The sequence below is a fragment of the Mercurialis annua genome, linkage group LG4 (assembly GCF_937616625.2).
Source record: "Mercurialis annua linkage group LG4, ddMerAnnu1.2, whole genome shotgun sequence".
In the NCBI taxonomy this organism is placed as follows: domain Eukaryota; kingdom Viridiplantae; phylum Streptophyta; class Magnoliopsida; order Malpighiales; family Euphorbiaceae; genus Mercurialis; species Mercurialis annua.
In genome coordinates this window covers 15,177,231-15,248,788 of record NC_065573.1, presented here as the reverse complement: position 1 = coordinate 15,248,788, position 71,558 = coordinate 15,177,231, and the positions used below count along the sequence as shown (strand labels likewise).

General features: G+C 34.6%; 7 protein-coding genes and 1 pseudogene across 7 annotated transcripts; 4 read left to right on the top strand and 4 right to left on the bottom strand.

Annotated features, from left to right (window-relative positions):
* The first annotated feature begins 3,197 nt into the window (after positions 1 to 3,197).
* Positions 3,198 to 6,250, top strand: LOC126676190 (F-box protein At2g32560-like). The gene is made up of 5 exons (XM_050370345.2): positions 3,198 to 3,783; positions 4,064 to 4,143; positions 4,553 to 4,725; positions 5,225 to 5,299; positions 5,717 to 6,250. Exons 1-5 carry the CDS (start codon positions 3,232 to 3,234, stop codon positions 5,902 to 5,904), a joined length of 1,068 nt encoding a protein of 355 aa, XP_050226302.1. The 5' UTR covers positions 3,198 to 3,231; the 3' UTR covers positions 5,905 to 6,250.
* A 7,447-nt stretch (positions 6,251 to 13,697) lies between these two features.
* On the top strand, positions 13,698 to 19,524 carry LOC126676191 (rhomboid-like protein 20). The gene is made up of 8 exons (XM_050370346.2): positions 13,698 to 13,850; positions 13,924 to 14,024; positions 15,388 to 15,528; positions 15,989 to 16,055; positions 18,211 to 18,362; positions 18,484 to 18,585; positions 18,872 to 18,994; positions 19,108 to 19,524. The coding sequence occupies exons 1-8, from the start codon at positions 13,826 to 13,828 to the stop codon at positions 19,270 to 19,272; spliced, it is 876 nt and encodes a 291-aa protein (XP_050226303.1). The 5' UTR covers positions 13,698 to 13,825; the 3' UTR covers positions 19,273 to 19,524.
* Positions 19,525 to 22,232: 2,708 nt separating this feature from the next.
* Positions 22,233 to 25,036, top strand: LOC126678336 (uncharacterized). Its single transcript, XM_050373239.1, has 4 exons — positions 22,233 to 22,844; positions 22,959 to 23,532; positions 23,806 to 24,419; positions 24,614 to 25,036. The coding sequence occupies exons 1-4, from the start codon at positions 22,233 to 22,235 to the stop codon at positions 25,034 to 25,036; spliced, it is 2,223 nt and encodes a 740-aa protein (XP_050229196.1).
* Positions 25,037 to 26,143: 1,107 nt separating this feature from the next.
* On the bottom strand, positions 26,144 to 30,674 carry LOC126676188 (uncharacterized). Its single transcript, XM_050370343.1, has 12 exons — positions 30,447 to 30,674; positions 29,924 to 30,349; positions 29,419 to 29,469; positions 29,199 to 29,285; positions 29,004 to 29,090; positions 28,615 to 28,830; positions 28,221 to 28,496; positions 28,033 to 28,134; positions 27,717 to 27,943; positions 27,525 to 27,648; positions 26,508 to 27,025; positions 26,144 to 26,419 (listed from the first exon to the last, which is right to left on the bottom strand). The coding sequence occupies exons 1-12, from the start codon at positions 30,597 to 30,599 to the stop codon at positions 26,263 to 26,265; spliced, it is 2,424 nt and encodes an 807-aa protein (XP_050226300.1). The 5' UTR covers positions 30,600 to 30,674; the 3' UTR covers positions 26,144 to 26,262.
* Positions 30,657 to 32,554, bottom strand: LOC126676192 (uncharacterized). Its single transcript, XM_056105456.1, has 3 exons — positions 31,904 to 32,554; positions 30,833 to 31,153; positions 30,657 to 30,754 (listed from the first exon to the last, which is right to left on the bottom strand). The coding sequence occupies exons 1-3, from the start codon at positions 32,204 to 32,206 to the stop codon at positions 30,689 to 30,691; spliced, it is 690 nt and encodes a 229-aa protein (XP_055961431.1). The 5' UTR covers positions 32,207 to 32,554; the 3' UTR covers positions 30,657 to 30,688.
* Positions 32,555 to 32,631: 77 nt separating this feature from the next.
* LOC126676189 (uncharacterized) lies at positions 32,632 to 38,558 on the bottom strand. Its single transcript, XM_050370344.2, has 7 exons — positions 38,454 to 38,558; positions 37,568 to 38,035; positions 36,604 to 36,656; positions 36,358 to 36,422; positions 36,165 to 36,243; positions 33,519 to 33,818; positions 32,632 to 33,139 (listed from the first exon to the last, which is right to left on the bottom strand). The coding sequence occupies exons 2-7, from the start codon at positions 38,002 to 38,004 to the stop codon at positions 32,985 to 32,987; spliced, it is 1,089 nt and encodes a 362-aa protein (XP_050226301.1). The 5' UTR covers positions 38,005 to 38,035; positions 38,454 to 38,558; the 3' UTR covers positions 32,632 to 32,984.
* A 1,766-nt stretch (positions 38,559 to 40,324) lies between these two features.
* On the top strand, positions 40,325 to 41,404 carry LOC126678335 (uncharacterized). Its single transcript, XM_050373238.1, has 3 exons — positions 40,325 to 40,587; positions 40,663 to 40,854; positions 40,990 to 41,404. Exons 1-3 carry the CDS (start codon positions 40,325 to 40,327, stop codon positions 41,402 to 41,404), a joined length of 870 nt encoding a protein of 289 aa, XP_050229195.1.
* Positions 41,405 to 66,659: 25,255 nt separating this feature from the next.
* On the bottom strand, positions 66,660 to 67,151 carry LOC126676193 (NAD(P)H-quinone oxidoreductase subunit J, chloroplastic-like; annotated as a pseudogene).
* Between the last annotated feature and the right edge of the window lie 4,407 nt (positions 67,152 to 71,558).

Here is a 71,558-nt window from a genome sequence, read left to right as displayed (position 1 = left end):
AAATATTTTTATTTTTTGAATAAATACCTAAATTTCCCTTTATGTAATGCTCTTTAATGTAAGTGTACAATCTATATCTATATAATAGTATAGAAGTGAACCCTTTGGGTTCTTTTACTAAACAATCCTCACCATATAATAATAATATCAAAAGTATTGTTATCGACAAAGTTACCTGTATACCTATTTATGTAAATTCATCAACAATGCCATATGAATGTCCCGATTTTTCTATTAAATTACAGAAAGACCAGCTACAAGTGGGCCCTCTTTAAGGAAAGGCCATAATCATAGAATTAATCACAAAATTAACAATCAACAATACTGCCATTTTTTTCATTAGCTAAATATTTCTCTATTAGGGACCATAGTTTTAGGTGTTCAAAAAGATTTTCAGTTTTTCTATTTACAAAATGCTAACTCTTTAATATTATCTTTTTAGAATAATAATTTCAAAATGTTATTTATATTATTAATCTTTATTGTTAATTTTATGTATTTTTTTAATTTAAAAGAAAATTTTATTTTTAAAATTAAAAAAACCAAAAATGCAAAATTAATCTTTAGTTTTAGTTTTATATCCAAAAATTCTTATTTTCTCAGATTTTTTCATAAAAATTTATTGTATTAGTTTATTTAAAACATTTTCTACTAAAGTCGGTTTTCATGTGTTATGAATTATAAAATTTATCTTTTAAAATTTAAAAAACGTGTAACGATATAATAAATTTTATGTCCAAATAATTCTTAATTCTTAACTTAGTGTACAAGTTTATCCTTAAATTTGATGTTCAAGTTTATAAAAAAAATCATTATATAGAAAAAAAATATATTATATATGTAATATTTGACGACAAATTATTTTATATTTTTTATTATCTATTCAATATATTTCACTTTTTCATTTATATCCGTATTTTTTTTATCTCTTTCTCTCTTTTATATTTTAATTGTTTATAATAAAAATATTCATGTCTACTAAAACAAATCATGGAATGAATAAAATTTTAAAAATTGTATTTGTTCATGGGTTGGTTTTTGTTTTTTTGTTTTTGGTTATTTTTTTTTTTGAATTCAGTTCAATGATCAATATGTTCAATTAAATCTAAACATGTGTGCAATATATGCTAAACTTAACATTGATGTGCATGAATATGGATTAAAAAACGTAAATTTTATTTTAATACTCATACCTTTTTATGGTTTATTAATAATTTTATTTTTCCAGTTCTTTTTTTATTTGTTTAACTCAAATCGGGTCATTTTCAATATGATTAAAAAACCTATGAGGTTTTGAATTAGACTGTTTTTTTTCTTCAAGAAATCATCTATAATCTTCATCATATTTTATTTTCTTTATTTATTTTTTTATATTTTATTGCCATTTTTATTATAATTTTTGTTCGGTTTATTCGGTTAAACCACACTGAAATGACAGATTTCAGAGATTATTTATGTTTTATTTGGTAGTCTTTTCATTTATATTTCATTTTGGCCTTTTGTTCTTTTTGAATTTATTTATTTATTTCAGTTGTGTTTTTTTTTAATATTTTTCTCAATTTTTTGTGTTTGTATAGCATGAGTTTAATTAATGAAGATGGACCAACAAAATAGAATCTTGAATAAAAAAATAAACTTTTTAAATATTATTGAAAAGTAAAATTTCAAATTTATAAATAACTTGGTTAGTTTTGATTATATAGTACTAATTTTATTAACTTTCTGATGTAGTTGGAAATACCGGGTTCATATATAAAAATGATAACCCGGTGTCATTAGAATTGATATTACGATGATTTGAATGTGGAGTTCGTATTAAATGATTAGTCACATTAATGAGGGAAAAAAAGATATTTTCATCTAAATATATCAATTATACAAAAATTATTTAATTGCATTAAATATTTATATTTATCTACTTTACTATTATACAATACTTAATTAGTGTTATATATTATTCATTTATTTAATTCAAATTTTTATTTATTAATTTGTTTCAATAAAAATTAAAATTCCGATGCGAAGCAAGGTTTTTTTACTAGTTAATTATGAAAATGTAGAAATATTAATAATAGTAGAAGTTAATAGTTTACTTAGTTAGACTTTATTAATATTTTAGTTCAAGTAGAATTGTTATTCTATATAGTTAGTTGTTTAAATAAAAAATAGTACTACTACTAAATAGATGGTTTAATAAAAGTGGAAACTCATAATATCGCTCTACTTGCTGAGAATTAATAAAAAAAAATTATTTGTTGAAAATTAATAAAAAAAGTTCCGTGTAATTGATTTAAAATATATCATTGTTGCTGTTATTATGTTTTTTTTGTTTCTTTCAAGTATTGCTGTTATTATAATTAGTAGTAGTGAAAAAGGGAGAAAATGAATGCCTTGACACTGTTACTTTTATTTATCCTTACCATTAGAATTAGAACTGCCTAAGAGTAAGCGAGGAATTGTTAAAGCTTTGTCGGTTGTGGTGTCTCTCCTTCATTAAATGTCACCTTTGTTGGTGGTCAGTTCAACGCATTCCCATTAATTGCTTCGCCATAGTTTTAAATCGATTCCTAATTTAAACCGGAATTTCAAATTTAGAGTCGGTTTTCTCTCTACATCAAGTCCCAAATTCGAACATAAATTTTTTTGAATCACTGAATTATTTTAAAATTATAAATTATAGATAAAAATACTAAAATTAAAATCGTTAAGAAACAATCATTAATTTATTGATATTATTTTTCAGGAAGGTCACCGTCTTAAAATAAGATTATTAAATTTATCGTAAATTATACCTTTTATTAAAAAATATTGAATTATACATCTTTTTTATAATTATAACATGCCACGTAGGATAAAAAGAAAAAAAATTAATGCATTTTACCTCGAGTGACATCCCGTGAAATAGTTCCATAACTTGGTGACTGTTTTTAATGATTTGAATCTTAATATTTTTTTATAATATTGGAATATATAAATATGTTATAACTAAAATAAACGGCTGCATATATAAATATATTATAATTTCACAAACTCACACAAATTAAAAAATCAAACCAAAAATCTATTCAAAAAGCAAACCGGAGTCAAATTTAAGAATCTGATATTGGAAGTGATTTGAATTTGGTTCTGATTTGAACCGAACCGTGGCCAAAGCTAATTTTCACCATGCTTATAAATATATGTACACACACTCGTCTTGTCCCATTTTCTCCATATTCTTCAGTATCATCAATGAATAATTTTGAAAGATTTTTAAACTTGGATTTTAAAGCCAAAACAAAATCCCAACCCAAATCTTGTACTCATCATCATCAAATGTTTTTGTTGTTAATTTGTTGGGTTTCTTTCATTTTGTTCTTCAAGTCCAAGTCTCCACCAATGAAGAAACCAGTGTTTTTGGAGGAGATTTCAAGGTTTCTTGTTTCTTGGTTTGACAGTGATAATAAATTTGATTTTAGTTTGTACCAAGTTTCCATCAAAAGGCCTGCAGCGAAGATTTGTTTTCTTGATTTGCCTGAATTGGCCATAGACTGCATTCTTGAAAAGCTTTCACCATCTGGGCTGTGTAGTATGGGGAGAGTCTGTGTCTCTTTAAGAGAGAGGTGCAGCAGTGATGATCTCTGGAACAAACACCTCAAGAAGAAATGGGGAGGACTAATTGGTAATTCTGCTTTCATAAAAACAAGAACAAGTTCTTTGGCAGCTAATAATTCATTGATGGCTATGTATATGTCTCTTGAAAATGGCCAGTTCTGGTTTCCTGCTCAGGTCTATAATCGGGAGGTAACTATTTGATTGTTTAGATTAAGATTAAAATACGTTCCGAGAAGTTCAAATATGTTCCAAACGTCTTAAAAAGTGAACAATCAGGCCTGCATTTTGACTTATAAATGAGACGTTAAGAGTCTGGTTGTCGATATAAGAGACCCTGTTTGTTCATTTTTTTTAAGACATTGGGGGCATTATTTAAACTTTTCTGAACATTGAAGGCTTGTTTGATCTTAGAAGTAAATTTTAGAGATATAAATAACTGTAAATTGAGAAATGTTTGGTTTGGTGACAGAATGGACATGCTGGGTTTTTGTTGTCCTGTCATGATGCACAGCTTAGCTATGATTCCAGGACAGACACATTTCAGGCAAGGTTTGTATAACTAAATTTGTTTTTTTGCTGTCCTCTCATTTAACTATGAGATTGATTCTCGAAATATTCAAATGTACCCGATGTCAACATTCAATGGAATTTTAGTTCGAATTACTCAAGCCAACTCTTGGGTCGAACTAGAGTATCAAAGTCTAATTGAATTTTTATCAATTTATTTTCTATCGCTATAGTTATAATAATATCTTTACTTTTATAATGAATTTATTTTCTAAATTTAGTCGAGTAAAAAATATGTCGAGTCGAATTTGATTTTCAATTATACTATTGAATTCTAAAATTTCGATCACGTTCAAATTTTAGATGGAATTGATAGTATTTCGACTTGACTCTAAGAATAGGTTTTGCACACTTTTTATGGGGCTAGAAATGATATATGGTGGAATTGCAGGTACTCTCCTTATGGAAGGAGAATGACAGAGGATGGAATAGAGTGGCATAGGTTAAGAGCAGCACCTGTTGATACTCCTGCATATCATCTTCACATTTCTGATTGTTTACATCACTTGAAACCCGGCGATCATATCGAAATTCAATGGAGAAGAAGCACGGAATTTCCTTACGGTATGTTCTTCTCGTCATTTTTGCCATAATTTTACAGATCAAATACATTGTGGATTACTGAACTATCAAGTTATTTCAAAAAAGATACTGAATTTTAATTTATTTTTTTAAGGTCATCACTTTTAATTTTAATTTCATTAATATTTTTCCGATCTTATTTTGCTAATGTTAAGAATATTTGTCACACCGGCAAACACTATCAAATTATATACTCCTTATTTAAATATGAATATTGGCGTTCGTGACGTATAATTATATTGTTGAAAGGGAAAAATATTTTCTGAATATTCTAATTTGGACGGCCACGTCAATAAATTAGAATGAAAATGCCTTTTTAAAATAAAAAATAAATTTTATGATATTAAAAAATAAATTGAAATTCAAGATATTTTTTTAAAATAATTTGATAATTCATTAGCCTCGCATTTAATTTAACACTAATTTATTTCTGAAAACAATAAAATTAGCGATGAATAACATGGTTATGGTGAATGAGCAGGGTGGTGGTTTGCTGTTGTTGGACATGTAGAATCATGTGATGGGAATGAGAATAGTTGCCATTGTCAATATAGTGGTAAGAAAGAGTAATTCTTTTGATATTTTTATTTTCATAATTAAATTTTATTTTATTTTAATTTGGTCACCAAACTTTAATTAATTTTCAATTTGGTTACCAAATTTTAACTATAAACCAAATTTTGCTTTCTTTTATTTGCATAATTTGACAAAAAAAACATCTTGTTGAATTGAAATTATACATAAGTGAAAAGTTGTCATAATAATACCAATAAAAAACGACTGTCAAGTGGTAAAATCCGGCTGCCATGTCATCATTTTAACCTAAAAATCTATGTTAAAATAATTTAAATTTGGTAACTAAAATGAAAAAAAAAAGATGAAGTCACTATAGCAATAGTTTAAAAACATGGGATGTATTTTGTACAACTCAACTAAAAAATTTAATAAAAAAATGGATTTATGTTGTTGGCAGATAAGATAGTAATGGAGTTCAACCAATATTCACCTGCCTCAAGGTGGAGACGAATTATAGTCAACAGGAAGGACCACAAAGAAGAAGGAAATGAAGCAGATGGCTTTTATGGAGGAATTAGAAAACTTTACAATCCACACGAAATCTCTATATGGAAGAACCTTTGGCCAACCCAAGTTTTTGAGTAGTCATTTTTAACAATTTAAGCCAAGTTGTACGGAAATGAAAAATTCTGAAATGGAGCGATGCAAAACAAATATGTTTATGCGTTTTCGGAGTTTAGAAGCGTTTTCAACTAAAAAGAAAACGAAATCTAGAAACAAACAGCTAAACAAATTTCAGTGCAATATAGAATTAAGTCGGTCTGTAAATAGTCCCCGCATTCTACGCAATTTATGTTAAGACATGGAAATCAGGAATGACAACAGAGTGGATGTAGTCACAGGGGCGGAAGTAGCCCTTTGGGCTGAGGTTGCGACTGCCCCTCTAAATTTTATTTTTCTGCAAAATTGTCCTTTAAAGTTTTGATTTTTTTTGAAGGTGTGGTTGCTAAAGTTTAATTTTTATACGATTAACTCATTTAAATTTTATCTTATATAAATTAGCTATGTTATAGTAGAATTTCTAGTTCCACCAATAGATGCAAAGAGAGGCTTATCCGTAGTGTCATTTTGTAGCTAAGAAACATGATTTGAATAGTGTAATTTTGTAGCTAAGAAAGAAATGCATATAAGAAAAATGCTTATCTGGATGAATGTTAAGAACTACTTTTGATAATGTTTCATTTGGCTAACTGATGCATTGATCTGCTTCTGTAACAAGCCCAGTGCGGAGATCCAGCGAGGTTTCACTCGAGCCCCACACTGTTTTGGCGGCGTCTCTTTTTAGAGAGTGGGAGAATTTAATTTGGAAAAATTACACAAAAATTCTAAAAAAGGTAAAAATTAACAAAAATGCTAACCTTATTTATTGAATTCATTGACTGCTAAGCTTCCCATTTCACTTAATGTCTAATAACGGTAATTTCTTACATAAATTACGTATTTCATCCCTGCCCTACATGTGGCACAAGATTGGAAAAAAAATGCTAAGAATAACACGTGCTCCTCTCTTCCTCTTTCTTCTCCATTTTTCTCTCTCCATGTCTTCTCTCTCTGCGATAAATTTCCATTTTCAGAGCTTAATTTTTGAACTTCTTTTAACGTTTATCCATTTTCTTCGTCTGCATTAATTCTCCATAAATTGTAGGCACGATTTTATCAGTTACGTACTTTCCTTAAATATTTTTTATAAATAGTACCATGGTAGTTGTTACAAGATCAACACCTAAAGCTGAGAAAGAAAAAAAGAAAAAACCTAAAATGAAGTGGAAGTTAACTAAAAAGGAAAATGCAAGTGGTGCTGCTGGTGAAGAAGAATCAGATTCTAATTTTGAAACGAAGGTCAAGGCTGTTGAGACTGAGGTTTCCAAAAAGAAGAAGCTAATCTTTGATGTGGATTCTGTTGGGAAGTTGGAGGAGAAATCGGTTGTTTTTAAAGATCCTACCCATTTACTGAAGGTATTTTTATTATAAAACTATAAAAACTTGCATGTTCTTCATTTTTAAAGTTATGGGTTCTAGTTTATTTTTTGATTATAAATATAGGTTATTTTTTATGTATATGATATTGTGTTTTTTTAAAATGAGTTATTTTTATTTGTTGTTTTAGTATTTTTGAGGTATCATCTATTGAAACCTGATTTTGCATGTATTCTTGTTTTTTTATGTATTGTTTATGTATTTATATATATGATGCACTTGATTTTCTTTTTGATGACTGTCTGCCGCTTCAAGAGTACAAGTATGTCACTTTTTTTATAATTTGCTTTTTGATGACTGTCTGCCGCTTCAAGAGTACAAGTATGTCACTTTTTTTATAATTTGCTTTTTGATGACTGTCTGCCGCTTCAAGAGTACAAGTATGTCACTTTTTTTATAATTTGCTATTTGATTTTTTAAGTCTATTCAGTTCTGATTATGTTTCTTTTTACTATTCAGTAATTGTGGTATCTTTGTATATTCTTTTGCTGAATACGTTGCTTATGGAAAAGAGGACAAAATGGTGAATGAATATCAAATCAATGATCATCGAAGGCGTCTTGCATTTGGTCTGCGCAACTATGGCAACTGGAAAAACAACTTTAATGTTGAAAGTTCTTCAGAGAGATGCGAGGTGATCAGAAGAGAAAAAGTAAAGGCGAAGCATGCTTCTAAACATGCCAAGGCGAAAGTAAAGGCGAAATGAAGAATTAGTGTTTATTTATTATAGGAAGAATCAGCAATTTAATACTTTTTCAGTTCATGATACAGTTTATGTTGTTTGTGTGTGAATCTGTTATCTGTTTTTAATCAGTTATGACATTTTAATTTTAATTTTAGTTTTTATCAATACATAGTTTGTGTATCTGTTATGTATAAAAGATGTATCTTGAAATTTTTATACTTTTGAAACATAAAAAACATCTCAGATATCTGGAATAAACAACTAAGATGTATCAAAGATGTATAATATATGTATTTGACATAAACACATATTCAGTGAGGTGATCACAGTGTTGAAAGATATATCTGGCATAAAACATCAAATGTGTAAAATAAATGTATCATTTATGTATATAGCTTAAACATATAAAAAGGATTTAATGATAATAGAGCTAAAAACTATATTGAAACAAAACTATTTAATAAGAAAATATATTTTCTGTCTACAATCTGTATTTAGTGTTTTTTTGACAAGTTTCTACATGTCTTTCGATTGTGTCCACCTTCGCCACACCGAGTACTTTTCCATTTTTCAGTTTTTCCCAAGGAGATTTAAACCTTTGCGTCTTTGGCCTTCCGCTTTTTGTTTTATGTTGCGGCGGTAATACAATAAAGTCTTTTACTTGTTGCGGTACATCCCATTCATCTTCTTTTGCCATCAGAAATACTGTTTCACTATACGTTGCTAGCATAGTTTCTTTCATGTAGTAGATTGAACAATACTGATATGGATCTCGGTTCATTTCATTGATAATTGCTACTGCATGTTAACACGGTATTTCATCAATTTTGAATCTCTTGCAAGTGCATGTTCTATCTTTCATATCGACTGTGTATTTGATGCCACCATTCAACACTGTGATCACTTCAGTTGTGGAATGTTTTACCTGTAAATAGTTTGTGAAGATAAAATATGGTTATTTAATACATGATAGATACATCTACGATACAACGTTTTTAATAACAGTAAATACATGTTTTGACATTTGGGATTTTACTTGTCAAAGATACCTGTCATATACATATTTTATATATAAAAGATACATCTCTTATAATAGTTTTAAAACAAGATAGATTTTCATACCTGTAATTTGAGTGAATTAACATAATTCTGTGCTAGCACATCTTCATGACTTTTTGTCATTTTTATCATAGTGTACATGGCAATGTTTCTATGTTTGTAGGAGTACTCTTGTTGGAAGTCATGTAAATACATAAGGAGCATTATGATCGACAGTTCTCTTGCATGCTTTATTGATGCGTTTAATGATTCGGCTGGGTTCGAAGTCAATGTCTTATATCTGTTGCATTCTGAGTGGTCCTTGATCATCTTTTGTATCACATGTATCATTGATACATCTCAGTAGAAGTTGCTTTTGACAAGATTTGACAGTCTTGTGCTGATAATGATGATTAATTGCGTGAAATCTCATGCATGTTTGAAGAACTCCTTTATTTTTGAAAGATTGACCAACTTTTAATTGAATCTCTTGCACTGGTTCATTCACTGTTTGTGCACTTTTCTCTTCTGTTACCATTTCTTTTTCCTTCATACTGCTTGTTTCAACACTGTCCTTTGCAAGTAGAGTAGCATATTTTCTTATTTCTGAAAAGGTATCACCACTGTATGGTAGATGTATCATAGATGTATTTGATTCCATCTCTGTAAATTGATGATTGTTGGTATAATCTGAATATGAAATACTTGTAGATATACTTCTTGAACTCTGTTGGGTTGCTTGTATCAGTAGTGTATCACTATGAACATCTATGCACAGAGGGTACATGGTAAAATCTGTTTGCATTTTCTTGATTTCCATGTAAATTTTGAAACTCAAATCATCAGTAATCGTTAATGGTGGATACTGATTCTTAACTTGATACATGACCTCAATACTCTGTTCTTGTAGATTCAATTTCAGCTCATTTGATATTTGGTCCAGCAGATCCAAATATGATGAATCTTTTGGTATTATGATTCCAATAACTTGAAAATCTGCATATGTCTTTGCTTCTATCCATTGTCCACTGTGTTGGATCTTAACAAGTAGAGATTCCATCTATATACAAATGAGATATAGATCTGTTAGTGTTATGAGATACAAATGAGATTCCATCTATATACAAATTAAAATAGTTGTAAGAACTTGCCAGTTTTTGAGGTCTGAGATTTCTTTGTTCATAATCAATGGTGGTTCATACTTGTAGAAGATTGTAAATGTGAACAAGGTAAAAAAATCGCGTGTTTCTTGATTCAGATTTGAGATAAAATTTTTTTGTTTTGATTTGAGATAATCAAATCTTTTTGGTTGTTAGAGATTTATATATGTGGCATCTATTGGTTGGACAAAGAATTAGAATTATGAAAGTCACGTGATTCTCTCTATTTTTTTCTAAGCTGTGTCCCTCTCTCTTTCCTTGCGACGTGGCAAGCTGAGGTTGAGTACGTACATCTTGTAATATGTCATTCCTATTAGGTGCTGACGTAATGTTTTAGGAATTTTAGCATTTTTGTTATAATCTTCCGTTTTATATATAGTTATGTAATTTTTTCATTTTATTTATTTTAAAAATATATATGGAGTTGCCACCCGGAGTTAACTGTGAAGAAAAAGATAATTAAAACATTACAATTATCTTCACCTCTTCAGAAAATCAGAACTCGGAAATAATATTCTATTTAATTAATCGTTTGCTTTTTGATAATTACGGGTTAATTTTTTGACTTCTAATTCTAAGAAAAAAAGGTCACGAAACAAATATCCCTCGCTGTTTATCGAACCCGAATATAATAGGAGTTAGTTTTGAGTAGATCTGTTCATGGGCTGGGTTCGGGCCGGGCTCAGGCCGCGCTTAGGCGTGTGTGAGCGGAGCTGGGTTCGAGGGCCGCTCGCCCAAGACTTATGGCTGACTTCTCGATCTGGAAATGGTTTGGAAATGGAGTCGCCACCTAGTTCAACTAGGAAATGCTTTTTAACCGACTAGATAGCCTTACTCGCCTCCGGTAAGACTATCGTGCATCGGACCAAAGACTAGGGTTTGTGGACCTCCCCAGACTCTTGTGCTTGGCTTATCTGTTACCGGCTTTATTTTCTGAACATATTCGTATTATATCTCATCTCAACAGTATATGCAGTTCACATGATATGAAAGCTGTAAATAAACAAGTATGAAAGCAGTAAACACGTTTGACGCGCATATGACTCGATCTTGACTGGCATTTGAGGCAAGTAGCAGGTACTCCTAAGCATATATCTAACCTTAGACGTTTCTAGCAAATAGCATAAGTCTGACTGGTCTGGATATTTTACATGCACAAAGTCTAAAACCGGATGTATAAATGTGATTGATTTTATTATGTGAGTCTTGAAAAGCCTATACAACTATTACTACATTTTTGTATTAGTCCTATGATGTCTAAGTGATGGGTTGGATTTGCATTAATGGACCAATTTTAGGTGATTAGTCCTTTAACCGGTTATTATTGGATTTGAATGCTTTTGGAAAGCAGTAAACAATACTAGCATGTTCAGGGGCAGTTAGATATACATACAAGGTTAGAGATACTTTTAAACCTCGTTGACTTTAAAAATACAAAGTAATCCAGAATTCGGCTCAGCAACAGTTACATTGGTTGCCTCCAAAAGGAAAGATGAAAGGCGGACCATCGGGTTTCGGTGAGTTTTCTGATTAATTTGTGATTTTACTTATTATGTGAGTGACACATAGAAAAAGAAATTATTTGGTAGGTAATTGAACAGACAATGTTTAAACACTCTATAAATATTATATTTAAATTTCTTATTCGATTTTATGCAATTTTGACTATTTCTTCATCAGAAACAACTAAGCTTTAGAAGGAAATCATGACTAAGTTATCTTGAGTAAAAATTTCCAAAATTCTACGTTTTGGATTAATGAGACTGTAATGCTAAAAAAATATGTTTATTTGAAAAAAAAAATTAAATAACAATTTATCCCATGAACTTATAAGTAATGAGGAATTAGCATATAAATTAATTTTATGGATAAATTAATCATAAATTTGATGATTATAGTTAATTAATTACTCCCTCCGTCCCACAAAAATAGACAAAATGGCTATTTTCGGCGTTCTAAAATATAGGCAAAATTACTATATTAATTTAAAAATACCAATATTAACCTTCATCAATTTTAACCACTTTCGTTATATTCTATAAATCATCATTAATTATCACATTTTATAATATAAAAATTAATAACAAATTTATCTTTTCAAAATTTAATTACAATCCCAACATAATAATTGTCTTTGCCATAACATAAATTAATAATATTTAATTTTTTTATATAATTAAATTAAGGTTGTTATTGTAAGTTAATAAAATATAAGTACTTTAACCATCATTTTTTAATCCATGCGCAAACTCTATTTTGTCTATTTTTACGGGACGGAAAGAGTATATTTTTGCAATTTGTTTTCTCAACTTGTAAGCTAGTTTTCCCTCCAACTACTAATTTGCTCTCTCAACTTAAAAACTAATTGAACAAAGAATCACTTCCACCCCTGAATTTGTGTCAAAGTATCAAAAACGTTCAAAGCTGGAAAATCGAATCACTTATACCCTGAACTTGTGTAAACCGGCTCAAAAACACCCATTTTCTGACATGGCACCTTAATTCGAGAGTGAATTTTTAAATTAATCATATTTTACACTAATTAGTCATACTTAACCACTAATTAATTACAATCTAACACTAATTAAATGAGGAATCTTTTTAAACTTATAGACAAAAAAATATTTTAATTTTTTTTAGAGCTGCTCTCCTCCTCAGTGCTCCTCCGATGAGGAGCAACTCCTCGTTTTTCACGAGGAGCAACTGCTCCTCACCTCATCTGAGAAGCAAAGCTCCTCGTTTTTCCAAGGAGCTTCTGCTCCTTAGATGAGGCGCAGTTCCTCATGAAAAACGAGGAGCAGTGCTGCTCCTCAGTTCCGGCGAGGAGGAGCTCCTCCTCGCCGGAAAACGAGTTAAAAAAATTGTAAAAAATACTATAAAATCCTTAGATTTTTTTATTACTATTAATAGAATAAATAAAGTTTTAAAATTAAATTATTAATTTAAAAGTTTTATATGTTAATTTAAAAAATTTGAAAATTTTAAGCATCATTTTAACCTTTTTTCCTTAAAAACCACTTGAAAAGAAAAACCACCCACAAAAACCGGAGAGTGTATCTCACTCTCCGGGGTGAGAGGAGAGGGGTGTTTTTGACCAATTTTATATAAGTGATCTCTTTTTCTAATTTTGGACTTTTTTGATATTTTGATACAAATTCAGAAGTGAAAGTGATCCTTTATTCAAAATTAATTTGTCAAAATATGATTAATTGATCATAATCATTAAATTTTGGAGAGATTCTTAGATAGACTCAGTCCACCACGTCATACGGGACTAAGCTATAACATAATGACACGTCATTAAAATGATGGCAATCTTGTAAATTTGTTTATTACTTATTTACACATTTGAATAATAATATTACAAGATTGCCATCATTTTAATGACATGTCATTATATGATAGGCTTAGTCTACGGATGACGTGGTAGACCGAGTCTACCTAAGAATTTCTCCAAATTTTGTCCATAAAAATTGTTTTTACTTACAAATTAAAGGGACAATATGCTACTTTAGTGTGGGAAAAAAGCATAAAGTTGGGGAGTCAAACTCACATTTATCGCCGTAAGAGTCCATTAGCAGCTGGCAACTGCAATATACAAAGTAATCGAGAATTTGGGGTTGCCTCCAGAAGACGAGCGAGAAAGATGAACGGCGGGCCATCTGGTTTCAGTGAGTTCTCTGATTAATTTGTGATTTTACTTATGCGAGTGACACAGGAATTAATTGGTGGGTAATTGAACAGATAATGCGCCAGTAACCAGAACATTCGTCATCGCTTCTGCCCTTTTCACACTTTCTTTTGGGATCCAAGGTGCCTATACGAAGCTTGGATTGTCTTATCAGGTACCTTTCTTTTTCTTTTTTTCCTTTAAAAGCTTGAATTTTGGTTGAGGAGGCTTGATTTAAGTTACCAAATTTGAAGGAGTTAATTGTTTATAGTCAACCAAGATTCATAATTGAGATGGGTGTAATTCATAATTTAGATTTCTTCACTAAAGTTTGGATAGATTTGTAATTAGATGTAAGCCAACGAGACACTCGATCGAGGTATATAGTTGGTTGGTGATGTTCGTAGTTAAGCAATTTTTGCTTGCTCTTGGAGTTATGGGTTGGATTTCGGATTTCAGCTGTCTGGAACTGTGCATTAGAAAAGCCGGTGTGGTAAACTAAATATGCCTCTGAGGATTTGGTTCTTCGGTTTGCAGCTTAGGGAATTGGATTGGAGCCAAAGTGAATAGGATTCTTCCCTTGTATATGATACTGTCAAAGATTAAGATGCTGACAAGAAATTTCTGTATTCTAGAGTAACGGACTGGTGAAGAGCTGGTTGACGTAAAAACTTCATCTTATACTTGAGGGGCCCAAGGATCATTTCAATTATGATGTGGAAAGTTTGATGGTTGTTGCGGGGAGTACATTCAGTTTATCCCATGGAACTGTTGTCAGCTGCATATTGCAACACCAGATACTAGTACTCAGATGATGACATGGTTGGCCTGATATTTAAATCTGTACCCAAAATAGTGATAGTGGGACTTTTTTTGTTTGTAGAAAAATTATTAGGAGAATCCGTTATTATTGACTCATCAAACAGGACTTGAATCCACAAATCTATAATCGGAACCACAGATATTGCTCAATTAGATATACACTCTTAAGCAGAGTTAAATAATTGACCTTGAAAATGAGCTTGTATTTGACAAAAAGCTTAGCTGTTCAATTGTTACTCTTCAAATATAGGGTGCTTTTCTCATTATTATTTTCGGAGCCAATTCTATATTTGCATGTAAAAATAGAATAGAAGAGTCACCGCTGCAACAGTTTCTTTTCTTTCTAAATTTTTTGTTGAGCTTCTTTTACAGTAATACATACCTAACAGTTGTGAAAGAAGCAACAATTTTCTGCAATAATTGATGAATCTATCCTAACCCTTAAACTTATTATAGATTCATGATTTAGCCCTAGAGAAAATCTCGATCAGTAAAATTGCTTTTAAGCAACTAATTTCAGTTAAAACAAGCAGTTAAACGGAAAAGTAACCCATAATCTCCAATGTTTTTGTTTTGACCCTTGAACACTGTTATACTGGTCAATTTGAAAATGATTGAGAAGTTCAACTACTCGGTTCTTCATGTGTTTTCATTACAAATTCTCAAAATCAAAACTAGGACGCACTTGATTATGTTTTACTTTTCTTTTGTTGCAGGATATTTTTGGAAAGCTGCGTATTTGGAAACTTATTGCTTCAGTTTTTGCCTTTTCATCTACACCAGAACTCCTGTTTGGACTCTATCTTCTATACTATTTCAGGGTCTTTGAGAGACAGATAGGTTCTAATAAATGTTCGGTGAGTTATTTACTCAAGATAACTTAGTCATGATTTCTAATTTGCTTCTGACATGAATTATAAACTGTTGGCATCACAATATTTTCCATCCTCTTTCTACTTCATACTTTTGTTGTCTCATACCCATTTCTTGTCTTTTATGTTTTACTTTTAGTTAGCAATAACTTCCAAATGATGTGTTGTTTAAAAAAAATTCTTGTTTATTCTATTAAACCTTGTTATTCATTTCCCTGTTTGACATGTTTGTTATCCTAAAATTCCATGCTTAAAATATTATCAGATTTCCTTTTTCTTTTACCAATAATAAGGATCAAATCAATGAATTGAATAAGGGGGAAAAGATGAGGCCTTGTGAATCAAATAAACACATAATAATGTATTTTATTTTTCAAGTTTAAAGTTTGGATAGTTTCATAAATTTTATTTCCTTCTAATACCAAATGTCTCTCAATTTTTTCAGGTATTTATTTTGTTTTCTATAGTAGTCTCATTACTATTTCAGGTCCTTGCGCTAGGGCTCCTTAAAGGTATGTGTCACTACTTCATTCTGTTCTATATTTTAAACCTGCTTCTCATTAGTGCCTTTTGAAATATTTGATTTAACCTTAATTGATGAATGTCTAACAACTTTTTTGTTAACTAAATCACTTAGTCCGTCAAAATTTAACCATTTTTTGTACAATGGAAGACGGCCAAGTAGTTTAACTTTGATTTCAATTCTAATGGTCAGGTTTAAAGTGACTAAAAATTATGGTTTTTATTACTCAAACAAAATTTTAATTCCTCTTTAAACCATTTTACCTTCTTCATTCCTTCCCTCCCTGTACCTCCCGCTCTACCTCTGCAGAAAAGGTGGATATTTTTTACATATTTATTTATACAGGATTACCTGGACATCACACAAAGAAATCAGGTAGAAATTACTTAGAACCTATGATCCAAATTGGTGTCTTACAAACCATTATCACGTACCCTGTATGAGCCTAGTCAAGATCAATCAAAAGTTGAGGATAGTTACAGGCTATTTGAAACTTTGAGAGTTTGGTCCATCCATCAGGGATGAGGCGTGTTCATGTGTAGAGTTAGGGGGGGGGGGGGTAAATTAAACAGATGCAAGCTGTGAAAAATAAGTTTATAATGTTAAACAACTTTAACACTTGAAAGTGGAATTAATTGGCTTTACTTCTGACTTGAGTTCATATGGAAATATTGTGTTATCGCTATTAACTGAGGACAGCTTGCAGGTCCAAATTTGTAGTTGGGTTTATGTGTTGATTGAAAAGATTGAAAGATAAGCAACCTACTCAAACATCCATAACCTGTAACTATGATTGCCTTGGAAGCAAAAGAGCTCATGAAAAACAAGTGATGGGAGTGTTTGCATTGCGGGAAACCAAAAGCTGAGAGTGAGAGTTTAACAGGCCTTGCTGCTGATGAATTTACATTAGAAAGTAAAACTTAAAAACATCATTCTACAGTCCTAATTCTATGAGTTTTTGCAATTTCTTAGAAACTAGAAGAGGTAATTAGTTTTCCAGACCAAGCGCTCATAATATATTTTTGAAACATCTAGCTACATTATTCTTGTGAGGTTTACGAAAAAGTCTTTACTTTCTAGAGTCTTAATAGATAGGATCAGCGGCGTTACTGAAATTAACATTCCTGCAGTACTACTCCATATATATTATCAGTACAAGACACTGTCTAAAGCAAGCATCACTCCAGTTTTTGAGTTGCTTTTTTTTCCCCTGCATAATCACCACAAACATATTGGTGAAATTTTCTCTCATTCTGTTTCTTCTTTTCACTTTCTTGTCAATTCTTGCGTTTGTTGTTCTTGTTACTATTGACTGTTATAATTTTTGTTACTTCTTCTTCTTCTTCTTCTTCTTCTTCTTCTTCTTCTTCTCTTCCTTTCTCTATTTCTCTTGATTGAACCATGCTTTTTTGGACTCTGATCTTTCAGACAATTTGTTTTCCATATACAGAGTAATTTTCACGAGTCCTTATATTTAGTTGTGATGCTGATTAAAGTCCCTAAACTTCAATTCATAGTGAAGCCTCGCTGTGATCACCCATCACCTTTGTCATGCTAAGCCTTTATTACCCTGCCACCTCAAATTCCCAATGATACTTTGACCGATATGGCATTAAACAATTAAGGTACAAACGCCAAAGTTCAGGGAATTCAGAGAGATGTTGAACTTTAGGATTAGTAATGAGAATAGAAGGCTTAAGTCCAAGGTCCATGATTGAAATGCACCCCCCTAATAATGAGTTAACACATATGCTTAATCCTTACTTTGGGAAATTAGTGATCATGATAATCTTTACAATATTTGGTAATATGGTCCAGGCGGAAGCCCATGTGCTTTTCTTCCAGCTTGTAGATCCTAATGCTGGAGATGTGATCTGCACCCGTACCATGTACTGTTGATCTAGTTCAATGATTCTAGAGGCACAAGATATACAATAGAAAAAAATATGTTAATCAGCATCCGTTCTTATTGTTTGTATGCTTTTTCCTGATTTTTAAGTTTATTTTAGAGGATTTTACTTAAGTGAAGGCTGATTTGTACTTCATTTGCTTGGACATGTGATTTGATTATTGTTCTTCTTTTTTTTTGCCAAAGATTTGATTATTGTTCATTGCACATTAACATGCATGTTTGGTTTCTGTAGAGCCCACGACAAACCTACTTGCATCAGGACCTTATGGTGTTATTTTTGCTTCATTTGTACCCTTTTTCTTTGATATTCCTGTGTCAACGCGGTTTCGTGTCTTCAGCATCCACTTCTCTGACAAGTCTTTCGTATATCTAGCTGGTCTTCAGGTAAGCTGTGAACATTTAGCGGCTAAGCATTCGATTGAATTCTTATCTTTTTGTCAGATTTCACTTTACATGTGCTGATCCTTGCTTTCTCGAAGAACTAATATCATGTTTGATTTTTCAGCTGCTTTTATCTTCCTGGAAGAGATCCCTCTTGCCAGGAATCTGTGGCATGGTTGCAGGATCATTATACCGTCTTAATCTCTTTGGCATACGGAAGGCCAAGGTTTTACCTGTTGATTTTATCTTTTTTTTTTTGTTATTTTAGCTTACCTAATTTATTTTCTAAATAGTAAATAGCGAATTTCTTCCCCCTTCTTTCTCTCTTTTAACTTTAAGTCAATAAGTGGAATTTTTCCTATTTTCATTAATAATAAGAGTGAAAATTTCATTGAAACTGTTTAGAATGGCAATTGCTCCATCAACTCTACTCTTGTCATATGGTATGTGAAGTTGACAAGGGTCTTACTAGATCTTATATCTGACTGATCTCTTTTACCTATTTCATACAGTTTCCAGAGTTTTTAACTTCATTCTTCTCGCGGCTTTCTTGGCCATCTACGGGAAGTCCACGTGGACCGACAACTAGGAACGTTACAGGGAGTACGCCATCCTACCCAAGTCGCCATGTAGAGGTGAGCGACTCTGCAATCTCATCTCCATAGATCGACTCAAACAATTTTTTCCATCTTTCATGATGCTCTTTAATCTAATGCATCCCAAACTCTTATTCTGATTTTGATTTCAGAGAACCTATCCTGCTCCTATGGCTCCTGCAGAGCCACCAGAAGACTCGATTGCTACTTTGGTTTCAATGGGCTTTGACAGGGACTCGGCTAGACAAGCACTTGTGCACGCCAGAAACGATATAAATGCAGCAACAAACATTCTTCTTGAAGCGCAGTCCCATTAATTCATTTAAGTTCCTGCAGTGAAAATGAGCGAACCCAACTGTCGGAATTGGCGATCTAACAGATGCACCCGAACTGATGACTAGGCTGATATGTTTTCCAGAACTAATCAAGGTGCTCCTATTTTCATTCAGAAGCATTCTGTTTATTTTGAAGTAGTAATTAGGCACCAAAATGACTGAAAGTTAGGATAGTGTACAATTGTTTACACATTATTGGCGAACCTTAATGCAAGTACATAGTTGCTTTTCTCATGGGTGCTGTCTGTTTGTGCAATTGATCTTTTCCGGACATTTATTTGATTATAAGCCTATTTGTGCATTGGTAAAAAGTACTACATTTGTTCTCAAAAGTGTATGTATAACATATTTTAAATTAAAAATACATATATTATATACTTTAATTGAAATTCATGTATCAATAACATCTTAATTTGTTATTCGATATAAAAATCTTTATATACATGATATATACACAAAAAAAAAAACTAATAACAATATTATCCACTTCATCAAATTTATCTATATATATTTGAAAATTCATAAGAAAAGGTATAAATTTTTATAATTTTTTGTTTTACATATGAAAATCAATTTCAAAAATAGCTCTGATACATTTCAAAAAAAAATTAAATACACTATTGAGCCATCAATTATACAAAAAAAATAGAAAAAAAAAAGCAAATAATAATATGTTAATAGATATCATATAATGTATACAAAATACACAAATGGTAGGTTTGTAATACATTATCTATACATAATACATATCAAGATACACAAATATTATATATTAAAAATATATAAATATGGGTATATATATAAAATATATGTTAAAAAACTATTGATCACGAATTATAAATTATTTATTACTAATTTTATTTAATTATGATTTATTGTGATTGTTTATCTTTAACAAATTTATGAAATATCATGACTTATTTAAATATTTTATTTTGATAAAGTTATTATATAAAAATATTTATCATTAATTGTGATAGCTATTGTTTAGAGTTTACTATTGAAAAAATTAATTAATTTTCAATTGTAGTCTGTCAGGTGTTATCAAATTATTAGAAATTATGGCAAGGAGTACATGTCACTTTTTTTACTGCCACATGTCTTTTTAAACTATTGAATGGGTATAAGATGTAAATAATTGCCCTTATTAGATGTAAAGAGAAAATTAGCAGTAAAGAAAAAAATATAATAACTTAGCATTTTTGTAATAATTCACCGTAATTAGCCTACTCCTGTAATTTTTTCCTTTTAGTGAGAGTTGATGCCCCAAGATTAAGAAACAGGAGATGATATAAGAGTGAGATACCACTCCACAAACACGATCTTTGAGTAACCAAAAAAACTATATTCTAGCTTGGGATCAATCTTCACATTGTGTAGGTGTAAATAAATATAGAGAAAATTAGGAATTTACCTAAAATAAGAAAATAATATGATAAAATACCTCAACGCGGAAAAGATATTGAAATTACCTCAAAAATATATTACTTTTGACTTTTTACTCTCCGCATCTTTTTATTTAGGAATTTACTCCTCCTATATAATGATTACCTTTCTCCCAGCTGACAAATTCACTCACAATAACGAGACTTCTTTTTCTCTCTTTTCAAATTTCTCTCTCTGAAAGCTCGTCTTCAAGCTCTCGATTTCAAGTTCGCGATTTCAAGTTCGCGATTTCAAGCTCTCGATTTCAAGTTCGCGATCTCAAGGTAAATAACTGTTTTTACCTATTTTTTTTTAATTTTCAAAAAATTAAATAAGCTGTTATCATTATAATATACGTATTAAGATTATTATGATAATGTATTGATACTTTGGTGATAACTGGCTGAGAATTAAAGTTTGATGTTATCATGCAAGTATATGTAATAAAACTTGTATCTAAATGTATTTATGATAATATGATGATAATTTACTCATACCTTGATGATAACTGCCTGAGAATTAAAGTTAGATGTTATCATGTAATTATATGTAATAATACTTCTATCTGAATGTATTTGTGATAACATGATGATAATGTGCTCAAAAGCTCCTATCTGAATGTATTTTTCATAATATGATGATAATGTGCTGATACCTTGATGATAACTGCCTGAGAATTAAAGTTAGATGTTATCATGTAATTATATGTAATAATACTTCTATCTGAATGTATTTGTGATAACATGATGATAATGTGCTCAAAAATCTCCTATCTGAATGTATTTTTCATAATATGATGATAATGTGCTGATACCTTGATGATAACTGCTGTATAATTACACTGAGCTGTTATCATGTAAGTATATGTGAAAACATGATGATAATGTTCTCAAAGCTTCTATCTGAATTTATCTATGATAACACGATTATAATGTGATGATAACTGCATGAGAATTCGAGTGAGATATGATGACAATATGATAATATTATGATAATCTGATGATACCTTGGTGATAACTGCTTTAGACTCAGCTTATCATATTCGTATCATATATTTATCATAAAGAATATGTGTTAAAATATTATGATGATAATATGATGATAATCTGCTGATAGAATACATTGGTGATAACTGCTTTAGCTTGATGATAAAAGAGTATGATTATCATATTCTTATCATACATTGGTGATAACTGCTACAATGAGTTGTTATCATGGAAGTATATGTAATATAACTTGTATCTTAAGTTATTTGTGATGATATAATAATCTGATGATACCTTGGTGATAACTGCTTTAGACTCAGCTTATCATATTCTTATCATATATTTATCATAAAGAATGTGTTAAAATAATATGATGATAATATGATGATAATCTGCTGATAGAATACCTTGGTGATAACTGCTTTAGCTTGATGATAAAAAAAGTATGATTATCATATTCTTATCATATATTTATCATAAGCTAATCATATTTTTTATAACATGTAGAAAATTGAAAATATTCAAGTCTTAATGCAACATAATAGACAATGGAATGAGGAAGGCAGGTTTATTGACTTCCAAATAACAGGACTTTTATTGGAAATGGACTGCACATTCAAAGATTTTTATGAAATAGTATATCAACGTTTGCTTCTACAAGATAGTGCAGTACAGTTAGATATAAAATTTCTGATACGTGACAATTATCCTCCAATGAAAATTGAAGACGAAGGAAGTCTCAGATTCTATTTAGAGTTAAAGAAGAATGAAAATAATTTCACAAAATATCCAATTTGTGTTGTTATTAATAAAATAGAATCTAGGAAGTTAATGGAATCATCATCATCATCAGCTGCAAACAAAGAAAACAGTTCAAGTTTTGTTTATGAAGACAATACATCACGGCTCTATGATCAGTCATATGGATCAAAAGAAATATCTAACACAAATATGGATATGATTGAATATGAAAACCTCCTATGCGACCTTCAAGAAAATCTTCCAGAACATGATTTTGAAGAAGATATTGCTCCAAACATACAAGTAAATCAGAAAATAGAAGAAGGAGGGATATTCATAGACAAAGAGACACTAATAACAGATATGAGTCTGTATGGATTAGCAGACCATTTTCAATACAAGGTAATATTATATTATATCCTTTTATTTTAATCTTTTTTTTTAAAATACAATAATCTGTTTATCTTTTCTATTATCATATCACTAATTATCATACACATATCATAAATGATACAGGTTGTAAAATCCTGCACAAGACAGTACCGGTTAAAATGCATCGATGATTATTGTGAATGGAAATTTTATGCATCAAGAATTGGACATACCAAAATGTTTCAGGTGCGAACATTCAGTAATAGTCATACATGTTCATTGGAGGTAAGAATGGGGGAAAACAAATATGTCAGCTCAAGAACAATAGCAAAAATCATAAAACCAAATTTGTTGGATGTCAAGACAATTTATACACCTAATGACATAATCAGAGATATGAGAAATGATCATCGCATTAAGTTGGATTACTGGAAGGCTTGGAAATGTAGAGAAATAGAAATGGAGCTTCTAAGAGGAAAACCAGAAAATTCATTTGCTCAACTACCAAGATACTTTTATATGATACAGCAAACAAATCCAGGTTCAGTTGTAATGTTGAAAAAAGATGAGAATAATTCATTTCTCTATGCTTTCATGTCACTGAAGGCATCAATAAGTGGATGGAATCACTGTATTCCTATTATGATTGTGGATGGAACCTTTTTGAAAGGACCATATGGAGGTACTCTTTTTTCAGCTTCAACGCATGACGCAGCTGGTAAGCAAATAATACTTATAATCAAATTATTCATGACTTTATCATTGCATTATCATAATTGTTTCATCCTATAATCTTCTGATGATAATAGAATTAGATAGGATTATCATAATATTATCACAGTATATTTACATTATCACACAATTATCATCTGCTTATCATAGCATTATCATTATCATAATATTATCATATCATTATCATAATATTGGAATAGCATTATCATTATCTTATTTTATTGCATATATTAATTTAATATCATATTATATATTGCAGGAAAAATATTCCCCCTTGCATTTGCAGTTACTGATTCAGAAAATGATGTATCATGGAATTGGTTTTTCACTAACATCAAATCTGTGTTTGGTGTAAGAGAGAAAATGTGTATAATTTCAGACAGACACGACAGCATCAAAAAAGCAATAGAGAGTGTTTTTGAAGGAGAAGTTCAACATGACATTTGCATTTTTCATTTACTGAATAATGTGAAATACAAATTCAAGAAACAACACAAGAAAATTAAAGATCTCTTCATGGCAGCTGCAAGATCTTATACAAAAACAGAGTTCAAAATACATATGGACGAACTACACAAGATCAGTCCAAAACTTACAGAATATCTCAATGAGGTTGGATTGAAAAAGTGGGCAGTATCACATTCTGTGAACAAAAGGTACAATATTTTGACATCTAATACAATAGAGTCATTTAATGCAGCAGTTAACAGAACAAGAGAATTACCAGTTACAATGCTTATGGAATACTTAAGGAACTTGGTTCAAAGATGGAGCTGCAAAAACAAAAATCTTGCTAAAGGAACTTTCACAAAGTTGTCAACTAAATATGAAACTATTTTCAGGGAAAACTACTTAGAATCAATGGAACTCAAGGTAAATCATAAATTAGCTTAAATTCATGGTTATCATCTTAATATCATAATATCATAAACATTATCATCTGACTATCCAAAGCTTATCATCTGACTATCCAAAGCTTATCATCTGACTATCATAAACTTATCATCTGACTATCATAAAATTATCATTGATTTATCATATGTTGAATTTTATCTTCTGGTCATCAGGTTGATGGAACTTCAGATGAATACATATTCAGTGTGATTGACTTGGGAAGTACTTTTACTGTTAACATGAAGGATAGGACTTGCACATGCAACAAATTTCAAGTAGATATGCTTCCTTGTAGGCATGCTTCTGCTGTATGCTATGACAAGCATCAAGACCCACATGAATACTGCTCAAATTACTTCACAAATGAAAAGATGCTTGCTACATATGAAGAAGTTGTATACCCTGTAAATAAAGAAGACACATGGGATATACCTACTGAGGTAGAAAATTATATTGTCTTACCTCCGGTTGGCAGAATTAAAGCAGGAAGGCCAAAGAAGAGAAGAATAAAAGGAGTAGTAGAGCATCAGACACAGAACAGGTGTACAGCTTATGGACATAATCGTAAAACTTGTAGGAAGCCAAAAAAGAAATAGAACTGCTATTATGTAAAGATTTGAAAGATTTGAACTGCTATTATGTAATTGAAATATTCCATTTCATTTTTTCATTTAATAAAAAATTTAACAATTCAAAAATTATTATCATACACTTTTCATTTGTAAAATTGTTTGGAGTAGTAATCTGTAAGAAAATCTTACAATTATCATAATAATAAATGATGAATATTTTGATTATCATATACTTGTCATTTAATTATCATACACTTATCATGAATTTGGAATAATAATCTGTCAAAAGTTTTAAAAATATGTTATCATATGCTTATCATATTATAATATACTTTTTAAAGATGTTATCATTTTAAAATCATACTCATATCATACACTTATCATGTTAATATCATATAATTCTCACATGAGTAACATACTAATTATCATAAACTTTTCACTATCATACACTTTTTCATTTGTAAAATTGTTTGGAGTAGAAATCTGTAAGAAAATCATACAATTATCATGATAATAAATGATAAATATACTAATTATCATACACTTATCATGAATTATTGTCATAAATTTGGAATAATAATGTCTAATAAAAAGTTTTAAAAATATGTTAGCATATCCTTATCATGAACTTATCATACACTTATCATGTTAATATCATGAACTTATCATGTTAATATCATATAATTCTCACATGATTATCATAAACTTTTCATTTGATTGTCATACTGATTATCATACACTTATCATGAATTATCATATACTTATCATTTAGTTATCATTTTAGTTATACTTCCATAATTATATATCAGAAATTTAAACAAAAAAAATTAATTGACATAATACCATCAGCAACATTCAAAAATCATTATAATAAACAAACTATCTTGTTTTACTAACATACATGAAAGATTAACATTAAAAAATATTCAATATGAAGACAATTCTGAATACTCTTCACTTCATTCAAATCTCTTGTATCACATCCTTAGCATATAGTAATCTGTAAAAAAAAAAAATTACAGGTTCAAATATACTAATTATAATATATGCGTGATCACTGTACTTCATATTATCATATAACTATCATGAAAGTAGTCATATAAGAAAAATATAATTATCATACACTTATCATATCATAATAAAATCAAATCCTTCCTTAATAGTATTTACAAAAAAAAAAAAATTTGTCAAACATTACTAAAACTGTAAAAACAAATCAACAAATGTACAACAAAAACAAAAATTACAATTCAATCAGATACATAACCACTCTTGTTCTTCCACCTACCATACATGAACAGATTAACTGCATATCTGTTACGTATTTGTTTAATACGAAGAGCCTTCGGAATACGCTTCCTTTCAATCAAATATTCGGCAAAAGCAGTAGCATACACACCACAATCTCTGCATGTATTTTAAAACACAATATAAGTATCTAATTAAACTTAATAAATAAAAAACAAAACAGAACTTAAAAATCAAAGAATCTTACGAATTTTCTTGAACAGGAAGGTCATCCATAAAAGCTACAGCAAATGGATCAGTTGTTTTCTTGCCAACATAATAAACTGAGTTGAAGTTGATATCAGTACGATCGTAAAATCCAACATAGTTCAAAATTAATGGCAATAACGTTGAATATGCAGTCATAGCTTCGCGTACAGGCTCATCATATAGCAGATTCCTAGAAGAATTATACACATAGAAGCATCTTTCATCAAAACTCAGCTTGGCAAGAATAAAATGATCTTTAAATTCGCCATCAATTTTAAGATGAACTGAAAAAAGTATGAACTTCAGATCGCCCCATGCCCTCTTATAAAGTCCATCCTCTCCAACTATAAAATTATATATTGCATCAAACTGAGGCAGATCAGTGACTTTTTGATTCTCGAGGTAGAGTCGATATCCATTCTGCACATACTGATCAAACCAATTTCCACAAACACTATAGCTGTTGTTCAGAAAAATACACTTCTTTCGCAGGTACGTAAACAGACAATCAATATGCTGAAACAAAAAAAAACAAACAAATTGAATATAAAGATAATAATAACAATACCATAAAACTAAATAACAGTACATATTCCTTAACATGATATTATCATAAACCAATAAGTAATATTATCATAAACTTATCATAAAACAGAAGTATGATAATATTAACAATAAAATCATAAAAAATATTTAGTATCATAACCTTATTATCATATTATCAATAAACATAATAATGATTGAATTCACCAAATATATTACATTATCATAACCCAATTATAACATTATCATGATATTATCATAAACTTATCATAAAACAGAAGTATGATAACATTAAAAATAAAATCATAAAAATATTTAGTATCAGAACATTATCATCATATTATCAAATAAACATAATAATTATTATGATTGAATTCACCAAATATATTACATTATCATAACCCAATCATAAAATTATCATGTAGTTATCAAATATATACAAATAATAATAAGTTGAATAAATTTTACTTACACTCGATTCCAAATAACCACCAGGTGTATTCAAAATATGGAAGAAATCTTTTATAGTAATTTCCTCTCCACCAAGCCTAAATCCTGGGCGTAATATCTTTTCTCTTGGATAGTAAATTTCATTGCTGGAAAATACAAAGTTAGTATTTAAAGCAATTAAACAAATGAAAAACATGATAACAAAAAAACTTACGTTGGATGTTTTCTCCTATACGTGTTAGTTTCAATCCAGTCATTAAACTCAGAAAGCCAAAATTGGTTGCACATATCATGAACACTTTCCATCAACAAAGGACAATGATTTGTAAAAGTCAGCCCCATTGATTTAACTTTATCTGCCGAGTCTAAATTTCTTATTCGCTCAATCAATGCAAATTCAGCCGGTACATCAACCTGAACTGCTTTCCTTTTAAAAACAAGCTGTTACAATAAAACAGTAATAAATTATAAATAAAATAAATAAAAAGAATGCCATAATTAAATATTTGTAATAAAATAAAATATATTACTTTTGGTCTACTTTTTGCAACAGGAACTGTGTCGTCATTTTTATCTGCAATTTTAGGTGAAACAGGCTTTACAGCTAAAACAGCCGATTCATTCAACTTTTCCTACATAAATAACAGAACACACAGTAAAAACACAACTTAACAAAAACAAAAACAAACTAACAAAACTAAATTCATTTTATAAATACCTCAGTTGGAATATAAACAGACAACGAAGCAACAACATTTGATACATCTGACTCCGCAGCAGCAAGATCAGCTATCTCATCAGATTCATTTACCTTCTCTAAAGGAATCTTATTAGAAGGAACAGCCAAATCAACCTTTTCAGAATTAGCATCAACCGGAGTTAGCAAAAACTCATCGCTACAAACATCAGCAAGCTTATCAACTTCATCTTGCACCAATTGATCTAACATGGTTGGTTTAGAAGTATCAACTTCAGAAGCATCCTTATTGACATTCTGTAAAATCACAAAAATATTATTATCATCATATTATCATCATATTATCAGCACATTATTATATCAAATAAAACACTCATAATAAACATTATCAGAAATTTATATAACATGATTATACCTCAGTACAAGAATCTTTTAATCCCACTTCAATTCCTCTACCAACTAAATCAAAGCCGGATTGATCACCAACTTCATCAAAATAACCATCTTGTTCCACAAACAATTCAAATCCAGGCTGTTTTCCATAAACCTTACTCACACCTCTACTACACGTAGGAATAGACACAACATCACCAGAAACAGGTGTGACTACATCATTAACCTCAGAATCAATCTGTACACAGACATAATTTATCAAAAATATTGAACAAATATAATAATATTATCATCATATTATCAACACATTATATTATCATACATTTATCATCTAAAATACTCTTGTATTATAATATATTATCATACTATCATCATATTATCATCACATTATATGTCCATAGAAAAAATTACCTTCGCACTCTCTAATGCAGAAACGTGCTCTTCATTCAATTTATCATCAGCAGCAGGTTTGATCTGATCATTACCCTCAGCATCAATCTATAAAACAGAAATTTTATTGCAACGTCAAACAAACAACAGCATCATAATAATAACAATAACACTAAAACGAATATTAAAAACACAAGATTAAATTAAAAAATTTACAATTCTGCTCTCTAGTACAGCAACGTGCTCAGCGTTGGCTTGATCATCAGCAACAGGTTGCATATGATAATTAACATCTGCATCAATCTGTAAAACAGACACATAATAGCAAAAAGATCAAGCTAACAAACATTATCATCATAATATCATGAAAAAACCATACACTTATCATATATTTAACATAAACTAAAGTAACAAAAAAATAAAAAAATAAATATACCTTTGCAATCTCAAAATCAGAAACATGCTCAGCATTGTATTTAACAATAGTCTGTAATCAGAGACAAAACAATAAAAATATTAATCAAACAAACATTATTATCATATTATCATGGTATTATCATAATCATATTATCATAAACTTATTAACACTATAAGACATTATCATTATATTATCATGCTATTATCATGTTATTATCATGTTATTATCATGATATTATCATGATAATATAATGCAATCTCAAAATCAGAAACATGCTAAGCATTGGATTTAACAATAGTCTGTAATCAGAAACAAAACAATAAAAAAATTAATCAAACAAACATTATCATCATATTATCATGGTATTATCATAATCATATTATCATAAACTTATTAACACTATAAGACATTATCATTATATGATCATAATATTATCATGTTATTATCAGATATTATCATGTTATTATCATGATATTATAATGATAATATACTGATAAAATAATAAAAAAAACATAAAATGTACCTTTCCACTCTCTGAATAATAAACTTTCTGCACATTCTCACTTTCATGTTCGATGTATTCATCAGAAGAAGTATCATTGTTACTCTCACCACCAGAATCTTTCTCATTTCTAATAGAATACTCAGCAGAATCATCATTTTCAAACTTGTCCTCAGCAGACTTCTCATTTTTACTCTCTTCCTCAGCCATCTTAGTCACATCTTCAGCAGGTTTATCATTTTTAACCTCTTCCTCAGCCAATGTAGTCACATCCTCAGCCAATGTAGTCACATCCTCAGCAGACTCAGCATCTTCCCTCTCATCATCGACAGATTTAGTATTTCTAATCTTTTCTTCAACATAATTGCAACTTTCAGTCTCTTCATCGGAAGAATTGTCTTCTTCATGACCATCAGAAGAGTGAACCTCACTATCAACATTATCAGACTACACATAAAATGAAAAAACTTGTTAAAGTTATATTTAAAATGAAAACATAATATTATCATACATTTATCATTTAAAAAAACGCATAAGCACGTACCTTTACAGATTTATCATTGAAAATGTCAGCTAATTGATTAGTTTCAAAACTCTCTATGCAATCATAAATCTGTTTTCTGACACCTAACTCCATATCAGAATACTCAATTCCACTATCAAAGACCAAATCTTTCAATTCATTAACAAACTTCATGCAAGCAGACTTCGCCACTTCCAAAATACTATCACCCTCAGTATTAACAGCAACAGCTTCCTCTTCTTTAAAGACAGAATCTTGATCATTCAGTCCAGACACAATATTTCACTTAATTCATAAGCAGTGGCTTTAATGTTTGAACTTGATATAACCTACAATATACAATAAAAAATCACTAACTAACAGTACACAAAATTAATCAAAATTATAATAAAACAAGATATTTATACCTTTTCATTTGGATCATCAAAAACTTTGAAATCAAAGTTTTGAATCTTTCTCATATCCTTCAGACTCCAACGCATAAATCGAGGATACGCAGCAGCATTATTCAACGAACACAAAAAAGCAGGCACAGTAGTCAGAGTTTCATAGAACCAAAATTGAATGGCATAAGGAAAGCCATACAATCGATAAAATGTAGCTTGTTTTGATGCCTGCAGCAAGGTCCAAAACTTGTTCTTGGTAGACTGAACAAATAAATCAAAAGAACAAGCCTTGCCAACTTTTCCAACAAACCGGAGATTCGGAGCAATTAAAAGATCAAAGTTCTGCAATAAACAAATAATATATTCACATGTCAGTTACATTATCATAGTATAATCATAACAATACAGGTATATAATGATCACATTATCATACATTTATCATAGTATATAGTACGATATTTATATTATTATACAGTTATCATACAGTTATTATGTAAAAAATATTATCATTATAATATATATATATATATATTATCATAAAGGTATCATTTAAAAACTTAACATATAAATATTACAAAATAAATTAAAATTATCAACGATATCATCATATTATCATACAAATGATAATATCATAAGCAGTAGAAACAAAGTATAAACAGAAACTTTATCAAAAATTCCAAATGTATCATATTATATTTACATTATCATAAAATTATAATTAGATTATCATTTTTATAAATCAGAAAACTATACCAGAAAACACAGATTATCATAACAGTACCATCAACTTATATAACAAAATAAAAAACTGTAATTAGAGTAAAACATGTATTATCATATCATTATCATACAAAATGATATTAACATAACAAATCTGATTATCAATCAAAAATCAAAAAAACGTATTATTTTTACATTATCATACAATTATCATAAAAAATTATGTTATTAAATAAAAAAATAAAAACAAAAAATAGATAGTAATATTACTACAATCGACTAACAAAACAAAATATTATAATATCATCATATTATCAACTACTATAAACAACATTATCATAAAAGTATCACAACTTAGATACAATTTTATACCTGAGTAGAATCATTTTTATTCAGATTATCACTTCCAAGCCTTCTCATCTTAATGTCTCTTTTAACCACAACATGTTCTGCTTTCCTTTTACCACATACAGATTTTTTAACTGCTCTCCTCTTCATTCTTGATTTTTTCTCAGTCTTACAAACAGGAACTTCATCTGCATGTAACATTTTGATTCTTAAACTTTTTCGAACTGGAGAATTAGCGACATTCTCCACTTCATTATCAACAGTGACAGGCCTTTTCATTTGTCTAATGATTTGAGTTACTGTTTTATTCAAATCGGAATCACTCATGATGTCAGATTAACTGAAAATAAAACACAAATCAGTTATAATCAACACAATACAAAGAGAAAATCAACAAATATGAACAAACAATTGAAAAATTTAAATAAAAAATAAAAAAAAATGCCTAAAAAACCTAAAAAACGATTACAGACAAATTAATTGAAAAATGTAAACATTACTCACCAAACGCATTGATAAGATTCAGAAAACACAGATATATCAATGAGAACCAGAAACGAAGAATCAAAATCGATGAAGAAAAGAAGAAAATGGAAGACGAAGAAACGGGAATAAAGCGAGAATTGGAAAGAGAATGAAAGAAAAGAGAGGGAAGAGTGATAACTGCTCACGGAGTAAAAACATAAATATTTAAAAACTGGGAGTATAAACATAAATGGGTTGGGTCATTAAAATAAAAAAAACCGCCCATGTAGGTAAAGACAGATATGTCCATAAAATAGAGAGTAATTTCAGTATCTTTTAATCACTGAGGTATAATCTGTAAATATTTATAAAAAGAGAGTATTTTTTCTAATTTTCTCATAAATATAAGCCAAGCTTAATATTTTCTCTCTTCAAGCAAAACACTGCTTAAAATGATATCAAATTATATTCTATAAATACAGACCAACCATGACCTCAACTTCATATTCTCCGGCTCCCCAGATCCTCCGCGTTCGACAGATTTACCCCAGATTAACACAATATTCTTTGTCATCTCAAGTTTTTTATTAAGATTCTGGGGTGTCTTTATGCAATGACAAGTAAAGCAATCTGACAAATATTAGACACTGCTGATGTCCACTCGGCTCTTATGAAGCTGAAAGGCAGGCGTAATCCAACTTCCGCAGCTGCACTGGATACCCGACCAGTTGAAGTATCCCAAGCGAGCTTCACAATGAGCACATGACAGCTTTCCCTCTAATGCACCTTCTTCAACTACAAGGAAAGGAGTTATTATCATGGGAACACAAACCATAGTAGCCATAATACATGATTCCATTTAACAATATATGATTTAAGGTACATAAAGACCAGAGACTAGTCTAAACATAGCGAGTTCTATATAATCTGGATAATCAAAATACTGATGAAAAAACCATGCATCTGGGCAAAAGGTAGAATTTTAAAAGTGGCAGACAACTTTGCACCAAGAATCGACCCCTGCCATATTAAAATACCTGAATTCTCTATGGAGTTTCAGGAAATCTTTTCCATAAAGTTCCATATTTTCTAAGAAGTTTCAGTTTATTATGAACCCTTAAGGGAGGTGCAGAGATCTAGTAAGTTTTAGATATACATATAAATATATATATACCTGCTGTCATCCACCGCAGAGGCTCGAGAAAAATAGATGAGCATTCTGGCTCATCAGACTTATTGAAGGGATTGCCACTTTTTCGCTTGTTCCATGTAAATGATGTTTCGCCTTCTCCTGGAACATGATCTACCACATTCTCCTGCAATGCAACAAGTCTTCGGCATTTCTTACAGCGGTATGCAGTTGTAAGCTTACTTTCACCATTTGAAGATGCGTCTGAGGAAACACCAGTAGCCATGCCAGGATCAGCTCCAAATTTAGAACTGTCTATCTTCTCCCCCCGGTTATATGAATCACCTGAGATCATCAGTCGCATAATTTTGTTAGATGTCACAATAATATATCAATGGTCAACAATAATTTAATGCCACATGGAAAATGGCAGATTGCGAAAAAGAAAAAAAAAAGATGCAACAAGCATTAAACATACAGGATTTAGTAATTACAATAATATTTAATGCCAAAACATAAAAAGAATGACATTTTCCATTATTCATAAGTCAGCATAGGACCAAATGCATCAAGTCTTTATGCTAAGCTCATGCAAACTATATAAACTTTTTAAACTAGCAAAAATGCTCAACACTTAAAAGCCTAATACCCTAACCACATCATAGATCTATCATCCAGCCTAAGCCAGAAACAATCTCTTCATTCATCATATCTCAAAATTCTATCAGCTGCACATTAAAATCAACTGTTTCTCTACTTGGGCTAGAAACACAAAATCATTTCGATGTAGGGGATTATTGAACTCACAGCTATAGAATGCCCTAACACCAAAATTGTATAACACACAAACAATGCCCTTTTGTCAAAGACAAGGGTATTGAGTGTGGCATTGGAAAAGGATATATGATACCTAATAAATTCAACCACTGAGCAGAATTTTACATTAGGTCTAAGAACAATCACTCCAACAAACAAGTAGCTAGAAAGTAGAAACAGCGTACTTAATTTTCAAATAATAAAACACTGTTGATAATGAGAGACGGAGATGAAATATTTTACAATGCATATGTTGTCTTTGGACAGATAAAGAGTGACAAATACAGCAACCTTTCATATGAGTTATTGAATTTGGCAAAGATCAGCTGTAGAGACTGAAGAATCTTTAGACACAATTATCCACTTTCAGCTTTCAGTTTCTTTTGAAGCCTGGAAACTATGTTCATTCGTTATATAAATCAAATTTAAATATACTTCTTTAACTTGTTTTGGATAGTTATACGGCTGAAGCATTTTCTTACTAAAGTTTTGTCTCTTTTTATCATGAATTTGTCTTTTACTTAATAAAATTTATGACAGGATGAAAAACTTAACAAGAGACGTATAGGTAAGGAGATACCATAAGAAACATATTGTACTAAAGAAAGATAAAACTTATCAAAATTAAAGAATGGATAAATAAAGTCAAAGAAAGAAAGAAAATAATAAAAAAAAGGTAAAGACTTAAAAATTTCCCAAAGAAAATGCTAATTAAAAATTTGAAAAAATAAGAGCGAAAAACAAACTAAAACATTACAAACCAGCTAAAGCAAAAAAAACAAGAAGAAAATAGAAAGTCATTTCATGTGCAAAACTAAGAAAAAAAAAAGGAAAAAAAAGCCATTCAGAGGGAGAAGCTGGGATCTGAATCCTAGCATCCAGCTGAAAGACATTGAACTGAATATAGTTATTAAATGCGAAAGGCGACCCGAGGAGACAAGGGGTCCTAAAGCCTGAAGGGCAAGGCGCAACGCAATGCGAAGCCTTTTGGAAGATAATTAAAAAAATTAAACTTTGTCCTCCAAGGGTCAGTCCAACCATTGAATTTTCTAATTGGAGAAATCTCAAATTTGAATAAGAAACTCTTCTTTTTAATTGGAAAAATCTCAAAATTTGAATATGAAACTTTTCTTTTCAGTTTTCTACATAACATTTCCAGATAATTAGCCTAGTTTTTGCACATAAAGACCTCTTGAAGATCTTGCACAGAGAACTTGTAAAATTACTCAATTTTCTAGATGTTAAAGAAATGTTTTTATTTTAATTTCTTCTATACACTAAACTTTTATATGCTTTTCTACTTTTAATACTTCAAATACATGTTATCTTGCTCTTTCTCAATATTTTTTGATAGAACTCAAATTCCTTGACACTTAACTATGTTTTATCTAACATAGTTCTTCCATAAATGTTTGTTTGGTTTCATTTTGATTACTTTACCAGAACACTGAATTTGTTTTTTTAAGTCATGTAATAAAACAAATTACAGAGAACCTTTTCCTGTTTCAAGTCCTAAATTATGTGAATTAAGCACAATCTCCAGATCTCAAGCTTTCCATTATTGGGAGAATATGTTTGTTCTGCATGTATTTTCGTGTTTCCAGTTTTTGAAATGAAGTGGAAAAAAAAAACAAAAGAGCTAAAATATTGTCTTGCAGCTAATGAAGGTAAAAGGTTCTCATGGCACATTATATAACCCTGGACTTAGTTAGGTTAGAACAGTCAACATAATAATTTTAAGAGTAATTTCATTTTTGGCTTGGATGTCATATTCCTCTTTGCATATGTATGTGTTTCAGAACCATTTTTATGTGAAACTACCACATAGTAGGCCACGCATAGAATGGAGAATGGAGACAGAAAATGAACATATACCCAATACTTTCAGACGAAAGCGCTTGTAAATGGAACTCTCATGATTGACCTTGAAGCCCATTTCCTCAAACATTTTCAACTGCATTAGGGAGAGAATAAGTATTAAATGATGATGTTTTGAGGACATTGCAAAGTTATCCTTAGAAACAATACACAACACAGTCCTGATATCATAATGTATTTGTTACATCACCTGATCAAGAAAGCCATCATTGGGGCAAACAAATTCACAGCTTTGCTTTAGAGATTCAATAGCATCTGCAAGAATACAAAAGACAAAAGTGAAAAGAAAAATAAGTGTGGAAACAAGATATGGATGTGTTGATCATTGGAAAACAGACAGGCCGTCAACTTTTAGGGTGCAGATAGCAAAGGCTATAGATGCATATACCAATTTGCTGACCCAAAATGCTTCAAATAAAAGATGAATTTGTCGAACCTTCTTGAGATAGTTGTTCAGTTCTCATCAAATACGCTGTAATAATTGCTGCACTGCAATGAACAAATGCAAAGAAGGGAGTAAACCCTTGGGACTTTATAGCGAGTATGCTAGAAAAGCTATGACAATGTAGGCCTGTTCTCGAAAGTTACAATCATGTATTTCTAGCTAAATGCATTTAAGGATATAAAATAAAATAACAATTTGCATTCACTGTTTTAAATAAGTAAAATAATTCATATATTTGGGCATGACAACTAAAATTCCCTTTGAACTATCCTTATCCTTCCCCTCCCTACATTAAAAGTTATTTTACCTTCTTTCAGGAGTCAGCACATTAAAAAAATCCCTCAGAAATTTACCAAGACTCGAATGAACTCAACTCATTAAGCATGAATACCAAGCAATTGAATATATCTCTAAACAAGAAAAAAGGACTCATTTTCCTTTTTCCACTACTGTTGTTATATGACAAACAGTTGTATCAATCTGAATAGTAGGATTTATAAAAGCAATGAAGAGGAAGAAATAAATTTATTGACCGACACATTTAACTGGCTCCCAGTTACACTAGAGTTTTTAATAAATGCTGACTCTCAAAGAACATAGCAATAGCCTAAAATAAACAATCAGGGAAATGTAAAGTTTATTTAAATCTTAAAGATTTCATCCTTAACTGTTTTCTTGTTCCTACTCTAGATTTACCCTTGGTGCCAAAGGAAAGAAAAATGTTGACAAACTCTATGTTCTCGTTTTACATATGTATCATAAGCTTGAATAGCATACTCAAGTTCTATTTAAATCACTCTTATGAGTGATCATACACCATAATAAAGAAGATGCAGAAAAAAAAACCAAACATGAAGAAATATCGAAATGACAATAACTAGCCTAAGTCGAACAATAAACCCACAAAACATGCCCCTAGTTATTTAATTGAATCTGGAGTAGAAAAAGAAAATACCTTCTCGACACACCAGCGAAGCAATGCACCAATACAGAACCTTCTTTTCTACTCTGATCAATGAAATCCAAACAAATGTCCAAATAATCCAGCAAATTTTCACTTTCCATATCTCTAATAGGCACGGCCATCCTCACTAGCTTCAAATCCTTGCCGGCATGCTCCAGTGAGTACAAAAGCTTATTTGGCAACAAAGAACTCTTCGACGCAGCACCCAATTCTACGTCAGAAGCTGTCTCTTCAGATTCACCCACATAAACCTTCTTAATTTCCTTGGCAGGAATGGTAAGGCCACTACGCCATTCGGAAAAAAATGATATTGACGGGGAGCTCAAAATTGATAAAATATGTGTAATCTCACTACTTCCATTTTGGAGAACCTCTGCCGAATCACTAATGTTGCCGATAAATAGATTCTCTCGGACAAGGTACGGCATCAGAACCCACAACGTGACGCTGATTCACAATCTAGTTACGAAAAAGATTATGATAAGTAAATGAATTTCATTTTCTTTTGAACTTTTCGTGTTTAAATCATTAAATTCGCTCTTTCGTTTTGTAAAAAAATTAAAAATTTGTTTAAATTCACTCTTTCATTCCCCTCAATTTCTCTCTAATTTGCAAAAACTGGAAATGTCAAGTTCACTTGTTTTTCTCTGCTAAAAATTTAACAATCCTAAAAAAAATCTTTTGTGAGCTATACTTATCATTATTATTAATAATAAACATGTAAAACAATCAAAAACACTAACTAATTAGAACTCTAACAAAGCATTCTAATAAGAAAATCATAATCACATAGTAATAAAAAAAGAACAAAAGCGTTCATTTGAAGATTAAATTGTACAATCTAAGAGGGAAAAAATTAAAAAAATTAATATCTGACCTCAAAATTTTATGGAATGGAATATTCTCTGTCTCCGTTTTGGCTCTTCTTTTTCTTTCTTCAGATTTTTATCTCTTCGCTCTTGGTAATTTGATTTGATCTAATATAAGGCTGGGGTTTTGCACGTGCGATTACTTGATTGGGCACGTGCCGAATTGCTTTTTGCGCTTTTTACGTGGCATCTTTACTTTAGAGTTAGACTGTTACTTTTTTTTTTTGATAAGAAAAGTGATTCTATTAAATCAAATCAAGAGCGGTTACAGTTGTGAAAAATTTATAAAAATACAAAACTACTCCTGAAGATCTGAAATGGATCTAGCATATTGTGTAAAAAGGTGCGCTGCCTAATTCGCAGATCGACTCACGAAAACAAACTTAACATAAATTAGAGCAGTCCTCCACAAGTAATTCGGGATCTGAAAGAGTTGGATTTTTGATTTCCACCACTTCCATGGCGTCTGATTTCACAACGATTTTATCTCGACCCTTGAGCCAACTCAAAGCCTCCCTAACTCCCATTATTTCTGCCATTCTCGGAGAGTAGGAAACCAACTAGCTGTTAGTACACGCTTGAACAATATTACTGTTTACACCGGCCCAAAAGGGTGCTGAGTCAGGAGTTTCAAGTGGGCTTACAAGGGTGTCAGGCCCAAAAGAAAGCCTTTTTATTATTGCCTTTTCTGTTTTATTAGGAGTTTGTAGCTCATTAGGAGTGATTTTCTTTTAGAGTCTTAGTCCTAGTTAAATTAGGAATTTTGATTATGAGGAGCTATATATAGCTCAGAGCTTCATTATTTTTGTATCAACAAATCAATCAATCAAAAACCAAGCCCAGTGCTTTTTATCTCGCAATCTCCGGATTGTTTTAATTTAGGAGTAGTTTTCGGTATTAATCTCGCCTGAGTTTATAACTCCCAGATTATTACTTGTTAGATCACGTGGTTAAGTGTTTTTAACCAAACAAGCCCTGCGAATATCTACATAGGTTCGTTAAAGTATCAAACCTCAAACCGATCCCGATTATAAATTCAAAGATTCGAGTCCGGAATATTTCCAGGCGAACATCTTTTGGCGACTCCACTGGGGACCAGTTTATGGTTAGCACAAAAACGGACTTTAAGGACGATTCCAGGCACGCTCGGTCCATACGCCGACAACAACGGAAGGAAAGTGACATAGTAGACGAATCAGATTCGGATAGATCGGAAACCATGGCCAAGGACAAACAGGTGAACCAATCAAACAAGGTGCCGAATACAACGGATACCGAGGGGAACCTGCCAAAGGACAAGAACGACGACGCGACCGATGATATGATAGACTACTCACGTCAGCTTCCTCCCTCTCGCCCTTCTTTATCACAGGCCGATTTCTCGGCCATGAGGGGCGAGATAGCGCAGGAGAACAAGCAGATGTTCGACGGTGCTATGCATCAGATGTCCGAAGTAATGAGGAACATCATGGCCGACCAAACGTCGGTCCAAAGGCAGATCCAAGGGAACTTGGACGGCCTCAACAAGGCAATGGAAAACCTGGGGCGATTATTTTCTGGGCAATCTACCGCCGATCAGGGGTACAGAAGGGCCGAACAGAACCAAACACCGAGCCGTTTTGGTCAACCAGGTGGTTCGGCCGAACAACAACCCAACAAGATGGGATATACATATGGTTCCGTTAAGCTCTTGACGAGGAACGAAGCCGAATTCTCAGGAAGGGCCGATCACCCGGGGGCAAGCTCGTCAAACCCACAAGGCGAAGCTAGACCACAAGGGGGAGCTACTGGAGCCAACACCCAGGAGCCTAACGTGGGCGAACGATCATACTCTGAGGGAGGCGATCCAAATATATACAATTAAGGGCAACTCGTGGACATGCTAGAGAGGCTCGGGGTGGACCTGCGACCTATGCCTCGCCCATTGTACATGAAACCATATCCAGACTGGATCGACAAGTTATACCCTTTCCCAAGGGGGTATAAAGTGCCGGAGTTTAGTCTATTTTCAGGCGAGGAGAAGGGGCAATCTACGGTTGAACATGTCGCCCGGTTCTCGGCCCAATGTGGCGAAGCAGCTGCTCACGATTTCTGGAAGCTCCGGCTTTTCGCCAGCTCCTTGACTAAAATGGCGTTTACATGGTACTCTAGATTGTCGCCCAATTCGGTGGACACGTGGAAGGACCTCGAAATCCTCTTCCATGAGGAATTTTACAGGGCACCACCTGATGTCACCCTGGCCGACCTCGCCCGAATTTCGCAGCTACCGAGCGAATCGGCAGAAAAGTATATCGGCCGATTTAGAAACCTCAGAACTAGATGCTCCACCAAAATGTCCGAGGCCGATTGCGTACCGATGGTGGTAAGAGGGATGAGTTTCGCCATGAGGGAGCATTTCGAGGGCCATAGGTTTCGTGACTTGTTCGAGCTAACGAACAGGGTGACGAGCTACGAAAGACTCCTCCAGGAGAAAGAACAGAGGAGAGGCGCATCTAAGGGGACCTATTACAAAGACCAGCTTGACGTGGCCGTGGTGTCCGACAGTGAGGATAGCGGTTCCGAAGATGAAGTCAACATGGCCGAATTTTTGGGAACAAAACCCCTAGAATGTTCGGCCTTGCGAAAGCCTGGCTTTGTTAAGAAAAATAAGACTGTGGTGGTACAAAATGAGTATTCGTTCGATCTGACCAAAGCTGACGATATATTTGATGCCTTGTTGAAGGACGGACAAATCTCCTTAAGCGAAGGTCATACAATTCCACCGTCGGAGGAGCTGGTCGGTAAAGATTATTGCAAGTACCACAATTCCTGGAGACACAGCACGAACAATTGTGTAAATTTCAGAAACGTGATCAAGAAGGCGATTAGCGAGGGAAAACTTCTGTTCCCAACGAAAAAGAGGCTGATGCTAAATACGTGTCTATTAACACCGTTCGGCCCCACTTTGATAGCTTCCTAGAGCAAGGGCAGATACAAAGCAAGTGGAACCCTAGACGGCCCAAGCCGAGAGTAGAGACCGATGGTTCAAAGTGGCGAGGAGAAAAAGGACGACCTCAGCAACAGAAGAGGAAGCGATACAGCTCGCCCACTGCAGATATGACTTGTCCATCATGCAGTACGTGTTTTAAGGTCAGGGGAGGCGAGAACACGAGGAAGCATCCCAAGACCTTTAAACCGAAATCGCCCACAGAGCAGTGGCAGAGGCATGAGCCACAGCGGAGGCCTACCACTAACGTATTCAAGAGGATATTTCGGCCAACGGAGGAGACCCCTCGTATGACGAAAACCCAGAAGAGGCGAATGCAAAGGCTGCGACAAGAGTCGCGGGCGAATCACGGGGCAGAAGCGGCTCCCAGAGAGCAGCACGGAAATAGGCCAATAGTCGAGAGATTGGGGGCAAGGAACCAGGCCGATATGGATACCAAATCGCCTGATAGGCGAAACGCCAAGGTAAGGAAGGTATGGGTGCCAAAGAGCGAGAAACAAGTGGGCGATGTGGCCGTCACGGCAGTAGTTCACAAGGATGACGAAGATTCCAGCGGCCGATCGTCCTACAAGAACGTACTCGTATCGCACCAGGGTGGCCAGCTTAAAGCAAGATTGCCCAAAGACCGCGAGGTCGTTGTCTCGCACAAGAAGGGAGTGTTGAAAGCTTGGGTCCCGGTGGTGAGGGACGAATACGGAGTAAAGGTGGTCACGCTCCCCAACTCATACAGAAGTAAACCGGGGCAAATGGCGACGTTGGAAGGCGATGTAATCGCGCCGGAAGGAGATAGCGCCGACAGTACCGCGGTAGTATCTCTTAGCAAACCTCCAACAAGGATGACTAGGCACATTCGGCCACTGTACATCAAGGCCGATTTGAACGGGGTATCGATTAACAGGGTCCTCATCGATAACGGGGCTGGCGTCAACATACTACCGGCGAAAATGCTCAAAAAGCTGGGCATAACGCGGGATCAACTTGACCCGACCGATGTTTACATGACTGACTTCGCAGGGGGCGAAACGCCGGCCGAGGGGTACATCTGTAATACCCCGTAATTTATAAGCCACGTGTAAAGCTTTTATTAGCCGGGAATACGTAAATTAAATTTAAGCGTAAATTTAATTTATAAGTATCCCTAAAATTATATTGTAATAATAGGAGTTTAAAATTTAAATCGAGGATTTAAATTTTAATAAAATGATATGAACGGGATTAATAGAAAAGAAAATACGACTGAAGTCGTAAGATAAAAATATATTGATAATTAATATATCAATATACCACTCTAATTGGAGAGTTTAATATTTCGGATAAAACCCCGAAATTAAAATGTCGAAACTCGGAAGTCTCGACGTGTTATTAACGAATATAAGTTAAGATATATATATATATTATTTAAAAAAAAAGAAGATAAGAGAGAAAGACTGAGTGGGCGGCAAGTTATGGAAAGAGTATCATTTGGTCCTTGGATTCTTTACTTTAATTAGTTTTAGTTATAAACTAATTAAGTATTATTCGTTAGTTCAAATTAAAATAAAATAATATATAAGTCCCGAGCGAATATTTTTGGTGTCATTATTCGCGAAATAATTTGACGAAGCTATCGTCAAAGTTTCATAGAATTTGGACGTAGAAAGTTTAATCAAGTGGGACTGATTTGGACCTAATAAATCTTCAGAAATTTATTAAGAATAAAATATAAGTCGGATAAGAATAAAAATTATATTTTTATTCTTACTATATTTTATTAGATTTTTGGGTAAAATTTTACGAAATTTGAAAGTCGTTTCCGTTTGGGCTACGGACGACTAGTTTAGAAGTTGGTTTAAAGTGCATGATTGAGCTAGTACTAAAGAGCACTTTAACCGAATCTATATATATAACATTTGAGAGCCATATTAGGGCATCTGAGCCCATTTCTTTCAAATGAAAGAAATGGAGAGCTGCTATGCTCTCTGAGTGTGCGGTGACGTTACGGTTTCGAGCCGATCCGGCCGTTTCTCGATTCTAACTCCGTTTTTTCGACGATTACTCAAGTAATCGAGGTATTAATCCCGTATTAAACGTTTATTTTAATATATTTCGATATATATCGAATATATATACGTTTATAAACGGTTACCGTATCGAATCGAACGTATACCTATTATTTTTACGTTCCGAAAGTGAATATGGATAGATTGGATTGTGTATATGTGTTAGGAGCGGAAAAACGAGGTTGAAACACGTCGGAATGCCCCGGGAATCGAGTTTCCCCGGGGCTGTGCACGTTGGTGCACGGACGTGCACATATGGTGCACGAACGTGCACCAATCTGGAGGTGCACGAACGTGCACTATCCAGGGTGCACGACCGTGCACAATGGTGCACGATCGTGCACTAGCCAGGGGTGCACGAACGTGCACCCAAGGTGCACGGACGTGCACCGGGCCGACGCCGAAGAGGGAAATTCTTTTGGGGCTTTTTGCCCTATCCGTTTGACGTAGTTTCGTCGAACTAAAACGTTTAAAAACGATAACTTCTTTTAAAAAAAGAAAGTGAAAAGAGTTTTTAAACCTAAGCTAAAGACTTTTAAAATATGATTTTAAAAGTAAAGTTAAACGTTTAAAAAGGACTTTAAAAGAGTTAAAGTCGACGTTTAACCGGTTTAAAAGATTTAGCAAACGATGTTGCTAAATAATTAGTAGTCGACTGTGAATGGCTTTGGCAATCAAGTCGATACTAGTAAATGATTTTAATTAGGTATTGTTATACCTAAAATGACTTCTAGAGTGAAGTCTAAACGTTTTCTCGAGGTGAAAACGGTTTAAATGGTTTTTAAAGAGAAAGAGACCATACGTGCTATGTGTTATGTGAATTGATTGATTTGATTAAACCTAGGTTTCAGGACCTAGATGTTTATACCAGAAATGAGTATTGATGTTTGGCTTGTGTGTTTTGTATGTTTGATCCGACTAGCTGTCCAGCAGTCAGACCAGGACTCAGGGGAGTCTGTCACACCTACGACGGTGCTAAGTAGTAACTTAGCAGCACTGTGAGTTTACGTGTTTACTTTTGAATATCAGTATTCAATTATTTTAAATCCATAAATCGCAGTAGTATAAACTAGCCAAGAAAGGTCCATTGGAACGAGCTACCTATTGGGCAGCAATAGGGTTGCGTGATCACCAACACCGATTTTTAGATGTACTTCTGTCGAGGTATAGAGGTATGCATGTCGTGTAAGTCATTGGGAAAGTAGATGCCCTGACTTCACGGGTAAACCCTGAGACGACAGTAATACGGTAACGGTCGCGGGTAAAACTGCGATGGCAGTTTCATGATTACGGTCCAGGTACCAGAGATACAGAAGTGGACGGCAGTGACTCGGGTCACGGTCCTTATTCTGTTGTCTATAAGCTCGTGAAATGAGTGTGTCTGTTAGGACAATTGTGGACTAGGGTTTCATATGGATCGACATATTGGTAACATATTTTATATATATAACTGTTTTATATATATGATGCGATTTTGGTATTTACCTGTAAACTGTTTACTCACTCAGAAATATTTATATTTCTGACCCCGTTGTTGCTATCCCATTTTACAGGAAACGAGCTTTGAGGTCAGTCGAGCTTCCACATCCCTTCTTCAGGAAAGCTCTTCTTTGGTAATGTACATAGGAGTTTGTACTCTTAGTATGCTGCAATAGTATAAGTGTAATGTGCCAGCAGCCGTGCTACTAGTCCTTTGTTTAGATACTCTGATAGGATCTATTGCACGTGTGTGTACCTTTTGGGTGGCTGCTTAGTGACATATTGTATCTAGTTACCGAGTCGGCCTCGTGTGTTTTTGTGAGGGTCAAAAACAGTATGTTTTATACGCCGGCTATGTGTAACCGGTCCGCTGTGTATTTTAATATGTTTAATACCACCGTTGCGAGACGCAAGATGTCCGCACTATTTTATTAAACATATTAACGGTGGCGTGTGGCTTGGAACGGGGCTGTCTGTGTGTTAAGGCAAGCGAAAGATAAGTCCCTGGTTTCCAGTAATCACCACGCCAGGTTTTCAGAAGGAAGCAAGGATTGAGATAACGAGGTTATCCAACCAGTGCTTCCGAAAACAAGATTTCGCTTATATGTATAATTTCAGAAATGTGTTTGCGTTAAACGAGAAAGATTTTAACGGTGTTTTCTGAAAACGGATCGCACGCGAGGTGCGATCTTTTAATAATATTTGCGAAAAATTTCTAGAGGTTCTAGGCTTGCTACGGGTTTCGGAACAACCATTCCCATTCCCTAGCGCCGGTCGTGACTTGGATTAGGGTGGAATTCGGGTCGTGACAAAGGTGGTATCAGAGCAACATTTTAAGTACTCGACCATCCGATGTACTGTTGCTGATACTGTTAAGTAAGATGTGTTAGGATTGGTAAGGATTCTTAGTAGACTATTGCAGCAACATAGGATTCGAGTCATGTCTTGATCAGTTTTCAGTTGTTGAAAACATTCAGCTATAAGTAGCAATCCGTATACTTGTGTTGTGTATATATGATGTTTGATCAGGAACATATGAGATGTTCTTGTGTTTGAAACACGATACTAACGAGGGAACATGTGAGATGTTCCTGTGTTCGAGACGCTCTATTAGAGTAGTACGCAATGGTCAGATCAATTGACCAATATTTAAAGAAGATGATTCTGTTCGAATACAGAACGAGGTGAAGATTCCAGAAGAATCGTTTGTTCGAGAAATTAGTTAGATTTTCTCTGAACTATACGTGTGATTGCTATGTGTTTTATTTTATATGTGTTTATAAGGTGTTATCTGTTATATGAAAACGTGTTTTTCTATAACTGTTATATCGGCTACTTGCTTTATGGCCACATGTTTCAGCATGTCTGGGCCTAGTTGAGCTCCGTCGCATGTTGTGCCTGATTGACATGGTTTGCCTAGTCAGCCAGTTATGCCTGACTTGCCTAATCCATTAGAAGCTGGAGTGTCTGCTTCTGTTTATGACATGGATAATTAGATTGATGTTATCAGATTAGAGGATCTGGAAAGGCCAATGGGAGACATAGAGGTTATTGACGACAGTTATGATTCAGTGTCTGAATCTACTGTTGTATCAGCCTATATAGAGTTTAGGCTGGGGGAAGGATTTAGAAAAGATAAACTATCTAAGGATAGTTCAACAAAGGATGAGTCATTCCCCATGTCAAAGGAGGGAGAATGTGTATGCTAATGAGGAGAAAGAGGAACAAAGTTTGAATAGAGTGAGACGCTATGTGAGAATGTTCACGAGGAAGGTAAAGGAACGCTTATACGCCGATACGGACGAGGAAAAAGGTCCGATGATTCGAGAGGCACTACTGCCTCAACAATCATCCTCAGGTAACATTTAGATATGTGTCTTATGTTTAAGTTAAGTACATTTATGTGTTTTAGTACTAGAAAACATAAAGTACAGATAGAGAATATCCTTAAACAAGAATACACATACAAATGAACAATATATGTTAATAAACATCCTGACGATGAATAATAACATAAAAGGTAAATGTTAAATAAAGAATGATAAATCCTAATGTGAGGATTAGAAAACCTTGAAATGACACAGAGAAGTAGTTTGAAAAGAAACTTGTTAAAGTTTTGTTTAACAGTTGAACGTATAATTGTGCTCAGATGCATTAAAGGTGCATGTTGCGAAAACCACTATAGAAGAAGCATACCTGAATTTTATATATATGATATATATTACATAAAATGATTTTGATTAGGGCATGCATCATATATATTGATATATCAGTATATCAATGAAAAGTGAATTAAAATAGCAACTCCTTGGGGATGAGAGATGTCATCACCCTGAAGCACAATTGTATGAAAAAGGTTTTGAACCGTGAATTTGAGAATTCACAATTTGTTTTAAAAGTGAGATTTAAAGAAAGGCTTGCAAGCAAAACAAATTGATTTGTATTTGTTAAGCGTCAGTGTACGCGAGACAAAACTGTATTTGCTCAAACGAAAACTCTGTGATAGTAACAAGGTAGATGGAAAAAAAAAGAGGATAAAGAATAATGGTTTTTATTATAAGAATAAATAATAAAGACCTAGATTCTAATGTTTCATTCCGAGACATTAGAGATTAATGAAAGTACAGGAAGAGTAGAGTGAGTGAGAATCTATATTCTTACTCAGGAATAGACTGATACAAGTCTAGTGATGAACTTTTATGGTAAATAAAAGTTCGAGGGTAGACAATAGAAGATTGTCACGATTAAGATAAGAGAGTAGGATCTAATTAAACACAACTCGGTTAGTTTGACTTCAAGTAACTATATGTGAACAAAGTCATACACATGTGTTTAATTAAACGGATTGGAGATTAGTCTTACAGACAGAGCAGATGTCAGTAATGGACATATCTCTTAAATCCATACGAGTGGTTAGCTAAAACCAAAATACATAAGTCTGAGAGGAGTAAACCTCAGCACTTAAATGATAAATAACAATGAAACATCTAAGAGAAAGATTATGAAAGGAAATATGAGTATTCTCAGAACCAAGTAGGTACACTACTAGTTCTGATATGAGTAAAGAGGATTAATGAATATGTTAACGACTGATGGAATTGTCGAGTCGTGTTAACAGATATTCATTAATAAAAATGATTATTAAATCATAAAACGAATAAATAATATACTTAAAAAGTATATCAAACCTTGAACCAACATAAAATAAAGATGTTATCAAGGTGTAAATGAGATGGAGATAGTGAATTGGACGAGTGAGTTTCAAATGTTTTCTGTAAACTAGCAGGGTGTAGCAAAACCCTAATAACTTGCGATCGAACCGTTAGATCGGTTTGATATTGGGATATGATAATCCCATGACGGTTATCTGAGTTTTAACCGTTGCGATCGTCGAACGGAGAGGTAAACAATGCTCGATGATGAAGATATTGTCGTGGAACTTGCACGAAATTTTGGCGGTAAGCCAAAAGTGCAAGTGACAATGATGAGAAGTGTAAACTTTAATTAACTTGGAATTATCAACATAAGCTCCATATATGTATGTAAATGAATTTGAAAACTGTGATGAGACAGTAGTTTAAAAAGATGAAAAATTCCAAGAACCGAGCCTTATGACTATGAGGTCTAGGCTGTCTGGTAACGGAATATACATGTAGTGTACATGTGCATTGAATGTCGGGCCAGAAATGTGTAAAGTATGGCCTATTAAAAGTGGAAAAATGTTTAATAAACATTTTGTTTTCAAAATGAAATATTTTGAAAACGGAGCTTAAGTTGATAGTCAGTTAATTAAACACGATAGTAACAGCTATAGTACAGTTATGATAACTGTTAGCTGTGAACAAGGAAGCTAGGTGTGTGTGGAAAAGAGGTTAAGAAATCTAATTAACCTTGCAAATACCGAAAACTAGTAAACATGAGTATAGTTTTGCGGTGACGATGAAGTATGTTGGACGGTGTTGTATGATGAGATAATTAAGTTATAACCTACACCTACACCTAGATGACCACATCATTAGTGTGAAGGGAACCCAGTAATTCAATCTGTAACAGGAAATTACTAAAGATTGATAAGGAGCTAGGAAAATATTCTATACAAGATATAGAATCATAATAGAGATAACGGATATTCTATACAAGATATAGAAGTGTGATGATGTGAAGGATGAGTAGTCTGTTTATAGAACAAGAGTTCAAACAGATGAAGAGGGTAAGGTTAGAAATTAGAATGCTTAACCAATAGTATCCTAAAATGAGTAAAAGATATGAAAAATTTATAATAAGATTAAAAATCTTAAGAATAAAAAAGGTACATTAAAATGTACAACCAATAATAAACAGCGAACTAGAAAGTTTAAGGAATAAAAAAAGAAAGAAAGTGAATTCAAAGGTGATATTATAAGACTTAGTAATAAGTTGATATCCCATAAGTGAATTCAAAGTTTGTACTGTCTGTAAAGAAATACAACGAAAAGGAAAAGTAATAAGATGTATTAAAAATACAAGTTTGGCTAGTAGCCAACTTCAAGGATGATTTCGAAAACCGAAAAGAGGTCGGATTAACTTCGACTCTTCATGAAATTTGTATATTGGATGTCAAAAAAATAAGAATATGAAATAATATTTGGAAAAAGACTGGTTTAAATGCTTGGTTCATTGGCTTCAATAACAGCCATGACGGCAGTTTCGTAGTCTTTCAAAGTTAGGTCGAAGAGGCAACTTTAAGGTCAATTTCTGAGACCTTCGAGAAAGAATCTTAACTCGAAGTCTAAACGGAAGTTGTAGAACGCATTGTCAACTATAAGAATACCAAATTTATTTGGTAAATGGACGCTTCAGAATAAGCGATCCGGTAGCCAAAGTAGGCTCAAAAAGAACAAACATAAGGGAATAACCCGAAGTCAATAAGTAACAAGACTTCTGATAACAGAAGTCAAGGTTATAGGTTAGAAACTTATAAGTAAAAGTACAATAAGAGGAGATAGAAAATGATTAAGAATTATGAAACGCAGTCGGAAGAAAACTGCGAGATGTTGATACAAGCATCTGTATACTAATAACGGAGAGTATACGGTCTATTAGGACAAGTAAATACGAGATGAAGAGTTAAAATACAAGAAGATAGTGCACAACTGTGCAATTGTGTCATAGACGACAGCAGTTATGCAACAGACAACGGCGGTAATGTTTATGCTATGAAAGCATAGAGCATGATTTAGAAAAAGTATTTTTGGCTGTATAAGTAAAAGAAAAAGTATATGTAAATTCGAGGACGAATTTATATAAGGGGGAGAGAATGTAATACCCCGTAATTTATAAGCCACGTGTAAAGCTTTTATTAGCCGGGAATACGTAAATTAAATTTAAGCGTAAATTTAATTTATAAGTATCCCTAAAATTATATTGTAATAATAGGAGTTTAAAATTTAAATCGAGGATTTAAATTTTAATAAAATGATATGAACGGGATTAATAGAAAAGAAAATACGACTGAAGTCGTAAGATAAAAATATATTGATAATTAATATATCAATATACCACTCTAATTGGAGAGTTTAATATTTCGGATAAAACCCCGAAATTAAAATGTCGAAACTCGGAAGTCTCGACGTGTTATTAACGAATATAAGTTAAGATATATATATATATTATTTAAAAAAAAAGAAGATAAGAGAGAAAGACTGAGTGGGCGGCAAGTTATGGAAAGAGTATCATTTGGTCCTTGGATTCTTTACTTTAATTAGTTTTAGTTATAAACTAATTAAGTATTATTCGTTAGTTCAAATTAAAATAAAATAATATATAAGTCCCGAGCGAATAATTTTGGTGTCATTATTCGCGAAATAATTTGACGAAGCTATCGTCAAAGTTTCATAGAATTTGGACGTAGAAAGTTTAATCAAGTGGGACTGATTTGGACCTAATAAATCTTCAGAAATTTATTAAGAATAAAATATAAGTCGGATAAGAATAAAAATTATATTTTTATTCTTACTATATTTTATTAGATTTTTGGGTAAAATTTTACGAAATTTGAAAGTCGTTTCCGTTTGGGCTACGGACGACTAGTTTAGAAGTTGGTTTAAAGTGCATGATTGAGCTAGTACTAAAGAGCACTTTAACCGAATCTATATATATAACATTTGAGAGCCATATTAGGGCATCTGAGCCCATTTCTTTCAGAGCTGCTATGCTCTCTGAGTGTGCGGCGACGTTACGGTTTCGAGCCGATCCGGCCGTTTCTCGATTCTAACTCCGTTTTTTCGACGATTACTCAAGTAATCGAGGTATTAATCCCGTATTAAACGTTTATTTTAATATATTTCGATATATATCGAATATATATACGTTTATAAACGGTTACCGTATCGAATCGAACGTATACCTATTATTTTTACGTTCCGAAAGTGAATATGGATAGATTGGATTGTGTATATGTGTTAGGAGCGGAAAAACGAGGTTGAAACACGTCGGAATGCCCCGGGAATCGAGTTTCCCCGGGGCTGTGCACGTTGGTGCACGGACGTGCACATATGGTGCACGAACGTGCACCAATCTGGAGGTGCACGAACGTGCACCAAGGTGCACGAACGTGCACTATCCAGGGTGCACGACCGTGCACAATGGTGCACGATCGTGCACTAGCCAGGGGTGCACGGACGTGCACCGGGCCGACGCCGAAGAGGGAAATTCTTTTGGGGCTTTTTGCCCTATCCGTTTGACGTAGTTTCGTCGAACTAAAACGTTTAAAAACGATAACTTCTTTTAAAAAAAGAAAGTGAAAAGAGTTTTTAAACCTAAGCTAAAGACTTTTAAAATATGATTTTAAAAGTAAAGTTAAACGTTTAAAAAGGACTTTAAAAGAGTTAAAGTCGACGTTTAACCGGTTTAAAAGATTTAGCAAACGATGTTGCTAAATAATTAGTAGTCGACTGTGAATGGCTTTGGCAATCAAGTCGATACTAGTAAATGATTTTAATTAGGTATTGTTATACCTAAAATGACTTCTAGAGTGAAGTCTAAACGTTTTCTCGAGGTGAAAACGGTTTAAATGGTTTTTAAAGAGAAAGAGACCATACGTGCTATGTGTTATGTGAATTGATTGATTTGATTAAACCTAGGTTTCAGGACCTAGATGTTTATACCAGAAATGAGTATTGATGTTTGGCTTGTGTGTTTTGTATGTTTGATCCGACTAGCTGTCCAGCAGTCAGACCAGGACTCAGGGGAGTCTGTCACACCTACGACGGTGCTAAGTAGTAACTTAGCAGCACTGTGAGTTTACGTGTTTACTTTTGAATATCAGTATTCAATTATTTTAAATCCATAAATCGCAGTAGTATAAACTAGCCAAGAAAGGTCCATTGGAACGAGCTACCTATTGGGCAGCAATAGGGTTGCGTGATCACCAACACCGATTTTTAGATGTACTTCTGTCGAGGTATAGAGGTATGCATGTCGTGTAAGTCATTGGGAAAGTAGATGCCCTGACTTCACGGGTAAACCCTGAGACGACAGTAATACGGTAACGGTCGCGGGTAAAACTGCGATGGCAGTTTCATGATTACGGTCCAGGTACCAGAGATACAGAAGTGGACGGCAGTGACTCGGGTCACGGTCCTTATTCTGTTGTCCATAAGCTCGTGAAATGAGTGTGTCTGTTAGGACAATTGTGGACTAGGGTTTCATATGGATCGACATATTGGTAATATATTTTATATATATAACTGTTTTATATATATGATGCGATTTTGGTATTTACCTGTAAACTGTTTACTCACTCAGAAATATTTATATTTCTGACCCCGTTGTTGCTATCCCATTTTACAGGAAACGAGCTTTGAGGTCAGTCGAGCTTCCACATCCCTTCTTCAGGAAAGCTCTTCTTTGGTAATGTACATAGGAGTTTGTACTCTTAGTATGCTGCAATAGTATAAGTGTAATGTGCCAGCAGCCGTGCTACTAGTCCTTTGTTTAGATACTCTGATAGGATCTATTGCACGTGTGTGTACCTTTTGGGTGGCTGCTTAGTGACATATTGTATCTAGTTACCGAGTCGGCCTCATGTGTTTTTGTGAGGGTCAAAAACAGTATGTTTTATACGCCGGCTATGTGTAACCGGTCCGCTGTGTATTTTAATATGTTTAATACCACCGTTGCGAGACGCAAGATGTCCGCACTATTTTATTAAACATATTAACGGTGGCGTGTGGCTTGGAACGGGGCTGTCTGTGTGTTAAGGCAAGCGAAAGATAAGTCCCTGGTTTCCAGTAATCACCACGCCAGGTTTTCAGAAGGAAGCAAGGATTGAGATAACGAGGTTATCCAACCAGTGCTTCCGAAAACAAGATTTCGCTTATATGTATAATTTCAGAAATGTGTTTGCGTTAAACGAGAAAGATTTTAACGGTGTTTTCTGAAAACGGATCGCACGCGAGGTGCGATCTTTTAATAATATTTGCGAAAAATTTCTAGAGGTTCTAGGCTTGCTACGGGTTTCGGAACAACCATTCCCATTCCCTAGCGCCGGTCGTGACTTGGATTAGGGTGGAATTCGGGTCGTGACAACATCACCCTCCGAATCAAGGTAGGGCGAGTGGAAACCGAAGAAGGGTTTTTCGTGGTCAATGCCCGGAGCAACTACAACATTTTACTCGGCCGAGATTGGATACACTCCAACATGTGTATACCATCAACCATGCATCAAATGCTCTTCATATGGCGGGATGACGGCGAGGCCGAAGTCGTGCAGGGTGACCTCAACCCCTTCGACGAAGACCATAACGTGCTTGAAGCACGTTTATACGATGAAGAGGTGCGCAACATACAATCCCTTAGCTCGAGAGGAGAGACGAGCGTCCCTCGATTGCTTGTTAACTCGGATCGGCCGGTATCAGTGACCCTAGGGGGCAAAGGCCGATCCACCATCCTCAAAAATCTTCAATGATAGTACGACATAAAGAATTGAGGGAGAAGATTAGGCAATTAGCCTCGCTGTATGACATTGCATCGGCCGAATGCATCTACGAAGATCAAGATCAAGACCCAACAGGATCGTTGCAAGTTGGAGATATACGATTAGCAACCGGGAAGTTGGAAGATGATCCCGCCCAAGTACAAGACGACCTCTTCGAGGTGAATCTGGGGACAGATGATTCGCCGAAGCCGATATATATCAACGCAGGACTGGACGAGGGATTCAGAGAGCAACTGATCGTTCTACTTATGGAGTTCCGCGACTGTTTTGCCTGGTCGTATGATGAGATGCCGGGCCTTGACCCTAACATTGCCGAGCATAAACTTCCATTGAAAAGTGGGTTTCGGCCATTTCGGCAACCCCCCCGACGGATGTCCAGGGAAGTGGATTCTCTCATCCAAGATGAAATTAAGCAGCTGGAAGGTGCCAAGTTTATTCGGGAAGCCCAATACACCGAATGGCTCTCTAATATCGTACTGGTGATGAAGAAAAACGGGAAGCTAAGAGTATGTGTGGATTTTCGAAACCTCAACTTAGCCACACCCAAAGACGAATACCCGATGCCGGTGGCCGATATGCTAATAGACAGGGCAGCAGGACACACGATACTCAGTTTCCTCGATGCGCATTCTGGATACAACCAAGTTCCAATCAGCAAGGAGGATATCTCCAAAACAGCTTTTCGATGCCCTGGGCCGATCGGAGCTTACGAATGGGTAGTGATGCCTTTCGGCTTGAAAAACGCGGGGGCAACATATCAGAGGGCGATGAACAAAATGTTCAGGGGCCTTGACTGCCTTGAAGTTTACATCGATGATGTCGTCATCAAATCAAATACCGGCGAAATCCATCTGGCCGACCTACGGAAAGGTTTCGAACGTATACGACGTAATGGGTTGAAGATGAATCCTCTTAAATGCGCATTCGGCGTTTCGGCCGGAAACTTCTTGGGTTTCTTGGTTCACCAGCGGGGAGTAGAAATAGATAAAAACAAAGCTAAGGTGATTATCAATGCTGAACCACCAAAAACCAAGAAGCAGCTCCAGAGGCTTATCGGACAGATCAATTTCCTTAGGAGATTCATAGCAAACACAGCGGGCCGACTTCGCAGCTGGAGTGTTCTGCTAAGAGGAAGAGAGACCGATGAGTGGACATGGACGGACGAGCAACAGAGGGTGTTCGATGATTTGAAAGGTTACTTGGCAAAACCTCCGGTTATGACCCCTCCAAAGCCGAATAAGCCATTATTACTATACCTATCGACTGCACACGAATCCCTAGGATGTATGCTCGCCCAAGAGGACGATGGGGTCGAGAGAGCAGTCTACTATTTAAGCCGAGGGCTGACGGAAACAGAAATTCGCTATACCGACATTGAAAAAATATGTCTATGCCTATACTTCACGTGCTGCAAGCTGCGATACTATATGTTGCCGGTCGTAGTGTACGTTTTGTCCCAAACCGATATCATTAAGTATATCTTATCAAAACCATACCTAAGGAATCGAATTGGAAAATGGGCGATTGCCATGTCCGAATTCACATTGGTGTATGTTCCCCAAAGAGCAGTAAAAGGACAAGTGTTGGCAGACTTCTTGGCCGATCACCCTGGTATTACCCTCAAGGAAGAAACAGTCACGTTCTTCGACATCGCCATATGGGAGATGTGGTTCGACGGGTCCAGGACAAGCCAGGGGGCAGGCGCGGGAGTACACATCGTCACACCCTTGGGGGCATCCTACCAGTTGTCATTCAGACTCCAGTTCGAATGTACCAACAATCAGGCAGAATATGAAGCCCTCATATTCGGAGTCGAGATTTTAGCCGAGCTGGGGGCAAAGGCGATCAGTGTAAAAGGAGATTCTTTGCTAGTCATTAAACAAGTGACAGGAGAATTCAAATGCGAGTCCGAGCTATTGGTAAGATATTGCAACAAGGCGAAGCACCTGTTCGAAGGCTTTCAAGATGCGAGGATAGAATACACAGAGAGGGCCGATAATAACGTCGCAAATGACCTCGCTCAGCACGGGAGCAAATACAAGGTGAACCTCCAGTTCCATGCAATAGAGAGGGAGACGCCGAATCTCCATACTGGGGGCATCACCATCAACGATAAGCAATTCTCCATCTACCAGCTGGATGTCATCCAAGATTGGAGGGACGAGCTCCTGAAGTGGTTCGAAAAACCAGACTCCACGAATAGAAGGTTGAGGACTTTAGCCCTGAATTACGTGGTGTTAGCCGTCGAATTATATAAGAAGGGCTTTGAAGGGCTACTCTTCAGATGCATCGGTCCAAAAGAGGCAATGCTTGCTATGGCCGAGGTACACGAAGGGATAGCGGGCGCTCACCAGGCGGACCCCAGAATGAGGTGGCTTATCCATAAATAAGGCTTTTATTGGCCGAAAATGGAACAAGACTGCATAAGATATGCCAAAGGTTGCGAAGCTTGTCAGAAATTCGGCCCAATACAACACGTCCCGGCCGAAGACCTGCACTCCATCATCAAGCCATGGCCATTCAGAGGATGGGCGGTCGACCTAATAGGGAAAGTATACCCCGGCTCGTCAGACGGTCACACTTTTGTGATTATCGCACTTGCTACTTCACCAAGTGGGTCGAAGCTAAACCTTTGAAGTCGCCGACACAAGAAGCAGTGATCAAGTTCTTCAAAGAATACATCGTCCACCGACACGGCTTGCCCGAGTCCATAACCACAGATCAAGGGACTATGTTCACAGGAGGCGATATAAGTTGGTGGGCTTCCCAAATGAAGATAAAAATGTTACATTCAACACCGTACTACGCTCAAGCCAACGGACAGGCCGAAGCCACCAACAAAGCTATCAAGCTTATAGTTCAAAAGATGATTGAAGAGAATCCAAGACAATGGCATGTGCTTTTATCGGAAGCCGTTTGGGCGAATAGAACCAGTCAGAAGTCGGCTACTGGAACCTCGCCGTTCCGATTGGTGTATGGGTATGATGCAATGCTGCCAATGGAGCTGACAGTCATGTCGACTCGTCGCCGATACCAGAGCCGACTGTCCAAGGACGACTACTTCGATAAAATGGTGATAGACGCTTTAGATCTTGACGAGGAACGATTAGCAACGTTGGATCACCTTGAAGCCCAGAAAAGAAGGGTCGAGAGGGCATACAACAAACGGGTAAAACGAAAAACATTTACGGTGGGCGACATAGTATGGAAGGTAGTCTTGCCTATCGGTCATAAAGATAATCGGCTTGGCAAATGGAGCCCAAATTGGGAAGGCCCCTTTATTGTAGTTAACAAGTTAGAGGGCGGTGCTTACTTGCTGGCGAACGTTGACGGAGAGGAGCATGACAGGGCAATCAACGGTCAGTTCCTAAAAAAGTATGTTCCTAGTTGCTGGGATGGCATCGACCGATGGCTGTTTGGGGCCGACGAAGAATAGACGCGGCTGCAAATTCTCACCAAACACCGAGTCAGGAGAAATGCTCGTTTTGTTTTTCCGGCGGCGTTTTTATATATTGCTTCTAGCCGATTATGCGAGATACTTCGGCTGTTTATTGTTACAGTTGAGTTTTTTCAACAGACGCTCCATTTTTTATATCGACCGACGGCTGTTGGGAGCCGACGAAGAATAGACGTAGCTGCAAATTCTCGCCGAAACTCCCTGAGCGGTTTAAACGCTCGTCCTATTACCGGCGGTGTTTTTATATGTTGTTTTTAGCCGATTATGCGAGACAATAGTGCATACTTCGGCTGTTTACTGTTTTAGTTGAATTTTTTCAACGGGCGCTCCGTTTTTCTCAACATTTATATGTAAAAATTAGTTATGAAATGAATTATTGCATATCGGGCCAATTACGGACCGATTATATAATAACAAGGCATATAAAAACAGTTCGAAATAGATTCATAAAAATCCAAAGAAATATTCGACCACCCGGCCGAGCTGCATAATACCAAATGTTCAAAACACAGAGACACGGCCCCTTGGCCGATCAATAAAGTGTGATTATGCGTGGGTTACAAACAAAAACAAAAAAAAGGAGAATTATAAACTGAAAAAGTTTGGAAATTATCAAAAATGGGAAAAACAAAGCCCCAATTCGCTCCGAATAGTGCTAAATTCCTTACGAGCCCCATCCACCTTCGGTGCCAGCTTTGAGATACTCCCCTTCAAAATGCTCCGGCACTTTCTGACATTGATGCCTTCGACCATGTCTTTGTCCATGCAGCTTTCAAGGTCTTTAATACCTTGCTCTTCGGCATCTAACTCAACCTTCATAGAGGCGATCTTATCCTGCAATTCTTTGGCCCGGGAGCGCCGATTCGTCAAGCTCGTGACGACCGTTTTCACATTTGTCTTCAGGGTTTCGAGCTTCTCTTTAGCTTCGGTTTCCTGGGCGAGAAGCTTTTCATATTCGGCTTGTGTAGCCAGCGAATCGTTGTATATCTTCTGAAAAGCTTCAAGAGATGCCGATAACCTCGTCACAACATCTCGGGCCTCCTCGCCGAGAACCTCCGAAGGGGCGTCAGATAAGGCCGCAGCAGTTTTCTTCAGCTTGGCAATCTCTTCAGGCGATTTGAATAGAAAAACGCCGAGGGTTTTCATCTGGGACATGACATTGAAATGGTCACCCCAATTTTCAGAGGGGTTGCTCGCCTCCAGAATAGTCGACCCATCTTCTGGGGGAATCGGCAGCTCGTCGTCACTATCAGAGTTCAGAAAGGCAGCCGCCTTCGCCGTCACATCGTCTTCCAGGGCAGGATCGGCGATCGGAATCTGCCATGATTGACCACAATAAAATATCAACTGCCAGGAAATGTAAAGATTATGAGAAAAAGCAGAAAAGTACCTTAGTAGCTGATTTCTTGGCCAGATTCTCGGACAGATTCAGCAACTCTGGGGCAAGGGGCGACAGCTTTTTAGGAACCTCCATGCTCGCCAAAATCTGAGCCGCAGTGGGAGTGCGTTGGGAGTTAGTCTCTGCCGAAGTCTGCGTGCATTCTGCTTCTCCGGCATGGAAACCTTCTGCTGTTTTCGTCTCGCCCTTGGAAGACGATTGAGCGCTGGCGGATGGAGTTGCCCGTTTGGAAGAATCTGAATTCTTGGGCGAAGAATCAAACAGGCGAGATCCTCTCGGCTCCACTTTCTGTTTCTTTGTCTTGGCTTCTTTAGGTGGCTTTTGTTTCGCTGGGCGTTTGGCTCTCGACCGTTTAGCTTCAGGTTCGTCGTCTCCATCAGTGTCGAATTTGTCATCCTTGTGCCATTTCGGCACGCCAACTGCAGAATTCATCCAAGTTGTAAGTACAATAAAAAAACGGTTTTAAAGACAGAAAAGAATGGATTACCTGGGATTCTGGTATAACCGACTCGGACCAATTCGGCTATAGCCTCGGCATCAGACGGACATCTAATACCAGTATAAGAAACTCTCTCACTATTAATGATCGGCTCGGATTTCTTGGTTTTCTTTTTGCGTTTTTTAATGGGAATGTTCGTGGACATGTTGCAACCGGTGGGCTCTTATATTTAAACTTAGGACGAATATGAGCTAGGAAAAACTCGTATGAGTACTTATGTTGGTATTTTTCTTCCCAGAGTTTTATCATTTTGTTTTCAAAATTACGTTTAGCTATTCGCCTATGTTTTTGCATTAAAAGGTTCATGCCTGGACGATCTAAGGGATCATACTTAAACTTGTAAAAACGTTCGAATTTAGCTATTTCGTAAAGGTGAAAAGTAATACCTTCATACTGGGGACGTTTCGGGGCCTGCAAAAGAAAGAGATCGGCATGAGTAGGAGTTCTTGACAAAGGAGGTAAAGAAAAATCGTGAAGAGAAAGGATTTCTTTCGGCGAAAGATCAAAGAAGGACTCTGTGACCGAAGCCCACCAGCTCTCATATTCAGGGGTAGTTTTAGGTTTAGATGAAGGACGAGACAGGTCTGGAATGGGGGGAAGATAAGCCTTATTAAGACGAATTATAAACTGGAGATCGGCATAGTTTTCTAAGGAAGCTTTATGGGTCCCGCGGTTATTGACGGAGATCAATAAAGGACAGGGAATGCCTTGGTTAAAACCGAATTGGCGAGACACATAGTTGGGGCAATACAACTCAATGCCACTCTGCTTATACTCCAGACCAGCGATCAAATTCCTGGCCTTTAGGTCACTTCCCCAGTACTGGCCACCTAGCCGAGTAGTTGGATGGGTTCGGATTTCTTCAGTATCCTCGCTATCCCAGCCGATCAGAAGCCATGATGGTGGGTACTTCATGGATAGGATTGGGCAGAACAACTCTGCCGCCCTCACCGAGTTGTTAAAAACTTCAAGAACATCCAAAACATGGCCGAGGCGAGTGCCAGAAGATATGAGAGAAAAGCCATTTAGCTCGGCTTTTATTGAGGGAACACTCTCAAATAGCTCTGGAAAATACATTGCTAGCCAAAGTTGGGCGACCCATAACGGACCTCCAGGGCATTTGAATATCCTTTTTTCAGCATGCGGGGCGATGTCATTGAGAGATCGGTATAAATGGGCGAGCAAGAATTCACCCAGGTTACATCTTCGACCTTCGGCCCAAGCTGCGGCGAGGACAAAGCTGTCTTGAGTTACCCTGAACGAAGCCGGGCATAGGATAAACTTGGAGATAAAGAAAGCCAAGAATGCTACGTGTTCTCGATCGTCGGGAACAGTATCCGTATCGCCCTGAAAAATGTTGATGTAAGGGCCGTAACTTCGTTGGGGCTTGGTTAACTTGAAGTTTGGTTCATCGGCTGAGAGGTTGGGCGAGATCCTTTCGCCAACTATTGGGATGTTTAGCATTACTGCCAAATCCAGAAGTGTGATGGTCATGGCGCCGAATTTAAAGCAGAAGCAGTTCACCGCGCTGGACCAGAAAAGAGATGCACCCATTATGTAGTGCTTGGCTATTGGGCGACTCGCCTTACAAAGACTAATCATGTCATATATTCCGACCTCGGTCCATATGTGTCCAAAGTGGGGTTTCAGTCTGTTTACCCAGGCTTGGTATCCTTTGTGTTCGACTGGCCAGTTTCAGAAAGTTGTGTTGAACCAGATGGACGACTGATGTGGGAGAGAGAAGCGTGGTGGGACTTCGTCATGATAGGGAGTAGCGATATCGCACAGGTGGCTCGGCGAGGTAAGAATAGGACCCACGCAGAGTTGGTTGTCCCCTGCGTCTACAATTACCTGGAATTCGGTATTCGGGGCAGCAGCACGGGTCTCGGCGATCTTGTCAACAACTTGAGTGGCGATAGTTTCTTGAGGAGCAGCCATGATAACTGCAAAGAATGAGAATACCTTAGTTAGGCGATCGCTAAAAAGGGGCGAGTCAGAATTAAAAGACGAAGAGCGAACACTTACCAGAGAAGACAGTAGATTGTTTGAACTTGCTGAAGAGAGAGAGAGAGAGCTTGATAAATGCAGAGAGAGTAGGTAAGTGAAGAAATGAGGTGATATTTTTCTTAAAAAAATAAAATTAGAGGTATCTGAGAGGTCGTGGGGCCAAGATGTGACATCGTGGGTGACAACTGGTGACGACGTGGCATGAAGGGGGTACCGAAAGGTCAATAGATGCGCACCCCTTTGAAAGAAAAGCGTGCAGACGGTTGGGCTTTAAAATTGGGCCAGGAGATTGAAAAAGAACAAGCCCGAAAATGAATGTTTCAAACTTGTTGGGGGCATTATTTACACCGGCCCAAAAGGGTGCTGAGTCAGGAGTTTCAAGTGGGCTTACAAGGGTGTCAGGCCCAAAAGAAAGCCTTTTTATTATTACCTTTTCTGTTTTATTAGGAGTTTGTAGCTCATTAGGAGTGATTTTCTTTTAGAGTCTTAGTCCTAGTTAAATTAGGAATCTTGATTATGAGGAGCTATATATAGCTCAGAGCTTCATTATTTTTGTATCAACAAATCAATCAATCAAAAACCAAGCCTAGTGCTTTTTATCTCGCAATCTCCGGATTGTTTTAATTTAGGAGTAGTTTTCGGTATTAATCTCGCCTGAGTTTATAACTCCCAGATTATTACTTGTTAGATCACGTGGTTAAGTGTTTTTAACCAAACAAGCCCTGTGAATATCTACATAGGTTCGTTAAAGTATCAAACCTCAAACCGATTCTGATTATAAATTCAAAGATTCGAGTCCGGAATATTTCCAGGCGAACAATTACCAAGCCAATCTCGAACCACAATACCCACACCGATACAATGCCTTCCATAAAACACAGTTGTGTCTGAATTAACCTTCAGCCAACCTTGAAGAGGCGCTTTCCACTAATTGTTGCCTTCGTCCCTTCCAATTTCTGCAAACCGGAGCTGAGCGGTTGCCATACTCGCTGCTTATTGTGAAGCTAGTTGATAGCAAGCCGATTCCACCACCGACTCAGCTGTTTCCTTCTTATTCTTCCAAACAATGTTATTTCTATTGAGCCATAAATTCCAGGAAACAAAGCTTGCTAGAGATTTCTCTTTCTCACCCAATCTCATTAGCCATTCTCTGCACTAGTCAATGATATTAACGGCTCAATTTTCAGCCATCGACAAACCAGCCAAGAGCCAACAATCAATCGCCATAGGACAATGACAAAAAAGATGAGCAGCAGATTCCACACCTGAGCAACAAATCATACACGTTGAGTTTATGAAAACTCGTCGCTCAACCAAAGCTTCTGCAATTGGGTGGTAATCTAAGCATACCCTCCATACAAAAGCTACGAAGGTGCAAAGGAGCTTTAAGACTCCATATATTTCCCCAGACTTCATCAGGTTGCAGAGATAAATTTCTATAAATGGTTTTATAGAAACTTCTAACTGAAAATCTGCATTTTGAATCCATTTTCCAGCTCCATCTATCATCAACATTTTGGTTACTTATCGGCACAATTAAAATTTGATTCACATCCTCTTTGTCAAACACGTCTTTCACCAAGTCCACGTCCCAATTATTACCATCAATGTCCAAGAGTTGATCACATGCATGAAGCAGATTAGGGGGCTGAACAGTTTTTATAAAACCTATCTCAAACTCGAGTAATCACGACGCATTCCAGACTTTCTTGCTCTTACCATTCCCCACCTGAACTCTCGCTCCCCTCTTCATACCCGACTGTGCCTCAAAGATATTTCTCGACACATAGCCAGGGTTAGCTCCTAATTTGGCTTCAAGAAAAAAGACATTTGGAAAGTACTTGGCTTTGAATAACAAAACTATAAGATTTTCTTTCTCATTCACTAACCTCCAAGCTTGCTTCGCTAACATTGCAACGTTAAACTCCCTCACTTTCTTGAAGCCCAAGCCATCAAATTTCTTCGGTATGCATAACTTCTCCCATCTTGCCCAATTAATTCCTTTCTTATTGAATTGATCTCTTCCCCACCAAAAAATATTTATCATCTGTTTAAGCTTGTCTTAAAGATCTCGTGAAATAAGAAAAACATTCATCACAAAATTCGGCATTGATTGAGCAACAGTTTTGATAAGAATTTCTTTTTCATCCCGGGATAAGAATTTAGAGTTCCAACTTCGTATATTACTCCAAATATGGTCTTTAATATAGCTAAAGACTTGCGTTTTAATTTTTCCCACCAAAGAAGGTAAGCCCAAATAAATTCTTTGCTTGTCCGCCTGCCCAACTGACATGATGCCACAAATAGCTTCCCTGTCCAAAGCCTCAGTATTACTACTAAATAGGATATTAGGTTTCTAAAGATTGACTTTCTGACCAGAGACCACCTCATGCCGGTTTAAAACCTCCTTAACCGCTTCCATTTCCTTCGACGTAGCTCGAAATAACAAAAAGCAATCGTCAGCAAAAACATAAGCGGCTAATGGATGGAGAACCACGGCAAATCACCTCTCCATGGATCCGCTCGACCCTCTCCATCTGATCCAGCATCAAACTCAAACCCTCAGCGCAAATAATAAATAAATAAGGAGACAACGGGTCTCCCTGTCTCAAACCTCTACTTGGCACAATAGGATCCATCTTGTAGTAATCGACAATGCTAGTATATCTGATCAACGAGATACAGCTCATAATAAGATTCACCCACCTGTTAGTGATATGCACTAGGTTAATCATGTTTGACCATGTATTGACTTTATCATTTTGTTATTTATTGATTGGCAGTTTTTATCATTTTATATTATGATTAAAATACTTGAATGGTTAATTTTTTCTAAGGTCATCAAGTATGTGACTTGATAGTAGAACCCTTAGGTTTTATAAAGAATTATATTCCATCTATCCCTAGTCTTAATAGTACATTGAGACTAGTATGATGATGACTGATGATTATATTTTACTAATCATGTATATGAGATTTAAAGTCAAATCATAGGTGCTATTTGAGAAATAAGGCACTAGATGACCCACCTTCAGAATACTACATAGATAACTGTCATAAGTAATTCTCATTACAGTTCTATTAGTATATACCTTTGACCTTGAAATCACCATGGATTTCTACATAGCTATTTCATATTTTGATAGTGTCTTATATTATCTTTAACAGGATAGTGAAATAGATTGTCATTGGATATGAACGTAACTATGTGAGAAATGTGAGTGATTGAGAAGGAATTTGTCCCTCATTTATTTGAGTAAGATATCTATGGGCCCCTTGAAGAAGATAAACTAAAGGAAATGCATGATCATGCTAAAAGAATTGATAAAGAGTTATCATTTTCAGTTTACTTAGAATCAGGAAACTAATGATTAAATATTAAAAGGATGATAGTACTATGCCTTATATTCAATCAGGATATCGAAAGACAAAGGGATTAAAATATTATTGTAATTGGTTAAATCAGATAATTGATATTCGTATAACTTGGGTAGTCATAATGTCTTGCTAGAGGCCACTTATGACTTGTATATAATAATAATAATAATAATTAATATATACATATGATTATCAAAAAGGAGTTTTTGATAAACATAAACTTATAAGAGTTATAATGAGATTGAAATACGAATTTGACTCAAACCCTAATATTGTTGTGTGCCTATAAATACACATTAAGCAATGGGTTTGTAAATCACGAAATTCATTATTCACTAAATTACTAAATAATTCGAAATTGCTTGTGAAGCAATAGTGCTAGCACACAAGCACTAGTTTTGGCTAAGGCCTGTTCGTGTGGATACTCGTAGAGGACGCGTTCTTTTGGAGGCGTTTCTGATCCGAGGCCAGGTATCACCAAAGTGAACCACCTACTTCCTTGCTACATTGCTGTTGGAATTCGACATACAAGTAAGTATTAATTATGTTACTAATCTATTTATTTGAATTACATGGATCTTTGTTTGGGTTTTTGATAAATTTTTAAAATTCCGCTGCGTTATGAACCTAGAAAACCCAACAGTGGTATTAGAGCCGCTTGTAATTTGATTGATTAGATTCTGAGTATATATGTGATATATGCTTATTGTATGTTCTGTTTTGAAAAAGGGGTTGTTTTTCGAAACTGTTTTGAAGGAATTATAATTCGTTTTAATTATACCTAAATCGTTTATGTGATTAAATTGTATGAAAACCAGTATGAAGAATTAATTTGATTAATCGTTTAATGTGATTAAACACTTCAAATATATTGTTCTAAATTAATATTACGTTTTAATTTGATTAAAGGTTAGTAGTATTAATTTTCATACGAATTGATAAGAAAAGGGGAAGCATATTAATTAAAATGTTTTTGAATAGGATTTGTAAACTGTTTATGAAACTGTTTTTAATTTTATTAGGAAAACTGTTTTTAATTTTATTAGGAAAACTATTTTTGAATAGGATTAGTAAACTGTTTATGAAATTGTTTTTAATTCTATTAGTAATTCTATTTTTGAATAAGATTACTTAACTGTTTGTGAAACTGTTGTTAATTCTATTAGTAAAACTGTGCTTAATTATGTTATGAACATAATTTATAAAACTGTGAACAATTCTGCTTTAAGCTGAATTAATGAAACTGTTGTTATTTAAGTGTGAAATAAATTGTTTATGATCAGTTTTTAAGATGCAGTTATTAGGGTTTTGGGGTTATTTTAATCTGTTTCGAACATATTAAAATAGACCGTAATCAATTAAGATAATTGATTTCGGATAAAGAAATGTTAATTCTGTTAAGTGTAACATGTGAGCCTAGCGGGACCACCGCGTGGGGCTCTGCCTTCGAGCCCCGCCAGGGGCGCTGCCCCTTGGACCCTGCTAAGGGCGCTGCCCCCAGAAGGGGCCCCGCCCCTTGGACCCCGCTGATACACCCCCATAAAGGACCGTTATCCTTTTTAACGCAGCGTGTTTTTGTCATGTATTTTATTTTAATACTTTAAATGATAATTATTAAATATGATTTAAATTATCATGAATAACATATTTATGTGATTGGTGTTAAATATGATTTAAAATAATAAAATACTATGTTTTAATGTTTATCTTATTGGTTATATGTTTTGCATGATTATTTTATATGTGATATGATAGGATAATTAAATAATATAAAAACAAACCCTTATTTAATATTGAGTCTTCAATATACCTCCCATTGTAGTAACACTTATCAAGACTTAGATTGCTATGTATAGGTTATGTTAAAGCATGATGTAAGTCATCTAAGTAAGATAAGATGGATAAAAATGATATCTGTGTGTTTAATTTGGTTAGACTTAACTAGGTTATCTAAACGGTTGGAAGACTAAAGATTAGTTTCTTATTATTTTATTCAATAAGCATCTTGTATTTCATAAATATTGGGAGCAATATAATCTTTACGTAAGGGCCACCCTATCCAACTTTCCGGCATTAAGATACATTTCAGACGCGGATGATTATCATAAAAGATTCCCAACATATCATAAGATTCCTTTCTTGAAAATCTGCACTTTTCCAAACCCAGAAAACAGAAGGAATTCTAGGATTCTTCCTTGGGGCAAATACCTTTACACATACTTCTTCTGGTTGATCTATACCATACTCTATTCTTGTAAGATGATATACGCTAGCTAACACCCCGCCCGACGCTACATCATAAGCACATTGCAACCGCAGATAATTGTAACGATACACATATAAAATGACAGCAATGGAATGCCAATCCGCGGGCTTGATTTGTAAAGTCTCTATTCCTTGGTAATCAAAACCCAAAGATCTATGAACTAGTCCGTGTTTGACTAGCCAAGCAGACAAACGACCCTGCATCTTTTTTTCCCTCCCTCGTTTTTTTATTTGTATATATTCGTATAATAATTTTTTTATTTGTATATATTTTGAATAATTCTTTTTTTGTAGAATATAAGTATTTCACATTCACGATGAAATTTATGAAAATTGGTTTGCCTTTTTTTTATTATTCTGTACAAAGGAGCTCTTCCTCTAACTTACTAATTCTTGGGACGATACTGACCTTTTTTTTATATTTGAAAAATGTTTCAGGGAGGATATTTGAAGTAGACGGCATGCTCATAGTATGAACAGTTTTTTGAAATTGTCAATATAACAAAATGGTATGATTAGAGTCGAAGAATCTTTCCGCCCTTCACGATTTGATAGATTTTTGTGATTTGTATATTCACTATTATCCATTCTAAGAATAATAAATAAAATAAAATTAATAAATTAATATTTAATAAATTAATAGATAATCAAAAAGAAAATAGAAGAACAAATAGAAATAATACAAAAGATTCTATCAATGGGTCTGCCAAAAAATAAGAAAATCAGGTTAACTTGATTTTCTTTCGCTTTCGTTCCAGTACATTAATTAACTCCGTGTTAAAATAAATAGGCGTATCTCTCTCTCACGCTAAACCAGTAATTTAACAAATGAGAAATTTAGATTTAGTAAGAGGGATAGGCATCAACAAGCTATCTAATTTCATTTTAAGAATTTGGTTTAGGGGACAAATAGAATCTTTTCATTACCGATTCGCTCTTGGATCTATGCTGAATTACTAAATACATGTATCAATCAAATGAATTTCGGTAGTGAATTCAATTAGGTTCAGCCTTGATAAATCCATTTGATTGATATTTATCAAATTCAATATTAATAAACTATTTTTTACCCATATTTACTAGTTTAGCCTATACTCCCTAGGTAAATCAAATCCTAAATGAACTACTAGGAATCTACTTACTATACTTACCTATATTTATTTATTACAATATACTTATGAATATTATTATCTAATTATTAGATAAGAGAATTATTAAATATTCAAAAAAATTAGATTATTCTAAATTCGAATTGAATTCGAATTTAGAATAAAATTCGAAATTCATATATAATATAAACTAATATAAATTAGAATAAGTATCTATTAGATAGAATATTAAAATTACATGTGATGTTAATATTCTATATTCAAGAATTGCATAAGATGTAAATGGTAAAGTGTTGTCTACCTAAATAACCACACTTAAAGTGATAAGTCAAGACTTACTTGAAGTAGGGTAAAATATGAATCTTGTCCCACTATTATTTTTCAAAATGTTGAAATTAATGTTAAGAGTTTTTATGAATATATATGCTGTGGAAATTTTATTGTGCCTTATATTAAATGATACTGTATATTTATTGTTGTAGAGATGGCTTCAAACACTACACATACTTTATCAGCTCGATCAATCCTTGAGAAGGATAAGCTCAATGGCACTAACTTTCTGGACTGGTACAGAAACCTAAGAATTGTTCTTAGACAAGAAAGAAAGGAATATATCCTTGATCAACCCCTCCCCGAGGAACCAGCTGCTGGTGCTACTAGAGCTCAAAGGGATGCTTAAACGAAGCATCTCAATGACTCTATCGATGTCACTTGCATTATGCTTGGATGCATGGAGAATGAGCTCCAAAAGCAAATGATGGAATTGGATGCGAACACCATGATTGCCGATCTCATGGAAATATTCCAAGAGAGAGCAAGAATTGAAAGGTTTAATACCATCAAGGATTTTCTTTCTTGCAAGTTGACTACTAGCGGCTCAGTCAGTCCTCATGTTTTGAAGATGAAAGGTCATCTTGAACATTTGGACAGGCTCGGTCTCACAATTGTCCAAGAGTTGGCTGTGGACATCGTTCTCCAATCTTTGCCTGAGGCTTATGATGGTTTCATCATGAACTTAAATATGCATAATATGGAGAAGACCATCACATAGTTGCATGATATGCTTCAAACTGCTGAAAAGAGCATCAAGAATGAAATCAAGGATGTTCTCATGGTGAACAAGGGAAAGGGTATGAAAAGGTCTAATAAGGGAAAGGGAAAGGCTTCTCAAGGCTTTAAGAAGTCTAAGCCAAAGTGCAAGCCCAAGACCAAGGATGAACCCAAAGCAAAACCACCAAAGGAAGGAACTTGCTTTTTCTGCAAGGAACCTGGTCATTGGAAAAGGAATTGCAAGAAATATTTGGATGATTTGAAGAAGAATAAGGGTAGTGAGACTACCACTTCAGGTATTCATGTTATAGAAATTAATCTTTCTACTTTTGATTCATGGGTATTAGATACTGGATCTGAATCTCACATTTGTACCAATGTGCAGGGTCTCAAAAGGAGTAGAAGTTTGACAAAAGGCGAAGTGGACCTACGAGTTGGCAATAGAGCAAGAGTTGCTGCTTTAGCTGTAGGGACTTATGGGTTATCTTTGCCTAGTGGACTTAATTTATCTTTGAATAACTGTTATTATGTACCTACCATGTGTAGGAATATTATTTCTGTTTCTTGTTTGGACAAGGATGGTTTTGAATTTATTATTACGAATAATAAATGCAGTATTTCGCTTAATGACATTATTTATGGATATGCTCCATGCAGTAGTGGTCTTTATATTTTGAATGTTGAAGACACTAATGAAAAATCAATCTATAATATCAATGCTAAGAAGTTTAAGTCAAATGATTTAAACGCTACTTATCTCTGGCATTGTCGTTTAGGGCATATAAATGAGAAACGCATTTCAAAGCTTCAAAGAGATGGACTTTTGAATTCATTTGATTATGAATCATTTGAAACATGTGAATCTTGTCTAGTGGGCAAAATGACAAAAACACCTTTTATTGGACAAGGTGAAAGAGCTAAAAGCTTATTGGGCCTTATACATACAGATGTATGTGGTCCATTAAGTACAAATGCTACATGTGGATTTCAGTACTTTATTACTTTTACTGATGATCTCAGTAGATATGGTTTTATTTATCTGATGAAACATAAATCCGAATCTTTTGAAAAGTTCAAAATATTTAAGAATGAAGTACAAAATCAACTTGGTAAAAATATTAAAATACTAAGATCTGATCGAGGTGGTGAATATTTAAGCCAAGAATTTATAAATCATCCAAGAGATTGTGGGATCATTTCTCAATTTACTCCACCTGGAACGCCACAATGAAATGGTGTGTCTGAACGGAGAAATCGAACTCTATTGGATATGGTTCGATCAATGATGAGTCGAACTAATCTTCCAATCTCATTTTGGGGTTATGCTTTAGAAACCGCTGCATTCATTTTGAATAGAGTTCCATCAAAGGCAATTGAAAAGACACCATATAAGATATGGACAGGAAAAACTCCTAGTTTGTCTTTTCTTAAGATTTGGGGATGTCAAGCTTATGTGAAGCGACTAATTTCAGATAAATTAGCACCCAAATCTGATAAATGCCTTTTTGTTGGATATTATAAAGAAACTAAAGATATTACTTCTACAATGCTTGTGAGAACAAAGTGTTTGTTGCTCGAAATGGTGTCTTTTTGGAAAGAGAATTTATTTCCAAAGGAACTAGTGGGAGTACAGTACAACTTGAAGAAATTCAAGAACCACAAAGTAGCATTGTACCAAGTATGGAACCTCAAATGAATCAACAGGCAATTGCTGAACCAGAACAAGTACGACAAGGCCAAAGGAGGTCTGATAGGACACGTCATAATCCTATGAGATATGGATTTCTCATTATTGAGAGCAATGATGTGATGATTGTGGATCAAGAAGAACCCACATCCTATCAAGAGGCCATAAATAGTCGTGACTCTGAAAAATAGCTCGAAGCCATGAGATCTGAAATGCAATCCATGTATGATAATCAAGTTTGGACCTTGATTGACCCAATGGATGGTGTAAAAACCATTGGGTGCAAATGGGTCTTCAAAATGAAGACTGACATGGATGGCAATATGCATACCTATAGAGCAAGACTGGTTGCAAAAGGTTTCAGACAAATACATGGTATTGACTATGATGAAACTTTTCACCAGTAGCTATACTTAAATCCATTCGGATTCTCCTTGCCATAGCTGCATATTATGACTATGAGATATGGCAAATGGATGTCAAAACGGCGTTTCTTAATGAAAACTTACTTGAGGATGTGTACATGACACGGCTTGAGGGTTTTTCCAGTCTAGAGAATTCTGGAAAGGTTTGCAAGCTTCAAAAATCCATTTATGGATTAAAGCAAGCTTCTCGGAGTCGGAATCTTCGTTTTGATGAAGCTATCAAAGAGTTTGGATTCATCAAGATGAAGATGAACCTTGTGTATACAAGAAGGTTAGTGGGAGCGCGATTGTTTTCTTAGTGCTTTATGTTGATGACATACTATTCATTGGAAATGATATTCCCATACTGCAAAATG

Bases quoted from the DNA above. Each gene is read 5' to 3' on its own strand.
- LOC126676190 (XM_050370345.2), top strand. From the start codon at position 3,232: ATGAATAATTTTGAAAGATTTTTAAACTTGGATTTTAAAGCCAAAACA. The intron at 3,784-4,063 runs GTAACTATTTGA...GTTTGGTGACAG, and splicing joins CTCAGGTCTATAATCGGGAG to AATGGACATGCTGGGTTTTT. The intron at 4,144-4,552 runs GTTTGTATAACT...GTGGAATTGCAG, and splicing joins ACAGACACATTTCAGGCAAG to GTACTCTCCTTATGGAAGGA.
- LOC126676191 (XM_050370346.2), top strand. From the start codon at position 13,826: ATGAACGGCGGGCCATCTGGTTTCA. The intron at 13,851-13,923 runs GTGAGTTCTCTG...GTAATTGAACAG, and splicing joins CGGCGGGCCATCTGGTTTCA to ATAATGCGCCAGTAACCAGA. The intron at 14,025-15,387 runs GTACCTTTCTTT...CTTTTGTTGCAG, and splicing joins AGCTTGGATTGTCTTATCAG to GATATTTTTGGAAAGCTGCG.
- LOC126678336 (XM_050373239.1), top strand. From the start codon at position 22,233: ATGCAACATAATAGACAATGGAATGAGGAAGGCAGGTTTATTGACTTC. The intron at 22,845-22,958 runs GTAATATTATAT...TAAATGATACAG, and splicing joins CAGACCATTTTCAATACAAG to GTTGTAAAATCCTGCACAAG. The intron at 24,420-24,613 runs GTAAATCATAAA...TCTGGTCATCAG, and splicing joins TAGAATCAATGGAACTCAAG to GTTGATGGAACTTCAGATGA.
- LOC126676188 (XM_050370343.1), bottom strand. From the start codon at position 30,599: ATGAAGTTTGTTAATGAATTGAAAGATTTGGTCTTTGATAGTGGAATT. The intron at 28,497-28,614 runs GTATAATCATGT...GTGATTTTACAG, and splicing joins TAAAAGATTCTTGTACTGAG to AATGTCAATAAGGATGCTTC. The intron at 27,944-28,032 runs GTAATATATTTT...TTATTGTAACAG, and splicing joins TTGCAAAAAGTAGACCAAAA to CTTGTTTTTAAAAGGAAAGC.
- LOC126676192 (XM_056105456.1), bottom strand. From the start codon at position 32,206: ATGAGTGATTCCGATTTGAATAAAACAGTAACTCAAATCATTAGACAA. The intron at 31,154-31,903 runs GTATAAAATTGT...TGTTTATTGCAG, and splicing joins ATAAAAATGATTCTACTCAG to AACTTTGATCTTTTAATTGC. The intron at 30,755-30,832 runs GTATAAATATCT...TGTATATTGTAG, and splicing joins TTGATGATCCAAATGAAAAG to GTTATATCAAGTTCAAACAT.
- LOC126676189 (XM_050370344.2), bottom strand. From the start codon at position 38,004: ATGCCGTACCTTGTCCGAGAGAATCTATTTATCGGCAACATTAGTGAT. The intron at 36,657-37,567 runs GTATTTTCTTTT...TGTTCATTGCAG, and splicing joins TTCGCTGGTGTGTCGAGAAG to TGCAGCAATTATTACAGCGT. The intron at 36,244-36,357 runs GTGATGTAACAA...TCCCTAATGCAG, and splicing joins ATGATGGCTTTCTTGATCAG to TTGAAAATGTTTGAGGAAAT.
- LOC126678335 (XM_050373238.1), top strand. From the start codon at position 40,325: ATGCTAGAGAGGCTCGGGGTGGACCTGCGACCTATGCCTCGCCCATTG. The intron at 40,588-40,662 runs GTACTCTAGATT...GGAATTTTACAG, and splicing joins ACTAAAATGGCGTTTACATG to GGCACCACCTGATGTCACCC. The intron at 40,855-40,989 runs GTTTCGTGACTT...GGTGTCCGACAG, and splicing joins GAGCATTTCGAGGGCCATAG to TGAGGATAGCGGTTCCGAAG.